The following is a 68891-nucleotide window of genomic DNA, read 5'->3' as shown; positions in this document are numbered from 1 at the left end:
TACTGGAAGACTGGAGAATTTAAAATAGAAGTAAATGACAAATCTGTATAATTTCTGACCCCAGTACTTCTCACATGATGTCCATCAGAAGCCTCTAAAGCGGTGACATTGTTTTCTAGCGTTTTCTGAGCTGTGTTTAGGCGCAGTCACCTTGCTGTATGGAAACTTGTGTCCTGCACAAAGCAGAATCCGAGACAACTAGAGAATGTGGACAAGAAATCTGAAGAGGGAAGAAATACAAGTACACAGTGTACGGGGGAATCACACACACACAGTGTACAGAGGAATCACACACACACAGTGTACGGAGGAATCACACACACAGAGTACGGAGGAATCACACACACAGTGTACGGAGGAATCACACACACAGTGTACGGAGGAATCCCACAGTGTACGGAGGAATCACACACACACAGTGTACGGAGGAATCACACAAAGCGTACGGAGGAATCACATGCACAGTGTACGGAGGAATCACACACACACACGGTGCACGGAGGAATCACACACACAGTGTACGGAGGAATCACACACAGTGTACGGAGGAATCACACATACACAGTGTACGGAGGAATCACACATACACAGTGTACGGAGGAATCACACACACAGTGTACGGAGGAATCACACAGTGTACGGAGGAATCACACACAGTGTACGGAGGAATCACACAGCGTACGGAGGAATCACACACAAAGTGTACGGAGGAATCACACACACACACACAGTGTACGGAGGAATCACACACAAAGTGTATGGAGGAATCACACACAAAGTGTACGGAGGAATCACACACACACACAGTGTATGGAGGAATCACACACAAAGTGTACGGAGGAATCACACACACAGTGTACGGAGGAATCACACACAAAGTGTACGGAGGAATCACACACAGTGTACGGAGGAATCACACACAAAGTGTACAGAGGAATCACACACAAAGTGTACGGAGGAATCACACACACAGTGTACGGAAGAATCACAGACAGTGTACAAAGGAATCACACACAAACAGTGTACGGTGGAATCACACACACGGTGCACGGAGGAATCACACACAGTGTATGGAGGAATCACACACAGTGTACGGAGGAATCACACACAGTGTACGGAGGAATCACACACAAAGTGTACAGAGGAATCACACACAAAGTGTACGGAGGAATCACACACACAGTGTACGGAAGAATCACAGACAGTGTACAAAGGAATCACACACAGTGTACGGTGGAAGCACACACACACACGGTGCAATCACACACACACGGTGCACGGAGGAATCACACACAGTGTACGGAGGAATCACACACAGTGTACGGAGGAATCACACAGTGTACGGAGGAATCACACAAAGTGTACGGAGGAATCACACACACAGTGTACGGAAGAATCACACACAAAGTGTACGGAGGAATCACACACACACAGTGTACGGAGGAATCACACACAAAGTGTACGGAGGAATCACACACACACAGTGTACGGAGGAATCACACACAAAGTGTACGGAGGAATCACATACACACACAGTGTACGGAGGAATCACACACACAGAGTACGGAGGAATCACACACAAAGTGTACGGAGAAATCACACACAAAGTGTACGGAGGAATCACACACACAGTGTACGGAGGAATCACAGACAATGTACAAAGGAATCACACACAAACAGTGTACAGTGGAATCACACACACACAGTGCACAGAGAAATCACACACAGTGTACGGAGGAATCACACACACAGTGTACGGAGGAATCACACACAGTGTACGGAGGAATCACACACACAGTGTAGAAAGGAATTACACACTGTTCAGAGGAATCACACACAGTGTATAGAGGAATCAGTGTATGGAGGAATCACACACAGTGTAAAGAGGAATCACACACACAGTGTACGGAGGAATCACACACAGTGTACGGAGGAATCACACACACAGTGTACAGAGGAATCACACACAGTGTACAGAGGAATCACAGTGTACGGAGGAATCACACACACAGTGTACGGAGCAATCACACACACAGTGTACGGACGAATCACACACAGTGTACGGAGGAATCACACATACACAGTGTACGGAGGAATCACACACACAGTGTACGGAGGAATCACACAGTGTACGGAGGAATCACACACAGTGTACGGAGGAATCACACAGCGTACGGAGGAATCACACACAAAGTGTACGGAGGAATCACACACACACACAGTGTACGGAAGAATCACACACAAAGTGTATGGAGGAATCACACACATAGTGTACGGAGGAATCACACACACACAGTGTACGGAGGAATCACACACAAAGTGTACGGAGGAATCACACACACAGTGTACGGAGGAATCACACACAAAGTGTACGGAGGAATCACACACAGTGTACGGAGGAAAAACACACAAAGTGTACAGAGGAATCACACACAAAGTGTACGGAGGAATCACACACACAGTGTACGGAGGAATCACACACAAAGTGTACGGAGGAATCACACGCACAGTGTACGGAGGAATCATACACACACACGGTGCACGGAGGAATCACACACAGTGTATGGAGGAATCACACACAGTGTACGGAGGAATCACACACAGTGTACGGAGGAATCACACAGTGTACGGAGGAATCACACAAAGTGTACGGAGGAATCACACACACACACAGTGTACGGAAGAATCACACACAAAGTGTACGGAGGAATCACACACACACAGTGTATGGAGGAATCACACACAAAGTGTACGGAGGAATCACACACACACAGTGTACGGAGGAATCACACACAAAGTGTACGGAGGAATCACACACACACAGTGTACGGAGGAATCACACACACAGTGTACGGAGGAATCACACACAAAGTGTACGGAGGAATCACACACACAGTGTACGGAGGAATCACAGACAATGTACAAAGGAATCACACACAAACAGTGTACAGTGGAATCACACACACACACAGTGCACGGAGAAATCACACACAGTGTACGGAGGAATCACACACAGTGTACGGAGGAATCACACACAGTGTACGGAGGAATCACACACACAGTGTAGAAAGGAATTACACACTGTTCAGAGGAATCACACACAGTGTATAGAGGAATCACACACACATTGTACAGAGGAATCACAGTGTACGGAGGAATCACACACACAGTGTACGGAGGAATCACACACACAGTGTACGGAGGAATCACACACACAGTGTACGGAGGAATCACACACACAGTGTACGGAGGAATCACACACACAGTGTACAGAGGAATCACACACAAAGTGTACGGAGGAATCACACACAGTGTATGGAGGAATCACAGACAGTGTACAGAGGAATAAAACACACAGTGTACGGAGGAATCACACACAGTGTACGGAGGAATCACACATAGTGTACGGAGGCATCACACAGTGTACAGAGGAATCACACACACAGTGTTCGGAGGAATCACACATAGTGTACGGAGGAATCACACACAAAGTGTACGGAGGAATCACACACACAGTGTACGGAGGAATCACACACACAGTGTACGGAGGAATCACACACACAGTGTACGGAGGAATCACAGACAGTGTACGGAGGAATAACACACACAGTGTACGGAGGAATCACACACACAGTGTACGGAGGAATCACACAGTGTACGGAGGAATCACACAGTGTACAGAGAAATCACACACAGTGAACGGAGGAATCACACACACAGTGTACGGAGGAATCACACATAGTGTACGAAGGAATCACAGTGTACAGAGGAATCACACACACAGTGTACGGAGGAATCACACACACACAGTGTACGGAAGAATCACACACAGTGTATGGAGGAATAACACACACAGTGTACGGAGGGATCACACACACAGTGTACGGAGGAATCACACACAGTGTACGGAGGAATCACACACACAGTGTACGGAGGAATCACACATAGTGTACGAAGGAATCACAGTGTACAGAGGAATCACACACACACAGTGTACGGAGGAATCACACACACAGTGTACGGAGGAATCACACACAGTGTACGGAGGAATCACACACAGTGTACGGAGGAATCACACAGTGTACGGAGGGATCACACACACAGTGTACGGAGGAATCACACACACAGTGTACAGAGGAATCACCTATAGTGTACGGAGGAATCACACACACAGTGTACGGAGGGATCACACATTGTACGGAGGAATCACACACAGTGTACGGAGGAATCACACAGTGTACGGAGGAATCACACACACAGTGTACGGAGGAATCACACAGTGTACGGAGGAATCACACAGTGTACAGAGGAATCACACACACAGTGTACGGAGGAATCACACACAGTGAACGGAGGAATCACACACACAGTGTACGGAGGAATCACACATAGTGTACGAAGGAATCACAGTGTACAGAGGAATCACACACACAGTGTACGGAGGAATCACACACACACAGTGTACGGAGGAATCACACAGTGTACGGAGGAATCACACACACAGTGTACGGAGGAATCACACACAGTGTACGGAGGAATAACACACACAGTGTACGGAGGGATCACACACACAGTGTACGGAGGAATCACACACAGTGTACGGAGGAATCACACACACAGTGTACGGAGGAATCACACATAGTGTACGAAGGAATCACAGTGTACAGAGGAATCACACACATAGTGTACGGAGGAATCACACACACAGTGTACGGAGGAATCACACACAGTGTACGGAGGAATCACACACAGTGTACTGAGGAATAACACAGTGTACGGAGGGATCACACAGACAGTGTACGGAGGAATCACACACACAGTGTACGGAGGAATCACACACACAGTGTACGGAGGGATCACAGTGTACGGAGGAATCACACACACAGTGTACGGAGGAATCACACACACAGTGTACGGAGGAATCACACACACAGTGTACGGAGGAATCACACAGTGTACGGAGGAATCACACACACAGTGTACGGAGGAATCACACACACAGTGTACGGAGGAATCACACAGTGTACGGAGGAATCACACAGTGTACAGAGGAATCACACACACAGTGTACGGAGGAATCACACACAGTGAACGGAGGAATCACACACACAGTGTACGGAGGAATCACACATAGTGTACGAAGGAATCACAGTGTACAGAGGAATCACACACACAGTGTACGGAGGAATCACACACACACAGTGTACGGAGGAATCACACAGTGTACGGAGGAATCACACACACAGTGTACGGAGGAATCACACACAGTGTACGGAGGAATAACACACACAGTGTACGGAGGGATCACACACACAGTGTACGGAGGAATCACACACAGTGTACGGAGGAATCACACACACAGTGTACGGAGGAATCACACACAGTGTACGGAGGAATCACACACAGTGTACGGAGGAATCACACAGTGTACGGAGGGATCACACACACAGTGTACGGAGGAATCACACACACAGTGTACGGAGGAATCACACAGTGTACGGAGGAATCACACACACAGTGTACGGAGGAATCACACACACAGTGTACGGAGGAATCACACACAGTGTATGGAGGAATAACACACACAGTGTACGGAGGGATCACACACACAGTGTACGGAGGAATCACACACAGTGTACGGAGGAATCACACACACAGTGTACGGAGGAATCACACATAGTGTACGAAGGAATCACAGTGTACAGAGGAATCACACACACACAGTGTACGGAGGAATCACACACACAGTGTACGGAGGAATCACACACAGTGTACGGAGGAATCACACACAGTGTACGGAGGAATCACACAGTGTACGGAGGGATCACACACACAGTGTACGGAGGAATCACACACACAGTGTACGGAGGAATCACACACACAGTGTACGGAGGGATCACAGTGTACGGAGGAATCACACACACAGTGTACGGAGGAATCACACACACAGTGTACAGAGGAATCACCTATAGTGTACGGAGGAATCACACACACAGTGTACGGAGGGATCACACAGTGTACGGAGGAATCACACACACAGTGTACGGAGGAATCATACAGTGTACGGAGGAATCACACACACAGTGTACGGAGGAATCACACACACAGTGTACGGAGGAATCACACACACAGTGTACGGAGGGATCACAGTGTACGGAGGAATCACACACACAGTGTACGGAGGAATCGCACACACAGTGTACGGAGGAATCACACACAGTGTACGGAGGAATCACACAGTGTACGGAGGAATCACACACAGTGTACGGAGGAATCACACACACAGTGTACGGAGGAATCACACAGTGTACGGAGGAATCACACAGTGTACAGAGGAATCACACACACAGTGTACGGAGGAATCACACACAGTGAACGGAGGAATCACACACACAGTGTACGGAGGAATCACACATAGTGTACGAAGGAATCACAGTGTACAGAGGAATCACACACACAGTGTACGGAGGAATCACACACACACAGTGTACGGAGGAATCACACAGTGTACGGAGGAATCACACACACAGTGTACGGAGGAATCACACACAGTGTACGGAGGAATAACACACACAGTGTACGGAGGGATCACACACACAGTGTACGGAGGAATCACACACAGTGTACGGAGGAATCACACACACAGTGTACGGAGGAATCACACACAGTGTACGGAGGAATCACACACAGTGTACGGAGGAATCACACAGTGTACGGAGGGATCACACACACAGTGTACGGAGGAATCACACACACAGTGTACGGAGGAATCACACACACAGTGTACGAAGGGATCACAGTGTACGGAGGAATCACACACACAGTGTACGGAGGAATCACACACACAGTGTACAGAGGAATCACCTATAGTGTACGGAGGAATCACACACACAGTGTACGGAGGGATCACACAGTGTACGGAGGAATCACACAGTGTACGGAGGAATCACACAGTGTACGGAGGAATCACACACACAGTGTACGGAGGAATCACACAGTGTACGGAGGAATCACACAGTGTACGGAGGGATCACACACACAGTGTACGGAGGAATCACACACAGTGTACGGAGGAATCACACACAGTGAACGGAGGAATCACACACACAGTGTACGGAGGAATCACACATAGTGTACGAAGGAATCACAGTGTACAGAGGAATCACACACACAGTGTACGGAGGAATCACACACACACAGTGTACGGAGGAATCACACAGTGTACGGAGGAATCACACACACAGTGTACGGAGGAATCACACACAGTGTACGGAGGAATAACACACACAGTGTACGGAGGGATCACACACACAGTGTACGGAGGAATCACACACAGTGTACGGAGGAATCACACACACAGTGTACGGAGGAATCACACACACAGTGTACGGAGGAATCACACACAGTGTACGGAGGAATCACACAGTGTACGGAGGGATCACACACACAGTGTACGGAGGAATCACACACACAGTGTACGGAGGAATCACACACACAGTGTACGGAGGGATCACAGTGTACGGAGGAATCACACACACAGTGTACGGAGGAATCACACACACAGTGTACAGAGGAATCACCTATAGTGTACGGAGGAATCACACACACAGTGTACGGAGGGATCACACAGTGTACGGAGGAATCACACACAGTGTACGGAGGAATCACACAGTGTACGGAGGAATCACACACACAGTGTACGGAGGAATCACACACACAGTGTACGGAGGAATCACACAGTGTACGGAGGAATCACACAGTGTACGGAGGGATCACACACACAGTGTACGGAGGAATCACACACAGTGTACGGAGGGATCACACAGTGTACGGAGGGATCACACAGTGTACAGAGGAATCACACACACAGTGTACGGAGGAATCACACACACAGTGTACAGAGGAATCACCTATAGTGTACGGAGGAATCACACACACAGTGTACGGAGGGATCACACAGTGTACGGAGGAATCACACACACAGTGTACGGAGGAATCATACAGTGTACGGAGGGATCACACACACAGTGTACGGAGGAATCACACAGTGTACGGAGGGATCACACACACAGTGTGCGGAGGAATCACACACAGTGTACGGAGAAATCACACACACAGTGTACGGAGGAATCACACACACAGTGTACGGAGGAATCACACACACAGTGTACGGAGGAATCACACACAGTGTACGGAGGAATCACACATAGTGTACGGAGGAATCACACACACAGTGTACGGAGGAATCACATACAGTGTACGGAGGAATCACACACACAGTGTACGGAGGAATCACACACAGTGTACGGAGGAATCACACACAGTGTACGGAGGGATCACACACACAGTGTACGGAGGAATCACACACATAGTGTACGGAGGAATCACACACAGTGTACGGAGGAATCACACACAGTGTACGGAGGAATCACACACACAGTGTACGGAGGAATCGCACACAGTGTACGGAGGAATCACACACACAGTGTACGGAGAATTCACACACAGTGTATGGTCTGAGCATAGGAAGTGTTACCTGGTCACTCAGCACCTGCACTATGTAAGAGGTCAGCAATGTGTATGAAATCCTCTCCCATAGGAGGAAGTGACTGTACCCACTGCACAGTAAGTGGCCCCTCACCCAGCCCGGTAGATTATACACATCCTGGAAAAGAAAATATAGTTAGTTTCCAGAGGGGATCATAACAGGAGAATAACTCATCATCATGTTATCCCATCCTGAAAAGATAAAAAAGTAATTACTATATAAATGCTGAGCTCAATAGTCATAGAGGCTGGGCTGAGCTGAAGCATGCATGTCTCCTCCCTCCCCTACCCATCTCTGCATGATTAATATACAGGGACCACTGAGCCTTGTACATCAATCAGGCAGAGCAGGAATGAGTGGGGGAAGGAGGAGGTGTGCATGCTGCTGCTCAGCCCAGCCTCTATGACTATTGAGCTTAGAAGGAAAGTATGATTTTTTAACTTTGAAAACAGCCATCAGTTAAGGGTGTACTTTGGCAAAAAAAAAATTCTTTCAAATCAACTGGTGTAAGAAAGTTATATAGATTTCTAATTTATATCTATTTAAAAATCTCAAGTCTTCTAGTACTTATCAGCTGCTGTATGTCCTGCAGGCAGTGGTGTATTCTTTCCAGTCTGAAACAGTGCTCTCTGCTGCCATCTCTGTCCATGTCAGGAACTTTCCAGAGTAGGAGAGGTTTTCTATGGGGATTTGCTACTGCTCTGGACAGTTCCTGACACGGACAGAGGTGGCAGCAAAGAGCACTGTGTCAGACTGGAGAGAATATAACCCTTCCTACAGGACATACAGCAGCTGATAGGTACTGGAAGACGTAACATTTTTTAACAGAAGTAATTTACAAATCTATATAACTTTCTGACACTGCTGTACATCTGCCCCCCTGCTTGGTCACATAGGTTGCTTCCACTATAACAGGTCCGGGCCTTGCACCAATCTTATAAAGAACGTTCTCCAAATATCCCAATGCCTCCTACCCATTGTGACGGCCGTTCTTGTCTCTGTTTTTGCTCCCGCTCTCTGGACTTTGACACCTCTCGGCACATCAGAGGGTCGGGGGTGAAGGATAAAGTGAAGCCTCCTGTTTGCTGAGCCAAAGGTGAAGCCGTGCCGGGCCGTTACGAAACTGCAGTCCCCAAATAGCTCCCATGAGTCTCTACACCCAGACCTGCAGGAGTGACAGCACTGGACGTGGTTTAATAAGGATTATACTAATATAATCCAGCCAAATTATACCGCCATATATATGTGTTTCCAAGGCACAATATGGCGGTATAATTTGGGTGGATTATGTTAGTATAAGCCTTTATCTGTACAGTATATACTATGGCTACCTAATACATCTAATGCAGCGAGCCACAGGGTAGATGTACTGGAGGGGGCAGAGGGAGGGCCGGGATAGGGGGGCAAACCTCATCAAATGGGGGCACTCAATCCTATTACTATTATTTAGCACCATCTGTGGTATTATTTAGGAGTTGCAGTATGAGAACTATATGGCGGTCTTATGTGCCTCCTTTATGGGGTATTATTTTGGCCTTTTATGGTTTTATCTTGGCACCATATAACTGCATCATGGAGACTGTATATGGCAGAGTTATCTTGGAACTATATGACGGTACTATGTTGATTCTGTATGACAGTATTGAGTGGTCTCTATAAGGCAGTGTTATCGTAGCATTATAAAGCAGTATTATCTTGGCACTATAGGAATTGTTTATGGAGGTATTATGTAGCCTGTATATAATAGCATTATCCTGCCACTATATGACGGCAATATGTTGGTTCTTTATGACAGTATTAAGTGGAATGTATATGGTGGTCTGTATAAGGCAGTGTTATCTTAGCAGTGATTTTTTGGCACAATGAGGTGGTACTATATCGGTACTGCGTGATGGTAATATGTAGGCTGCATATGGCAGAATTGCACCATATGGCAGTACTATGTTGGCACTATACAGAGGTATTAAGTAGGCTATATATGGCAGAATAATCCTGCCCCTATATGGCAGTCCTATGTTGGCACTATATCAAGGTATTAAGTGAGCTATATATGGCAGTACTATATTGGCACTATATGGTGGTAGTCTGTGGGCTATATACGTCAGAATAATCCTGCCACTATATGGCAGTACTACATTGGCACTATATGGCGGCATTACTGCCACTACTGGTATTACTCTTGCTATCTGCGGCACCACTGGGAGTTGTAGTACCTCAATTTGCTGAACTACAGCATCCAGTCCCTAAATTATAGGCTATGGCTATTGCCTGCTTGCTGGGATTTCTAGTTCTCCAAGCTAACGCTTCATTTATATTTCAACAGGTTGTAGAACTACAAGTCTTAGCATCTTCTACAGGATGAAAAGTCAGTCCTGCAACCAATATCCCCCATGCTGGGATTTGTAGTCCGCAATGTTTCGGGGCTATTCAGCTAAACGACTGCTACCAACACCTCTGCAGATGCACTAAAATTCTTTGCGAGAACTACTACTCCCAGCATGACCTTCCTTCACCTATGTATTGAAGCTGCAGGTAACTTATCCCCATTAATGTGTGTTGGGATTTGTAGTCCCACAATTGTGCACCACAAGCCCCAGCAACACCTTCTTCTATCATCTGCCTGAGAGATTGTAGAACTACAGGACCCAGCAAGTCCTCCCATCTCTTACATGCTGGGATTTGTAGTCCCACACTGAAGCAGCTCTGCTGGAGAACTACAGATACCAGCACCATCTGCCCCAGCAGCGCCCCGTCCTCCTGCCGGCTGGGAGATGTAGTGCAGCAGGTCACATGATCAGTGTACAGTAATAGTGATGATCAGGGATCGGCCGCACACGCCGCAGTCTCCTCCTCTGATCCTCCTCTAACGGGCGGACCCGGAACCATCCTCCCCAGACCGAGAGCAACGGGGCCCGAGGAGAGCGGAGGAGGCCGGGGAACCGGGGAGATGCAGGGGAACAGCGCCGAGGAGCTGGAGGTGAGTGTGTCACCTGTGCCCTGCAGCCTGGCATCTGTATACTGCAGCCTGGCATCTGTATACTGCAGCCTGGCATCTGTATACTGCAGCCTGGCGTCTGTACACTGCAGCCTGGTATCTGTATACTGCAGCCTGGCATCTGTATACTGCAGCCTGGCATCTGTATACTGCAGCCTGGCGTCTGTACACTGCAGCCTGGTATCTGTATACTGCAGCCTGGCATCTGTATACTGCAGCCTGGCATCTGTACACTGCAGCCTGGCATCTGTATACTGCAGCCTGGCATCTGTATACTGCAGCCTGGCATCTGTACACTGCAGCCTGGCATCTGTATACGGCAGCCTGGCATCTGTATACGGCAGCCTGGCATCTGTATACTGCAGTGTGGCATCTGTATACTGCAGCCTGGCATCTGTATACTGCAGCCTGGCATCTGTATACTGCAGCGTGACATCTGTACACTGCAGCCTGGCATCTGTATACTCTAGCCTGGCATCTGTATACTGCAGCCTGGTATCTGTACACTGCAGCCTGGTATCTGTATACTGCAGCCTGGTATCTGTGCCCTACAGCCTGGCATCTGTATACTGCAGCCTGGCATCTGTACACTGCAGCCTGGTATCTGTATACTGCAGCCTGGCATCTGTACACTGCAGCCTGGCATCTGTATACTGCAGCCTGGCATCTCTATACTGCAGCCTGGCATCTGTATACTACAGCCTGGTATCTGTATACTGCAGCCTGGTATCTGTATACTGCAGCCTGGCATCTGTATACTGCAGCCTGCCATCTGTACACTGCAGCCTGCTAACTGTGCCCTGCAGCCTGGTATCTGTACACTGCAGCCTGGCATCTGTACACTCTAGCCTGGCATCTGTATACTGCAGCCTGGTATCTGTACACTGCAGCCTGGTATCTGTATACTGCAGCCTGGCATCTGTACACTGCAGCCTGGTATCTGTATACTGCAGCCTGGCATCTGTACACTGCAGCCTGGCATCTGTATACTGCAGCCTGGCATCTCTATACTGCAGCCTGGCATCTGTATACTACAGCCTGGTATCTGTATACTGCAGCCTGGCATCTGTATACTGCAGCCTGCCATCTGTATACTGCAGCCTGCCATCTGTACACTGCAGCCTGCTATCTGTGCCCTGCAGCCTGCTATCTGTACACTGCAGCCTGGCATCTGTGCCCTGCAGCCTGGTATCTATATACTGCAGCCTGGTATCTATACACTGCAGCCTGGCATCTTTATACTGCAGCCTGGCATCTGTACACTGCAGCCTGGCATCTGTATACTGCAGCCTGGCATCTCTATACTGCAGCCTGGTATCTGTATACTGCAGCCTGGCACCTGTGCCCTGCAGCCTGGCATCTGTATGCTGCAGCCTGGCATCTGTACACTGCAGCCTGGCATCTGTACCCTGCAGCCTTGGGTCTGTACACTACAGCCTGGTATCTGTATACTGCAGCCTGGCATCTATACACTGCAGCCTGGTATCTGTTCTACGTTCTAGGTTCTGTACATTCTATGTCCGGCACTCTCAGCACTTTGCGTTCTAGGTTCTGTACGTTCTGTGTTACGCCCTCTCATGGCTGTATTCAGTGTTTGCTGTTTCCTACGTTGGTTTTTGTGGTCTGTATTCCGTGCCCTCCATCACATATTACACATCACGGGTCCAGACGTGGGTGGATATATATATAGCTAGCCTTCCCGCCATCTTGTACTGTATTGCTAGGATGTAGTTGCTGAAGTTCTGACCACAGATTCTTCCTCCCACCACAGGAATGAAGGGGGCGCTGTGGTTACCTTCAGGTTTTATCCCTGTGATGCCAAATGAAAGATTCATTCTAGTTACAAGAAGATTGGTTGTGACCAATGGAAGCATGTGTTCAGCTGTGAGGAGTGGTAGCTGAGTGTCCGGTATAGCAGAGCGTCCAGTGTAGCAGAGCTAAGCGTGTCATTCGGCACCCTGTTCTAGTTTATCTGTGTTTTTGTTGGAAGCAGGAAAAATGAGGAAGTGTCGGGATCTGAGCGGCTGACGGGGGCCGAATAGTGATGACTAGATGAGAACTGAGAGTCTTATGGGGTCTTCTCAGTATACAGGGGTCTGAACTTTGCTAAAAGTTCTGTTTAGTGTGAATTTGATTGTTTTGGCAGCTCAGATTGTGTCAGCCACATGGCAGAAAAGAGAAGGAGGAAGAATCGCATGTCCTCAGGGTAACCCATAATGCCTTGCTATAAACTCTCTCAGAAGGCAGGGGTGATGTCAGAGCCACTATAAAACACTATGCACATAGCTTCAGCTACCATTGTAGGGATAGAAGGAGTTAAAGGGGTTATTTAGGCTTAGCAGAACATGGACGCTTATTTGCAGAAACAGCGCCTTTCTCGTCCTCAGTTTGTATTGGGTTTTGCAGCTCGGTTCCTTTGAAGTGAATGGAGCTAAATTGTAATACCACTCACGACCTGAAGGCAGGAGTGGCGCTGTTTTTGCAAGAAAGTAGATGTATTTTATTAAATCCTGGATAACCCCTTTAAGAAAAGGACATCACAGATAGGAGTGGAACCCCATGAACACTATATATCATTGCTATAATTGTAGTACTGCTTCTGTTCTGCCAGTTTGTGGTGGTACACTTATTGTTGTAATAAAGCAGCACCTAGAGGGTTTATAATGGGATAAATATTGTTAAAAGTCATTGCTTTTTTTAGTTTCCATGTGCAAAACCCTTTGACAGCCCGAAAAAAGGACTGACTGACAGCGGCATTTAAGTGTGTTAAAATGCTTTAGTGGTGGTCCTGTGGGGGGGATCAGTTATACTTACCGCCCGAGGCATCTTCTGTGCCTTGGATCCAGTTCCAGCCTGGCGATTGCTATAGGCTTCATTCAGCAGCCTGTAGCGATTGAGGGCCGAGGGCATCAATCAATGTAGTACGTTTGTACTGCATTGATCTCTGTGAGCAATCTTGGTAATGCTCATAGTAGTCCATGGAGGGACTACAAATAAGTTTTTTTTAAGTTTATTTAAAGGGGAACTTAGAGTTGTCTGATATTTGCTGATAGTTCCCCTTATATATATAAAAAAAAAATCCATCCCCTTTTCTATTTTTCAAATATTAAAACTAATTAACATGTTCAGTATCACTCCATGCGGAATCGCCCAAACTAAATGATCACATTCCTGATCTCGCGCGGTAATCAGCGTAAGCGCAAAAGACCGAAAAAGTACAAAATTGCTGATTTTTTTATAACGTCACATCCCAGAAAAAATTTATTAAAAGTGATTCAAAAGTCAAATACGCGCAAGGTACAGAAATACAAATGCCACATCATTAGCCGCATAGTCCAAAAAATAAAAGCGTTATAAAGATAAAGAATAGAGCAAGTGTAAAGCACTTTGGGGGAGATTTATCAAACATGGTGTAAAGTGAGACTGGCTCAGTCGCCCCTAGCAACCAATCAGATTCTACTTTTCATTTTCCAAAGAGTCTGTGAGGAATGAAAGGTGGAATCTGATTGGTTGCTAGGGGCAACTGAGCCAGTTTCTCTTTACACCATGTTTGATAAATCTCCCCCATTGTTTTTTTTTTTTTTTTTTTTACGTTTTAATTTTTAAGTAGTAAAATAAAGTAAAAGCTATACAAGTTTCCTATTGTTGAAATCATACAGTCAGTTTTACCAAACGGCGAACGGCCTAACGACAACAAACCCACACAAACCCCCCACAAACACACACAAGTAATTGTTTTGTTTCGTTTTTTTAGCCTATTTTATGAAAAATGAAGCGTGTCCTTGCAAAGTACAATTGGTGTCGCACAAAATAATTTTGCGCTGAAAAAATTTGCAATGTGGCCTCAAAGGATTGGAAAAAACTAAAGTACAAAAATGGGCCTGGTCATCAAGGGGTTAATGTTGGGACTGATCAGCGAGGATCAGGCTTATCTTACACACACGTACGCTGCACGCTGCCAACTTTTTGAGTATTTACATCAAAGAGATTCCAAGTACTGGTGATTTTTTATAATATACATCCACCCATTTACTAACCCACCAGACAACACCATCCTAATGTGTTATTACCGAGTAGTGTACGGCATACGACTCCATCATCACCCCCCAAAATGAATATAGACCCCCATACTGAGACCCCAAATTGTATTCAGATCCCAAAATAACCTTAACCCCAAGACCCGACCTCAGACTAGATACAGACCCAGACCTCAAAATAAGTACGGACATCAAAGTAGATAGATCCTCGAATAAGTACAGACTCCAAACCAGAAGCCAAAATATGGAGAGACCCCAGCACAAATACAATAACAAAGTGTTATTGTCAGTGCTGACCCCCCCCCCCCCCACACACACACACACATCTATGCCTTTTTGTCTGCTTCTCAACACTCCGTCTGACCTGTTATAATAGACGTGGACCCCGTCTTCTGCAATAAATCTGATTGAGCAGTCGGGGAGTGAAGCACACAGTAGTGCTCTTCTCCCAGTTATATCTGGTGATCGGCGGGGGTCTCAGTTTCTTACAGTAACAGTATTACTTTAAACAAATACAGACACAAGCCACCTAAAATACACACTGACCCCAAGCCAGTGGTGGGGGCGTCAGTGAGCTGGGAGAACAAACACTGGGGGCCTACGCCAGGCAGGCAGGGCGAGCACAGTGTCAGCAGCACTCTTAACATTTTTGGGGGAAATTATGAAGACCGGCATACTCATACACCAGTCCTAAATTAGGCCTTGTCCCCTTTTCCACGGTCAGATTCACTAAGAGGCGCACGCCAACGTACGCTGACGTACCAAACCTACACCTGCTTTAAGTAGATTCCAGGGGATTTGGCGTAAATCATAATAAATGAGTTGCGGGGGGAGGCCACGCCCCCTATCAGGCGAGCGGGGGATACGGCAGGTGTACGACAGGAAGAAGAATCTAGACCTTCTCCCTGGCATACGCCTTAGGATGGACTTTCATAAGTGCCCCCCTTTGTTTTGGGGCCAGCAGGGGCGTAACTATAGAAGGTCCAGAGGTAACAGTCATACCTGGGCTCATGCCTGAGGTGGCCCGAAAAGAACATGGAGAAACCAAAGTACTGTCATGATCTAGACTGAACCGAATTATAATAAATGTTATTTTTCGGTGAAATGACCCCTTAACGGTTGAATTTAGTGAGTATAAAGTTCCCTTCCCTATATAAAGAGGAACAGAAACCTCTCTAGAGTTACTTCCCTCCACCATTATTGGGTGTAGAGGCAATTTGCTTAGGCCGGTCCCTAAGTTTCCTAGGATGGGAGAGATTACTGGTATTGAATTGACGTGGTTTCGGCTCAGAGTTTTTCTCGTTTCTGGGGTATTGGTGTTTCATGCACATAAATAGAGCAGATGGGCCCGAAGGTCGTGTCTGTCTGATTCTCCAGAGTACAATTGTGCCATTGACTCTGCTGTAAAGATACCTCCCTTATCCCATGTGATCAGTGGATACTGATTCCTCCATGTGGACTCGTTCACATGCAACTTTCTATGAAGGAGGAAACAGAGATTTGGATCAAAGCTTGGATCATTGTGAGTTGGCAGCCGAGCGCATATGAATATTGGCTCGTGTCCTCCGGAAGAGTCCTCGACCTCTTTAGTTTGAGAATGACATTTAGATATAGCGGAAGCCAACTTCCAGTTTCTGTCCGGGTTCGGCAACTTCTCAACGCTCAACATTTAACTCCCCGTGTCTGAAGAAGTTGGTTGCCATCTGCTGTATCCATATTTTCCAGAAGTCCCAAGGGAGCCATCCAACTTTTTCAGAACTGGGAAATCAAATGATTTGGAGAAGGTGCCGAACCCGGATGGAAATTAGAAGTTTGCTTAACACTAGTGATGAATGGCGGTAGTATTGTATTGCTCAAGGTGATGGTCGTGGTACAAATTACTTTAGAGCTACTTCTATGCAGTTGCCAAATGTGTCTGTCCACCACCATTAAGCATTTCACCATATCGTTTGGTGGAATTTAAAATGAACATGTAGAGTAATACGCAAATATATTGTACAGGACACCCCAAGGTGCAGAATGAAGACAACACTCCTCCGACACCTTGTCCTGAAGAATATAAGGAAGCCTTATGGGCTCCACAGCTTAGTGAAGATCCGGGCAAGTGAGGACGTTCTCCGTTTCATAGAAGTTGTAGGAGTGATCGTCCTTGAGAAAGTTTGGCAAGATATAGCAGAGCGGAGCTGAGCCGCTTGGAATGCAGTATTGTTACCATCTCTGTAAACTTCCTCTAATGGGAAATCCTGAAAATCCAAAGCCCCTGTTTTTCAACATTTCAGGGGGTCTTAACAATGGATGAGGTCCAGAACCTGTTCCCGGTAGTTTAGAACCTTGATTGAGCTCTAGAAGGCATCCTATGTATATCAAAAGTAGTCAAGTACTGCCCACAGTCCTTCCCTCCTGGTGCAGATGGTTCACCAAATCCTCTAGTTTCTTATGAGACCTAAAGGTCCATTTGGCTTCCAAGTGGTGTAACCACATGGAAGACCTGGGGTTCTACTCCTGTCATACATCTGCAAGTAACAGACTGAAGTCTGATTGGAGGTTATCAATTGTTTCCTCAAGCTCCAGGTGACATCTAGTTACTACTCTGAGGACATCTCATGTGGTGAGACTATGGGCCCTATTCCACGGGACGATTATCGTTCGCATAATCGTTAACGATAAACAATCCAAACGACCGCTATTACGAAAGACCTGAAATCGTTCACCCATTTCCATGGAAAGATAATTGTTCTTGCGGTCGTCTTGCCGTCGCTATTGCGTTCGTCTCTACTGCGAACGACCGAACGACTTCTTATTCAATGCGAACGATTTGCGAACGAGCAAAGATAAAAATAGGTCCAGGTCTTATTGAACGATCTACTATTTCTCATTCGGTCGTTAGTCATTATTAACTGCTATTCAAACGAACGATTATCGTTTAGAGTCGAACGATTTGACGATAATCTGAACGATAATCGTCCGGTGGAATAGGGCCCTATCTCTTGGCATGGCTGGACTCTGACAGCAAGCCTCAGATGGCTGGAAGTTGCAGACTTGAGTTCCGAGTTCGGGTTCGGCAACGTTCTCCTAACCCAAACGAGGCTGCCAGGAAAACCATGATACAGCCTATGGTCAATGTTTTCCAGGAGTCCCTACGGCGGCATACAACTTCTACAGATACCGGGAGTCAAAAGCAATGAGTTTGGGTTCGGAGAACATTGCCGAACCTGAACAGTTCGGCAAGTTTGCTCAATACTAGTCACTGGAGCTCATGCAATGAACCATAGTATGTATCCATTCTTAATAGTTGGTGGTCTCCTCATCAGGATAAACTATATACTCTTTGCTATCAGCCTATTTTCCCTTCTTGTGACCCGGAGCTATACTATCCTATATGTATGGAGGTGATGCTGGTGGCGGTCATGATTGGTGGAGCAGCACACATTGGCCCATAGGAAGATGTAGTATTGCTCCGTACAGGTGTATAGCCTAAGTCTTGTTGGATTCTCTTGCAGTTGGTCTCCTTTTTCGATAATACTGTCGGTAACCTAAACCTAGGAACTGTATATATATTAGTGTTGCATGGGCTCGTAGAATGGCCTGTTTTGTTTCCCCGGTGCCTGAGTCACCCATTTCCAGCCCCGTATACTCTCACTGTCATGGTATACATACAGTGCTTGTGATGACTTTGGCTGATGCAATGTGTGAGTAGTCTGGCGTTGTTTGTTAGTCTCAGTATGCGTAGGTGACACACTCCAGTTGTGACTGTCCGGCGTGTCAGGATGCCACGTTTGTACTATTGACTGTTATATGAACACAGTGGATTATAAACGGAAATGAGGAAGAATCACATCGAATTGGCATCGTAGCTCCAGGACGTTGGTTGACTCATATCACGGCCACAGTGCCGGGAATTTCCATTATTTCCTTATGTTTGTTTAGTCAAGACCAAGCTTTGGAGCACACACTGTTTTGATTTTGATCTTGACAGTCAGCAATTTACTTAAAGGGGTTTGCAAGGCTAGATTTATTGTTGGCTTCGAGGTCAGATTGCCTATTTGATTCAATGTGAGCTGAACTGCAGTGACCAGTTATGGCCACTACACCATGGATGGACCTGTCTACTTTTAGCACTGTTTCACCAGCATGCTGAACCCGATTTTGTCTAGTGTGCATGGTGACCACCCGATCTTCCTCTGACAGATGATGTCGGGGAAAAGAAGGATGGGGCCTGTAGAATTTCACCAGATCCTTTTGTTCTTAGGGAGATAAGCCAAAGGAGCCTGGAAGCGGCGGACCCACCCTTTCTCCTTTTAGACTGCATAAATGTTCGGCCAAGCCAAGTGTTCATGTATAAGAGGTAGCTGGTGGCTGAACGGATGTATAGCTGTCAACTTTTGAAGGCCCTTTACTACCCTAGACCACCAGGGATATTTTCACTAACCTTGTCACCACTCTACACCATCAAGGAGAAATAATGTACAGGCTAGGAGAACATGGACTCAAGGGATAATGTTTCTTCTTGGGGAGAACTCCATAAAAGGGGTGTGGAGACTTCATGTGCCACTAAGAATTCTGGGAAGGATATGCAAAGCAGCTCTCTGGCGCCACCTATTTGACTAAGAGAACGTGAACATGCATGACCATAATAAGGGTTTTGTGGGTGGAGACTCCAGTATGTATACCCACATACCCCCTAGAGGCACATAGGACATGGTCAGTGTTAGTCTACGCGGCTCCAGTGATTCGGGGGAACAGCAGGAGCTCCCAGACTGTTTTGTGTCTCTTGAATATTGTTGTGGTTCCTCTTTGGCAGTGTCCTTGTCTATATGTAAACAGCCGGGCTTCTTGGCACGCTACAAAGCATAGCTATAAAATAATCCTGACCTCCGCCAAGAACAAAAACGTACTAAGGACCTATCGCCTCCCCCACCTCTGTCTCTTTAAACATCAGCTCAATATAACGGAGTTAACCCCTTCATCTGCTTGTTGATATTGTCACCTGCGTCTGAAGTAAGATCTCCAGCGATCAGCTCTAATCTGTGGGGACCAAAAGTGTCCTGCAGCGCCACCACAGGGGAAATAAGGAATTACACCGTCCCTATTAAAATCAGGGGTCTCTCCCAGGTGGGTCTACCAGTAAGTTAGAGGCCTATCCCACTAGAGGCCTTTCCCACTAGAGACTCCCCCCCCCCAACCATAAATTCAAAATACTCCCATACCATCAAGGCTTTTATTACTACAATGTGTCCCGTATAGTCAAATGACTGGATGTCAGCCTACCACATACAATAGTCCTATATCTGGTTAGGTTCCCCAGGTCAGATTCACTGGGCAGTGTCCCATAGATAGTAGTCCAAGATAAAGAGCAGGTCCACCACTCCAAATATAAAATCCCCAAATTTGACGCATTTCGAGGTCACGTCTTTTAATTATGGCCATGATTAAGAGGCATGGTTTCGAAACGCGTCGGAGTGTTTTTACCTTGTGTGCTTACCATTTTTTTAAGATGTTCTAAATAAAAATGTGGGGATTTTATATTTGGAGCGGTGAACCTACTCTTTATCTTGGCCTGTCCCAGAGTGCACCTGCTAAGCATCTCTAGCAGTGATTATAGACTCTTATACCTCTTTTCTCCCCATAGGCTGGAGGCAGCTGTGTTTATTTTCACAGTACAAATAGCTCCGGGCCTAATGTAATTGTAAGAGAAAGTTCCCGTCACAAACCCGATACAGTCACAACAAATACGGGTTTGTCAACATAGTAGAGTTAGTCAATTGGTTCCAAGTGACCTACTCGGTTCTCATAACTGATATATATATATATAATGTCATGGTGAAGAAAAGAAAAATGAGTCACCAGACGATCTGTTACACGTATACATGACAGCATGGCGGTATGGTATACTCAAGTATCCTGTATCTTTATATATAGCTGGAGAAGAGCGTCCGTCGCCTTCGAGAGAAATTTCACGGCAATGTCCCCATAGAGACGGCTGTGTTGCTGATGAGAAAATTTGCCAACAATCATGCCCAGGTGTGCCAGTGGATCATTCTGTGCAAGGATGAGCTTAATGGTAAGAGCGGATTATCATAACCAATGGCAGTACTGTCTTCTGTCTCATTTATCGTATCCGGCCATAGGTTTCTAATTGGGCCTACAGGCTTCTATCCCTGACATAGCCTGCTGTCCTCTATCCTCCTACACAGCCTGCTGTCCTCTATCCTCCTACACAGCCTGCTGTCCTCTATCCTCCTACACAGCCTGCTGTCCTCTATCCCTGACACAGCCTGCTGTCCTCTATCCCTGACACAGCCTGCTGTCCTCTATCCTCCTACACAGCCTGCTGTCTTCTATCCTCCTACACAGCCTGCTGTCCTCTATCCTCCTACACAGCCTGCTGTCCTCTATCCCTGACACAGCCTGCTGTCCTCTATCCCTGACACAGCCTGCTGTCCTCTATCCTCCTACACAGCCTGCTGTCTTCTATCCTCCTACACAGCCTGCTGTCCTCTATCCTCCTACACAGCCTGCTGTCCTCTATCCCTGACACAGCCTGCTGTCCTCTACCCCCCTACACAGCCTGCTGTCCTCTCTCCCCCTACACAGTCTGCTGTCCTCTCTCCCCCTACACAGCCTGCTGTCCTCTCTCCCCCTACACAGTCTGCTGTCCTCTCTCCCCCTACACAGCCTGCTGTCCTCTCTCCCCCTACACAGCCTGCTGTCCGCTATCCCTGACACAGCCTGCTGTCCTCTATCCCCCTACACAGCCTGCTGTCCTCTATCCCTGACACAGCCTGCTGTCCTCTATCCCTGACATAGCCTGCTGTCCTCTATCCTCCTACACAGCCTGCTGTCCTCTATCCCCCTACACAGCCTGCTGTCCTCTATCCCCCTACACAGCCTGCTGTCCTCTATCCCTGACACAGCCTGCTGTCCTCTATCCCTGACACAGCCTGCTGTCCTCTATCCTCCTACACAGCCTGCTGTCTTCTATCCTCCTACACAGCCTGCTGTCCTCTATCCTCCTACACAGCCTGCTGTCCTCTATCCCTGACACAGCCTGCTGTCCTCTACCCCCCTACACAGCCTGCTGTCCTCTCTCCCCCTACACAGTCTGCTGTCCTCTCTCCCCCTACACAGCCTGCTGTCCTCTCTCCCCCTACACAGTCTGCTGTCCTCTCTCCCCCTACACAGCCTGCTGTCCTCTCTCCCCCTACACAGCCTGCTGTCCGCTATCCCTGACACAGCCTGCTGTCCTCTATCCCTGACACAGCCTGCTGTCCTCTATCCTCCTACACAGCCTGCTGTCCTCTATCCCTGACACAGCCTGCTGTCCTCTATCCCTGACACAGCCTGCTGTCCTCTATCCCTGACATAGCCTGCTGTCCTCTATCCCCCTACACAGCCTGCTGTCCTCTATCCCCCTACACAGCCTGCTGTCCTCCATGCTTCTACACAGCCTGCTGTCCCCTATCCCCCTACACAGCCTGCTGTCCTCTATCCTCCTACACAGCCTGCTGTCCTCTCTCCCCCTACACAGCCTGCTGTCCTCTATCCTCCTACACAGCTTGCTGTCCCCTATCCCCCTACACAGCCTGCTGTCCTCTCTCCCCCTACACAGCCTGCTGTCACCTATCCCTTACCTATTCTGTACTATAATGCTAATTTGTGTCCCCCAGTGGGGTTTTGACCCTTCCTCTAACATGTCCCCGTTGCTGTTATGTCTGTCCGTGTGTCTTTCTGTTATAGACATTGATCCAGATGACAGAAGCAGTTTAAAAAAGGACAAGGTTGCTATGGTAAGACGTCTTACTTCCATGTCTAGCTGTGATTGCTATTAATATATACCAGTGAGAACTTGACTGGAAAAACAAGGGAACAGATGCCAAAGTGTCCAACGCCCTTGTGCAAAGTATTACACATCGCCTGCTCGGCTAGTGGGTCAAAATCGGACGGGTATAGAACCCAATATCTATAGTAAGGGACACCAACTGGCAAGAGGTGATAACCCAAAACCCAATGTCTTAATGGCCTTATGACTTAGAACATGCTTAGAACATGCTTTGGTTTTTCTGGAGTCCTCTATGGCTCCCTTGGTCTCCTGGGCTGTAGGCCATGTCTATACAATCATACTTCAGCCCTACACTTCAAGCCACCACCCAAAAAGTTCCCCATTGTATATAGATGACTTTTGAAGAAGGTAGAGATGATACAGAAGGGTGTAGGACCTCCCGGAATTTCCCGACCCCCCACCACCATTGTCGCCTCCCTGAGAACATCCATCCCAGGACTGAATTGTTATTGGATGATGATGGATGATAATAATAATGATGATGTTTTACTGCTTTTTCAGAATGTGATCAATAAAATGAAGAAGGACGGCGACATGCCAAAGGTAAACCTCATGCCCGGCTCGGATTTGTCTATATGCAAATATAAGTCATAGACAGCTGCCCGGGTTTTGTTGATATCATTTACCTGAGATGTCGGATCAGTTTGTAATGTCCATAAAATCCACACTCAGTGTCTTATTCCAGGGGCCTACGTATAGCAGGTACTAAAATGTGTCAACTGCAGTGGCTTACACTGATGCTGGTGCCTTAAAGCGACTCTGTACCCACAATTTCTTCTATTCATCACCTGTAAGAACACTGCACATGTGTTGGATCGTTAAGGCACCTGTGCAGTCTTCAGACAAGTGATGCCTGGGGCCTTCCTAATGGTGAAGAGGGCGGGGAGAAGGGGCGGAGAGGCGGTGCAGGCCTAGGGCATACACACTCTAGGCCACGCCAATTTGACACGGGGCTGCAAGTTCAAAAGTTGTTTTTTAGGACAATAACTGCATCACCTGCCGAACGGACCCCAGGACAGATCTTGGATTAAAAGCTGCTATCCGAAGGTACAAGTGGTTAGGAGGTTTAAGGGAGAACTCCACCATAACATAAAATTACTCACAGTGCTGTGTTATCTAGTAGATAGAATCAAGAAGAATTTAGTGTAGTTTAGTGGCCGCCTGAAAAGATGACAGCGAGCTTTCCACACTATTGATTTCTACAAAAAAAAATTTAAATGCCACTTTCAGCCTGATGAAGAGATGGGGTCCTATAGCATTTTGAAGAGACCTGAGTTACATGATGTTTTCCTCTGCACTCCTATCCAAAGCTAATACTCTCATCATCCCTTGTTACAACTAGTGATGAGCGAACGTAGCAAACGCTATATAAATAAAGGTTATCATTAGAATTCTGCTGGTTTTGTGTTTTTGTAGAGAACAGGAGGTCAGATTGTCAGACTATAACCACCGTCAGATCCCACATTGTAATGGTGCGTTTACACGTGACGATTATCGTGCGGATTTGCACGATAACGATCGAATTCGAACGATAATCGTAACGCAGCGAACGATCAAACGACAAAGGAGAAATCGTTTATTTTGATCTTACAACATGTTCTCAAATCGTCGTTCCTCGGTCGCAAAAAATTTGCAGATCGTTCCGTGTGAACAGTCGTTCGCCGATTTAACCAATGTGTGAGATAGGCTTAAGCGATTGCAAAACAATTTTCCGTACGATATATCGTACCGTCTAAACGCTGATCGTTATGAAAAAAAAATTGTTACTCCGACATCGTTAATCGTACGATCGGGCCAATTATCGTTTCGTGTAAACGCAGCATTACTCTCTTTAAAATTCTTGTGTTTTTTTCCTGTTTTTTGGGCCATTTAAAAAAATTTCAGTTTTTTTTTTTTTTTTTTTTTTTTCTTTTTGCCCACTGAGAAAAATAGCAGATGGGTCCACAATGGGATTGTTAACAGGATATAAACTAAAACGGGTGCAAAACAAGTCAAACGGATTGATTACCCCCCCCCCAGCATATAAATGTTACTGTAAATGAGTTTCTAAACCAAATGATCCCTTAATAACATTTTCCACTATTATTGACTTCCATTGTTTCCATTTTTAGGATGATTTAAGCTCCGATAAGGATATAAAGGTAAAGTTTGTTGTACTACAATGTAAACTTTATGGTGGTGAGTTTACTTTTATATGTAAAATAAGATGATTGCTGCCTGAAGAACACCTCCCAACAACTTTATTCTGTGTTATGGCTAGTGAAGCGTCCCAGGGGGCATTGCTTGACACGTGCTTTGGCTATAGGCTGACATACATGGCCCAAATGTTTCCTGATTGTACATATATATATATATATGTCCAGAATATAGATACGTGGCTTGTTCAGAGGAAAGTGGGAGATGCACATTTATACCCTCTAGTGGCAAAATCCAGTATCTAACCAGACCACAGCTGTAATCACTTATATCTGGGTGCATTATTCATTTATTAATGTTTGTCAATTAGTCTATATAGTAAAAAGAGCAGGAAGCGGACAGCGCCGTACGTTTGTAGTGGCCATGCTGAGTTACTGCAGCTTGGCTCCCATTGCAGTAAATGAGCTGCAGTAACCTAGTACGGCCACTGCACAGAGAATGGAGCTGTCTGCTTCTGGCTTTGTTTTGTTTTATTGTGCATGCTGAAGTATTAGCAGCTGAGTTGGGGTATTGCACCCAACAAAACTGATACTGATGACTTATACTGAGGATATGTTATTGTTTTTGAATGGAAGAGCCCTTTAAAGCAGGGATGGGGAACCTTCGGCCCTCCAGCTGTTGCAAAACTACAATTTCCATCATGCCTGGACAGCCAAAGCTAAAGCATGATGGGAATTGTAGTCTTGCAACAGCTGGAGGGCCGAAGGTTCCCCATCCCTGCTTTAAAGAGTCTCAGTAAAACAATCTTTTCTGCAGAGGAGTATCCACAGCCAACATAAATCTGGATAGTTATTTTAGGCACATCGCCCTCTGCTGGTGGCTGTGTGTAATGTCTGTCGTTTTATCAGAATTTTTGTTTTTTCATGCAATAACTTTTTTTTTTCTTTGAACATCACTGGAATATACACTCCTCTCCCTGGATTCTGTCATTTATCGGTGTAATAATACATTCCCAGGATCTGGCTGAACGGTTGAAGTTTCTGCCTCTGACGGAAAAAAATCTCAAGATGTTTAACAACGCCTCCGAAAACCGAATCCCCTCAAGCGACAGACAGTTTGCATGCAAAGACTGTGACAGGATGTGGTGGAGACGCGTCCCTCAGAGGAAGGAGGTGAGTGTTACTGTATTGTGGGGAGAGTCCTCACTATAAAGGGTTAATTTGATTGGCGGTTGAGATGGTGCTGGGACTTGCTGCTGGTAGATGGGGAGAGAGCTGCTCTATTATTATACAGGAAAGCCTGAAGGTTTTACATGACCAATCACCATTATTTTTGTGGTTAGGTGTCGAGGTGTCGCAGTTGTCATAAAAAATATGATCCTGTCCCATTTGATAAGATGTGGGGGATTGCGGAGTTCCACTGCCATAGATGTGATCGCTCCTTCAAGTAAGACAATGAAGAAACTCAATGATATGTCTTTACTCTTTTACTCTGACACCAAGATCTATGTCGATTCTGACCTTGTGTGTCCCATTGTTTTCTATGGGAATATGTTGCTTCATATACGCAATGCAGAATTTTTCATGTCCCTTTTTCCCATGCGGTTACTGTGCGGCAACCATGTCGGGAGAGCCAGAGCACATATTAGCCCGCTGACATTGAGCTAAATTTGCATCCAAAACCATGGGGTATCCATTTTGTGAATGGGGTAAATAAGCGATACTCACCTGCCCCTGATCCCCCACCAACATTACCTGGTCTGTGCTGATCACCACTTCCTGCTCCCCCTTCGCAACATTTAGAAAATGCCCTTTCAGCCAATCACGACCCTAGACGGGTCACTATTATGGACAGTGATCAGCTGTGTATTGAGAAGAAACAGGAAGTGCTGATTAGCGGGGACCAGTGAGTATTGCATATTTGTATTTTTAACCTACTCTGAGGCCTTAAAAGAACCCCTTTAAACCTTTACTTAATACCCACCAGAGAGGCCATAAATGGCTGATAGGGGCACCTCTGGGACTTCCCCTGTGGAGAGATGCTTGGTCACATATTGATATTTGGTTTTGCTTTCAGAGGATTTGCACAGATGGGAGTTCCATGCCCGTGTTACATGTGTGCCACTCCGGTCTTTCCTATTCGAATCCTCCCTCCCCGCCGGAACAATGGTCCCCGATCCCGAAACCCTCACAGCTGCTGTGGAGAAAACTGTTATAACCGGAGAGGTAAAAAAAAAAAAAAAAAAAAAAGAAAGCTCCTTATTATAATAATATAGTTATATGGAATGATTATAAAGTAATAATACTGAGACGTAAAGTTTTACTGGGTCCATAAAATAAAATAAAATTCCAAGGTTAAAAAAAAGTTAGTTTACTGCCAAGGACGAAAGTTTTAGCATCTTGGCAGTCAAGGACTTTTTAGCTAAGAGAATAAGTGTTATGACTGAAATCCCGGCTAGACGTGGTGTCATTTGAAAGCCAATACTTTTTATGTAATCATGTAGTATTATAATAGGGATTTGACCCATTCATAAAATGTCTGGACATTGACCTCTTTCTGTCGATTTGCAGAGCCTTACATTCCCGGCCTTCAGTGCGTCCATCCCCGGAGCAGGGCCAAACACAACTGTCCCAAAGTCCTGCACCCCAGCATGGTGCACGTAAGCACAGGGTCCACAGTGGCTACATGCCTCAGCCAGGGCAGCCTAACCCAGTGCGATGTCGATGATCTCATTCTGGATGACATACGGGAGTCTGATGAAGACGAGAGTGACAGCAACGACAGCTAGAAACGTGACGGTCAGCGTTCTATTACGAGCCTTCTTTGTAACCATAGAGCCCATTTCCTAAAAATGTGTGATCTTACCTGAAAGCAATTCCTGATATATATACTTGTTATGGGAACAGCTCCTCTTTACCAGCAGGAAAGCGTGAAGAATTTGCAGCAGCCCTGAGGAAAAGGGGGCGGGGACAACCAGAAAGTGACAGATCGTGGTCAGGGTTTGGGCATTTTGTGGGCAGTCTCAAATACTCCCAGAATTAAGCTGCCAACAGTGCTTAAAGGGGAACTACCATCTTTCTGACTGTCCCTATTATAAAAGTTTCTCTCTCCCTAAGTCTATTCATGAAGATACAGACTGCCTTTGCCATCTGTATCTTTTACTTGTCCTCTGTGCAGGTGCAGTAAGGCTGGTGCCACCATCTTGATGAAGTCACTTGCGTTCCAGCGCTGGAACACAAGTGATGTCATCAGTATGGCGGCGCCCGGCCCTACTGCACCTGCACAGAGGATTAGGTAGCGTACTGTCTTACCGTAATGAGGAGTAATCGACTAACTTTACGGGAACGGCACAGAGGATGAAGGTTAGAGACATACCTTTATCCTCAGCGCCTCCTGCGCAATAGGGGGCAGGTAAGATTCCAGCAGGACCTTTCAGAAGCTTTTTGCTGACTAAAGTAAAGGTAATGTACAATAGAGCTTCGTGCCCTGAATCAGGAGACACAACTCTTATGTCAATCCATCGCTCCAACCTTTTAGAAGTTTTATGCAAATTAGGAGCAACAGCCTAGCAATATTCAGCTTGTCAGTCTAAACAGAATGGTGATTTACATGTAGACATAGTTGTGTAAGTCATGAAAGAAGGGTCTGAACATTGCTGGGCTTTTGTAGTCCATCTCCTAATGTACATAAAACTGCTAAAGCTGATATCTCAGCACTGGAGCGATACATTGAAATAAGAGTTGTATCTCCTGATTCAGGGTAAGAAGCCCTATTGTACACTACCTTTTTATATAGTGAGCACAAAACTGCTTTCAGATCCACTTTAAATTTCCTATATCAACTTTCCATGGTTGTGTATGAAGCGCCATAAGGCTGGGTTCACACTGCGTTTTTTTCTATAAAAACGGATGCATTTGTGTGCATCCGTTTTGATCCGTTTTTCCATTGAGTTCCATTGTAAAAAAAAAACATCCGTTTTTTTTGACGGACACAAAAACGTAGCTGACACTACTTTTGTGTCGGTTAAAAAAAACAGATCAGTTTTTTTTACAATGGAAGTCAATGGAAAAACAGATCAAAACGGATGCACACAAATGCATCCGTCTTTTTATCCGTTTTTCGTCCGTTTTTTGCAAAAAACGGATTAAAAAAACGGATTGCAAAAACGCAGTGTGAACCCAGCCTAAGGGTGCCATAAACAGAAAGCCATATTCACGTCCTAAATTTACTATTTTACAACTCCAATAGATGTTATTTAGTTTATCGAGTTAGGAGTTTTAGACCACCTATCTGCCCATCCATAGTGCTGGGGGGGTCTAGCTGATCATCAGGATGGCGGTCCCAAGCTGTCATTGTCACTCGCTTAGAGATTCCATAGAGTTGCAGTGCTCATGCTTTACCACCTCTACATTGGGGGTGTCCATCTTGGCACAGCCCCTTTAAAGGGCAAGTACAAGACATACAAACAATTCTTCTGCCGTCCTGCCAGTAAAGGGAGAGAATTCTCCATGGAGTATATGGAATTGTTATTTATGCAGTTTCCTGATACATTAGTGAAGACTCGCACTTTGTCGTTTCCACTCAGTGCCTTATACTGTTGGCTCAGGACTACGAGGATGAGCGATTTCCAGTGTCCATTCCTTCGGGTAGACTTTCGGCCTCCGTTCCTTCTTCTTCTTCCTCCTTTACACATTCACTTACAGTGTCCGCTGCCATTTCGCTTCTGGAAATGAAATGTTCTGCTGTTTTTGCAAATATTTTTTGTTAATAGGAAATAAGAATATACGTTTTCCAGCAAATGTATAGCGTGCGTTTTACTGTGTACTACTACTATGTGTTACGTCTCTTTATTGGGGTTCACAATCAGTGTACAGAAAACCGATATTGCTCTATGGCGCAGTATAAGTAGTATATACCATCCAAAAAGAGAAAGACAAACTCCCATACCCCAACGAAAAATTACCTATAAACACCTTGGAGGAGATTTATCAAACATGGTGTAAAGTGAAACTGGCTCAGTTGCCCCTAGCAACCAATCAGATTCCACCTTTCATTCCTCACAGACTCTTTGGAAAATGAAAGGTGAAATCTGATTGGTCGCTAGGGGCAACTGAGCCAGTTTCACTTTACACCATGTCTGATAAATCTCCCCCCATTATGGTGTAAAGTGAAGCTGGCTCAGTTGCCCCTAGCAACCAATCAGATTCCACCTTTCATTGGAATAAAAAGTGGAATCTGATTGGTTGCTAGGGGCAACTGAGCCAGTTTCACTTTACACCATGTTTGATAAATCTACCCCCTTGTTGCCATGACAAGGTATTGGAGGTTGAAGTTACAGTTAGACACACTAACAGTACAGTCACTTGTTTATCCCTGGTATTAGGAATGGTTTACTTATAGAGGTTATATATTGGGGATTTAAGGAAAATTCAGTCCGTTTTGAAAATCCAGCAGCCGACAGGGGAGAATTTGATAATAAGTAGGAACTTACCTCTCCCCAAGCCCACAGTGAGTGGTGGGACCAGCATCTGGACTCCCACCAGGCAACAGGATCGCCAGTGCTGACCCGTTACTACACGGCTGATGGACTGACCACTCAGTCAGTCAGTGACTGGGATGGGACGCCGCTCCAGTCACTGAGTGGCCAGTCCATCACCCGGGATGGGCATTTTCCCCCACGTTATGATGTCATCCGGCGGGGGTCCCAGGCCAGCCCTGCCGTTCACCGTGGTCACAGGGAGAGGTAAGTTAGTACTTGTTATCTAATTCCCTCCTTCTGGCTGCCAGATTTTCAAAATGGCTGGACTTACCCTTTAAAGGTGGGTTCCCCCCCATAGAAAAGAATTGGGACACAGTAGAATTTTACAATAAAAACATTAACCTCTATCACTCTCTAATCATCGATCATCAATCACCCAAATGTCACATGTAAAAAAAAAATTGGCTTTGGCTCTCCAGGCATGATGGGGATTGTAGTTTTGCAACAACCGGATGGTCACATGTTTCCAGTGCCCGAGGTGCATACGTGTCTATGGTATAGGAAGGGTTTCTGCACGATGGAGAAAATTTCAGGACAAGATGTTACCCTGGAGATTATTATACATGAATATATTAGTACTAAATTCCATCTAAAGGTGTTTGTATACCACCGCTGGTGGGCACAATATGGGAGTTTTCATAGTACACAGGAAGGGATTCTTCACTGTAAGAGGAGTATTGACTGCTGGACTCTATAGAGGATGATGTCCTCTAATCTATTTAAAGATGTCGAGAAGGGGTTAAAAATATTCATTATGGATGATAGATCATGTTCTCTGGAGTCAAAAATAGTTATTTTTTTTTACCCCCTTCAGGACCTTTTACTTCACAGCTCAGCTTTTTGCTTCTTCTGGATCAACACCGCAAGACGGTATCAGTTGAACTCCGGTGGACTTGGTCTTTTTTCAGTCTTACTAACCATAGATCTATTTCCTAGTATAAAAGGGGATTTCTTAAGGCAGAAAGAATAAAGAAAATTCTGTCAGGAAATGGTCGGGCCAGAACCTCTAGATTGAATTGGATATTGTCCAAAACATCACCAAGATAACGCCATGATTCTTGCCAGAGGAGTCAAGAATGTTTTGGGTTTTTTTTTTTCTTTCCTTCATTTTGATTACTGGTAAGAAAATTAAGGGTAAAAGTTGAAGGACTTGTATTTCTTATGCAGGTTCCAAAGAGGTCACTGTTTATTGGTTGTTGGTTTTATAAGCATGGAGACCTTCTTCAGAGAGTAAGCTCCACCACGAAATTCAGCCCAGTAGACTCCATCCTGATAGCGGCTGCGGTAGTGACCACCCCGGTACCATACGCCGTTTAGGTTGGAATGGGCACACATATTATACCACCATCCTCCCTTTTGGAAATGGGCGCAGTTTCCTTCAAGAACATAAATGAAAGCAGTAGTTAGAAATGACCACTGGGAAAAAAATCACATAGGTGGTCAATGAGAGGAACCCTTGAATAATCTTATATAAGGATAGATATAGTGACCTTCTGAAGGTATAAGCTACTTAAAAAGTCCGAACCAAGACAACCACTTTAAGTTCTCCATTAAAATAAAAATAAAATTGCCATGTTTCTTACCCGAGTATGAATCCCGATCTTTGTCCAAGGTGCTAAACTGTTTATCGTTGTGCCAAGAAAGCGAGTCTCCAGCCGTACCACTGTAGTGCCCCAGTCGCAACCGGTAGAAGTCGCTCTCCGCTTCCACATGAAACTGGTCGTACTCGGCACTGACTTGTCTACCTTGCCAGTCATCCATGAGGATAAGAAGTTTGTATCTTCTTTGTTTGGTCAACCAGTAAATGTTTTCAAGACCCAACCAGTATTCATTGTCCAAGTTACCGAATCCATGCTAAAGGGAACAGAAACAATGAAAGTTTAAATTCAAGTTAAAAAGAAGAAAAAATTTTTAACCCAACAACAAAAAGTCAAAGGAATTTGGGCTCACAGGGGTCAATGTAGTTGTTGGGCCTTCCGGAGATTGAATATTACCATACGACAATCCAGATGGAAAATACCACCTTTCGTCATTTCTGTATGGAAAATGTCTGTATACCGCCTTATACTATCATAGGTATATAGTAAGGGTTTATACACTTAGAGGAACCATATTACAACTCATCACAGAAAGGTAGGGAATAGCTTCAAAATTAAGTTGCTCTCACTTTATAGTTATGCCAAGTTTTAAAGAAGTTGGTTGACCCATCCTGTCGCCTTTGGATTACCGTCCACCCGCCTTCGTTGGTCTCTTGGTCACACCAGGCCTGCATGATTTGGTTGCTGTTATGCGGTTTTAGCAGATAGATCCCACTGGACTTTTGACCTGCTAGAAGGGCTTCATAGCAATCTGACCAGGGGCCTGGTTGAGAAAAAGAAAATGGATTGATATTAACCAACGAGATCCCCAAATTGACCACATTTTTCTTTATAAACACAAATTTACAATTTGTGTAGGTTAGTATTTCTCGTGTGATACCACCAGAATTTTTTTTATTTTTTACTATGAATGAACGGGACCTATACGGATTTTAAGGATTCTTGTAAGTTCAACCCCTTACAGACCATTTATGCCTGCAAAAAAAGAGACTGCAGGCCCCGGCTGATGAAACCTCTTAGAGAACCCAAGCCCATCCCTAGGCTGCATCAGAAGCACCAGTGAGCTGTTGAAACCCCCAGGTGGCTTAAAGTAGCACTCCACTTTTTTTTTTTTTTTTTTTTTTTTTTTTTACTGGCCCTCTCCGCTGCAGAATGGCTCATATAGTCACCAGTGATGATTGCTTTCTCACTGCGTCATTCTGGTTCTCCAACGCCATTAGAATCCCGCTGGCATCACACTTCTGACCCCTCTTCTTTCCTCAGAGCTTTTGAAGACCGGAAATCAGTGTCTTGAACGGAATTTCATGGTGTAGCAATGAAGACTCTGACTTCTGGCCTCCTAAGATGCAGGCAGCCAGAGAAGGTCATGTGGGCACCAGCAGAATATGAACAGTGGTGTAGCACCAGAATGATGCCGTGGCAAAGAGATCATCTTGGATGACTATACTTGCCACAGGGGACCAATAAAAAAATGTAGTGCTTCTTACTACATTACTACAATGAAATGAGACCCATTTGAAACCGGATAGTTCTGCTAATTCAGTATAATCGTCAGGTTAACCAAGGCACCGTCTGATTGGGTCGAATCCGTTTTCACAACCGGGGCCTTGGAGGTTGTCTTGGTTGCTTGTGTCGGGGGTATTTCTTTCCTCTCTGGTGTTACATCTATCTTCTCTCCATGTGTATCACGATTCTGTTTCTTTTTCCCTTCTGAAGAGTTGCTGAAAGTTCCACTAGTTGTCTGTGGTGGCTAAAAAAAAGAAGAAGAAATATTCTCGTAACGTAAAAAAAAAGTCATGTTATATTCAGATTCTAAGTAGTAAAAAAAATCACTACTGTTCCAACCATCAATGTAATCCTTTTTTGCATTGCAATTTTTTGAATGATAATAAAAGAAAAACACCAGTTAGCGTAATGATACTCAGTGGACACCCACATTACTGATTGGTGGTGATTCCAGACGTGGTACTACTTCCTGTCAAATGTTTATGGCATATACTGTGGATTTATAATATGACCCATTACCCAACTTTAAAGGGTATTTCATTATAAAAAAAAATTCAATATAATCTCCTTCCTCGAACCCCTCACGACTCTGATTTAAACACCTTCCACTCCGACAGTCGTCATCACTTGCTGTGAGTCATCTTGCTGTGTGTTTTTTTGCATGTCTTGGAAGCAGGAACAAGTGGTGGCCAGGTGGAACCAAAAAGTCCAATCGGACGGTGGAAGGGTGGAAGGGTTCTTCTCCATGTACTGTAAAACATTAATAAAAATGACTAATATAACAGTGTCCTTACCTGGTCAGCTTGGCGTCTACCCAGGCTTTGTAGACACTGCTCCTCTAAACGTGCAATGATAAGACTCTGGTTGTTGATTAGGGAAGTTAGAAAGTTATATTTTTCCTGTAAATCTCGGTACTTAGAAGCCAAGGCGAGGACCTCCGAGGTGGTATTGACCGCATTGTCATCTCCCTGATATAATTCTTTGGAGTCATTCTTCTTCTGAAGAACTTCATGGAGAAGCTGCACATGTAGGTGACTGAGACGAGACCCCATATTCCTGCTCTCTCGTCGGAGATGGTCCATCTCATTGGCCACCTCATGGTCCACGTCTACCAGCCTTTTAATCTTCTCGATCTCAGTTTGCTGACGACTAAGCTCCTGTTTTAACTCTTCAACCTCGCTTCGGTTTACTCCAAAAGCTTCGGGGAACTTGGCTGTGCTGACACAAACAGCGCCGGTGATTTTCTGGTGTGGTACCACAAATGTGTAGGTGCATTTACCTTGGCCTCCCCCATTGTTCAGAGTAACATACTCGCTTGTTAGCTGTTGATGGCAGAGGCTCGGCAGAAGTGTCATCGATATCACTAAATAGAAGTTCATTGTAAGAGTAACTTGCGGGTCCAAACCTCACAATTTATGTCCTACAATAGAAAACATAGTAATGGTTAGGTAATAAGTTTGATTTTCCAGGTTGCTTGCCGGGATACATCTGTGAAAAAGTTTGAGGTGAAGTAGGAGAATCAGAGGAGTGCGGGCAGTGTAGTCACTACTAAATCACCACTGGCCTTGATTCTTGGTGCCTACATGCCCTAGTTCATTGATTGGGCAGTGTCAATTAGAAAACTAGCAGTGTCCCTGAGGCTCTCCACAGTATAGGGGGTTGGTTGGTTGGTTAGTGGGTGGGGGAGGAATAGGTGGTTGGAGGGAGTAGACCGTTTTTTTTCCCCACAGTGGGTACAGTAGATTAACTCCCTATTAAGTACGTCACTCCAACAGGTGAAAATCCAGTGAAAATCAAAACGCGCATGTAAAAATCACACCAAAAACGCAGGGATAAAAACGCAGCAATACGGTACGTGTGAAGGCACCCTTACTAGGTATCTCCAGTAGATAATATCCCCCATTAGGTAGATGTCCCTAGTAAATTATATCCGCCCTTAGGTCAGTGCCCCGTATGTATTTCCCCCATAAGGAAGATCTCTCAGCAGGTAATTTCCTTCATTAAGTAGGTGCCCCCAGCAGGTAATTTCCCCCATTAGGTAGGTGCCCCCAGCAGGTTTCCTCATTAGGTAGGGGCCCCCAGCATATAGTTTTCTCATTAGGTAGGTGCCCCCCACAGATATTTTTTTCCCATTAGGTATGTGGCCACAGCATATAGTTTTCCCATTAAGTAGGTGCCCCCAGCAAGTAGTTTTTCTCATTAGGTAGGTACCCCCAGCAGGTAATTTCCCTCATTAGGTAGGTGCCCCCAGCAGGTAATTTCCCCCATTAGGTAGGTGCCCCAGCATATAGTTTCCTTATTAGGTAGGTGCCCCCAGCATATAGTTTCCTTATTAGGTAGGTGCCCCCAGCATATGGTTTCCTTATTAGGTAGGTGCCCCCAGCATATAGTTTCCCCATTAGGTAGGTGCCCCCAGCATATAGTTTCCTTATTAGGTAGGTGCCCCCAGCATATAGTTTCCTCATTAGGTAGGTGCCCCCAGCAGGTAATTTTCCCCATTAGGAAGGTGCCCCCAGCATATAGTTTCCTTATTAGATAGGTGCCCCCAGCATATAGTTTCCTCATTAGGTAGGTGCCCCCAGCATATAGTTTCCTTATTAGGTAGGTGCCCCCAGCAGGTAATTTTCCCCATTAGGTAGGTGCCCCAGCATATAGTTTCCTCATTAGGTAGATGCCCCCAGCATATAGTTTCCTCATTAGGTAGGTGCCCCCAGCATATAGTTTCCTCATTAGGTAGGTGCCCCCAGCATATAGTTTCCTCATTAGGTAGGTGCCCCCAGCATATAGTTTCCTCATTAGGTAGGTGCCCCCAGCATATAGCTTCCTCATTAGGTAGGTGCCCCCAGCATATAGTTTCCTCATTAGGTAGGTGCCCCCAGCATATAGTTTCCTCATTAGGTAGGTGCCCCCAGCATATAGTTTCCTTATTAGGTAGGTGCCCGCAGCATATAGTTTCCTCATTAGATAGGTGCCCCCAGCAGGTAATTTTCCCCATTAGGAAGGTGCCCCCAGCATATAGTTTCCTTATTAGGTAGGTGCCCCCAGCATATAGTTTCCTCATTAGGTAGGTGCCCCCAGCATATAGTTTCCTCATTAGGTAGGTGCCCCCAGCATATAGTTTCCTTATTAGGTAGGTGCCCGCAGCATATAGTTTCCTCATTAGATAGGTGCCCCCAGCATATAGTTTCCTCATTAGGTAGGTGCCCCCAGCATATAGTTTCCTCATTAGGTAGGTGCCCCCAGCATATAGTTTCCTTATTAGGTAGGTGCCCGCAGCATATAGCTTCCTCATTAGGTAGGTGCCCCCAGCATATAGTTTCCTCATTAGGTAGGTGCCCCCAGCATATAGTTTCCTCATTAGGTAGGTGCCCCCAGCATATAGTTTCCTTATTAGGTAGGTGCCCGCAGCATATAGTTTCCTCATTAGATAGGTGCCCCCAGCATATAGTTTCCTCATTAGGTAGGTGCCCCCAGCATATAGTTTCCTCATTAGGTAGGTGCCCCCAGCATATAGTTTCCTTATTAGGTAGGTGCCCGCAGCATATAGTTTCCTCATTAGGTAGGTGCCCCCAGCATATAGTTTCCTCATTAGGTAGGTGCCCCCAGCATATAGTTTCCTCATTAGATAGGTGCCCCCAGCAGGTAATTTTCCCCATTAGGAAGGTGCCCGCAGCATATAGCTTCCTCATTAGGTAGGTGCCCCCAGCATATAGTTTCCTCATTAGGTAGGTGCCCCCAGCATATAGTTTCCTCATTAGGTAGGTGCCCCCAGCATATAGTTTCCTTATTAGGTAGGTGCCCGCAGCATATAGTTTCCTCATTAGATAGGTGCCCCCAGCATATAGTTTCCTCATTAGGTAGGTGCCCCCAGCATATAGTTTCCTCATTAGGTAGGTGCCCCCAGCATATAGTTTCCTTATTAGGTAGGTGCCCGCAGCATATAGCTTCCTCATTAGGTAGGTGCCCCCAGCATATAGTTTCCTCATTAGGTAGGTGCCCCCAGCATATAGTTTCCTCATTAGATAGGTGCCCCCAGCAGGTAATTTTCCCCATTAGGAAGGTGCCCCCAGCATATAGTTTCCGCATTAGGTAGGTGCCCCCAGCATATAGTTTCCTCATTAGGTAGGTGCCCCCAGCATATAGTTTCCTCATTAGGTAGGTGCCCCCAGCATATAGTTTCCTTATTAGGTAGGTGCCCCCAGCCCCATGTATCCTGTATCTATACAGGTATAGTTAGACAGCGACTTGGCTCCTATAATTTCTGTATTCAACTATCCAGCCTTGCTTGTAAAGGTTTATACTCCTAGAAAAAAAATGGACCATGATATTCCAAGAATGCGCTATTTTGACTATGGAAATTTTCATACTAAATTCCACATTCCTAGAAACCAAATCCGTAATTCAGTCATCTCTCTGCTAGAATTATGGGCACAAAAATGTGCACTTGATACTGTACGAAGGACGTTCTAGCCCCATAACGTCTCCATACCTGGTCTAGCACCAATTAGGCCCCACTCCTCACCTCCCATCCAGCTGCCAAGGGGTACATGAGGGGTACATACCAGACAGCTAGCTCATTCCGCTGTTTATTTTATTTGCTATTTAGGCCCTTGGAGAGAAGGGGAACCCTTCCAGATTTATGTCAGTGGTCGGTGAGACCTGCCTAAGGGGGGAACTACCTACAGGCTGTGGTCTTCACAAGTGATGCATGCTGAGTGATAAAACAAAAAAAAAAAAAAAAAAAAATGTTGATTTTGGCAAATGCTATTTCTTTTCTTTTCTGGCATTTACCATGAGGGATAAATAACATAATATTTTAATAGTTCGGAAATTTCTGCTCGCGGCAAAACCAATTACCTTTATTAAGTTTACACATTTTTAATAGGTACATTTATTTTCTCTTAAGCTGGGTTCACACTGCGTTTTTGCAATCCGTATTTCTCATCTGTTTTATGCGGAAAAATGGATTTAAAAAATGCCTTTGTGTGCATCCCTTTTTCTATTGACTTCCATTATAAAAATAACAGATGAAGACGCGTCTGTTTTTTTTTAAGCGTGCATAAAAACGCAGTCAACCACATTTTTGTGTACGCTAAAAAAAGATGCATTTTGATCTTTTTTAGTTATTTTTTTTTTTTTTTAATGGGAGTCAATGGAAAAACGGATGCACACAACTACATCCGTTTTTTTATCCTTTTTTTTTTTCATAAAACAGATTGCAAAAACGCAGTGTGAACCCAGCCTTAGAGAATTTTTTAAAATTTTAGTTCCTTATATAGTGGACTGCAATACTGTTCACTAGGTGGACTGCAGTTGTGTCACTGGCGTATTAGGGATGCATTTTTGCATTTATATTATGACTGCAAGTCTGATGGCTCAAACTGACACCCAGGTCCTGCAGCTGTAATATGGATGGAAAAATTGGTCTGTAATATGCCTGAGAGTAATAGGAATATCCATCATGGCATGACTGTCTATCAATACCTCATGACTGCATTGTGAGGGAGAAGTAGCAGGACTGGCACTTGTCAAATAACCTCCTAGATGCCATGGTCACTGTTGACTGTGGCATCCAGGGAGTTAAGCTGTCAGGATTGGACCTCGACTACCAGTGAGTGTCAGCAGTAATGTACAGCCGACACCTGTTACATATGGAGGCAGCATTACAATCTGCTGAGCTTCATGATGTAAGACTGTGCAGTTACTTGTACACACACAGCTGCCCCCTACATCACCAGGGATACACCCTGTCACAGCAGCAGACCACTATCTCACTATCCCTCTATACCCAAAAGACAAAGGAATAAAAAAAAAGGAAGCAAAAATAAGAAAAAATTCTGCTGACAAGCGGAACTCCAGCCAAAACCTCAAAGTTCAGGCCTTGGCAGCAGCTATGGCGTGTGGTTACTCATATCAGGTTGCAGTCACAATTCATTTTCATGTCTGGTTTGCAGGAGTTACAGGAAAAGGGTGTGAGTGTGAGTGAGTGTGTGTGTGTATGTGTGTGTGAGTGCGTGTGTAAGTATGTATGTGTCAAAGTGTGTGTTTATGTGTAAGCATGTGTATGTATAGAGTGTATGTTTGTAAGCAAGTGTGTGTGTGTATATGTGGGAGAGTGTGCGTGTGTATATATGTGTGTGTGAGTGAGTACGTATGTGTGAAAGTGTATAATTATGTCTGAGTGTGTGTATATGTGTGTGTACAAATGTATATGTGTGTGTGTATGTGTGTGTGTGAGTGAGTACGTATGTGTGAAAGTGTATAATTATGTCTGAGTGTGTGTATATGTGTGTGTACAAATGTATATGTGTGTGTGTGTATGTGTGAGTGTATGTCTATAAGAAAGTGTGTGTGTACATGTGTGTAAGCATACGTATGTGTGTGAGTGTGTTTATACATATGTGTGTTTATGTATATGTGTGTGTATGAGTGTATGTATATGTGTGCGAGTGTGTGTGTCTGAGGGAGTGTGTATGTATGTGTGTGTATATGAGATAAGTAAAGGCCGTATTACATGGCACCATAATAAGGGGTTAGCACTTGCTAACGAATTACTGTAATAATTGTATTCTAATTATATGTAATATAATAATATATAATAATTATCCTATCTCTCTCTCTCTCTCTCTCTCTCTATATATATATATATATACAGTATATTTAATAACAAATGAGCTAAGGTAAATGCAGGAAGCTCTAGGATGTGACGAGACCTTTTCCATCCATCTCCCTCGTCCTACCTCCCCGCTGACCCCCCATAGCCCCTCTGATCCTAACATACCACTGTTACCACTGTTTGACTTACTTGTCCCAGTTAAGATAAAGTTCATCACTCATTGACCACCTGCAGTGCTGGTGTATCTAACTCTGTACTGTTGTCTAGTCAGCTGTTGTATCTAAGCCTATTACATGTGATACTATCTGCGGGACTGGTACAGTATATTCTATAATGTGTGACACTGTCTGCTTGGTTATCTAAGCTTATCATCTAAGCCTATACATTAGCTATACTGGCTGCTGAGCTTCTGTATCTAAGCCTATACATTAGCTATACTGGCTGCTGAGCTTCTGTATCTAAGCCTATACATTAGCTATACTGGCTGCTGAGCTTCTGTATCTAAGCCTATATATTTACTATACTTTTCGCTGAGCCAGTGTATCTAAGCCTATACATTAGCTATACTGGCTGCTGAGCTTCTGTATCTAAGCCTATACATTAGCTATACTGGCTGCTGAGCTTCTGTATCTAAGCCTATACATTAGCTATACTGGCTGCTGAGCTTCTGTATCTAAGCCTATACATTAGCTATACTGGCTGCTGAGCTTCTGTATCTAAGCCTATACATTAGCTATACTGGTCGCTGAGCCAGTGTTTCTAAATTCATCACAGTCTCAGAAAACTACATAGCACCACCTCCCCCATCATGTTAAAGTGCTCACTACTAATATACGGACATTTCCCTGTACATGATCATGACTACACCGCAGTAGTACTGTCTGCTGATCTTCTGTATCTAAGGGCCCTATTCCACCGGACGATTATCGTTTGCATAATCGTTAACGATTAACGATCTCAAACGACCGCTATTGCGAAAGACCTGAAAACGCCACTCTGACGTTACAGCGCGCGGGACCCGGGGAGAAGAAGACCATAGCAGCAGGAGCCCTGGAACCTGGATGGGTAATGTATATAGTTATGCAAGGGCTGCAAGGACATCGGTAACGATGTCCTTGCAGCCCTTGTTTAACGATTATCGGGCCGTGTAATAGGTCCAGTAAACGAGCGACGTTTACAGGTATTATCGGGCCCCATCGGCCCGTGTAACACCACCCTTATAAAGCGATCAACGATTTCTCGTTCGGTCGTTAATCGTTAACTGTATTTCAACCGAACGATTATTGTTTAGATTCGAACGATTTAACGATAATCTGAACGATAATCGTCCGGTGGAATAGGGCCCTAAGCCTTGTGCCACTGCCTGCTGAGCCAGCGTATCTAAGCCTATCATGGGGGATAAAGTCTCACAGATCCACATAGAATTACCATCCCTAACAAGTCACTGTTAAAATAAGCATTTCCCCATAGATTAGAAGGCAGCTATGATCATAGCTACTCCGAAGGGATACCATCTTCTGTATCTAAGCCTATATTTTGTATCGTTGCTGTTCCAGTGTATCTAAGCCTACCGTGAGGGATACTGAGGGATACTTCTATAACGTGATACTGTTCCCTACTAAACTAAGCAGCACATTTCCCCATAGATCAGTAGGCGGCTATGATCATAGCTTCTCCGCAGGGATACTATCTGCTGATCTTCTGTATCTAAGCCTTTGGCTATGTTCACACAACGTTTAGAATTACCTCCTCCTAACCTAATAAGAAGTTAGGAGAGGTAGTGACGGACTGGCCCACCGGAAGACAGGAGAATCCTCTGGTGGGCCCCCAGCTTTAGAACCTGCACTAACACTGACTGACATGTTGTTTCTCACTGGTTCTTCATTGGTGGGCCCCCAGGATCATTTTCTCTGGTGGGCCCCAGATACCCCAGTCTGACACTGAGGAGAGGTAGAAAGCGGCTATGATCATAGCTTCTCCACAGGGATACTATCTGCTGATCTTCTGTATCTAAGCCTATATTGTGGCGGTGTATCTAAGCCTATCATGAAGGATAAAGTCTCACAGATGTTTGTACAATTACCTTCTCTGCCATGTAATCCCATGCAGCACATGTCCCTATAGATTAGTGGGCGGCCATATTCCCTCTCTTGTGCTATTTCCAGTCCTAATGAGCAAAATGGAAGAAGAATGACAGAAGGAAGATAAGGTGACAGGACACAGGCCTGAGAATCCAGCCTCATGTCAGGGAGGTCTCCAGGAGGTCGGCCATGTTTATGTCATGGGGTTAAGAAACGCTGGGCTGCTATCTCCTCCTTAATGAGCGTGAATGGAGAAGAATAAGGAATAAACCTCTGATATCTTGCTCAAGACATTAAATAGGAGATACATATACTAGAAGACACATATACACACACATATATACACATATATATATATATATATATATATATATATATATACTGTATATAGTGTTCTACTGCCTCACCAAGCTTATTAAAGGGGTACCCCAGCTATTTTCTTTCAAATCAGCTGGTGTCAGAAAGTTATATAGATTTGTAAATTAAATACAAAAAGTGTGTACTTCCGTAGAGATACACACTGATCGGCGCTGCACTGCAGATATCTGGCTACTATGCTGCTGTATAGATCTCGAGGATTCCGTTTCCTCAATAAATGTGTATACAAACAATTGAAAAAAATGATCTTTAGCGCTGTAGCTGATACGGAGGTGACCGTATCAACTACAGCGCTAAAGATCATTTTTTTCAATTGTTTGTATACAGATTTGTAAATTACTTCTATTTAAAAATTTAAAGTCTTCCAGTACTTATCAGCTGCTGTATGTCCTGCAGGAAGTGGTGTATTCTTTCCAGTCTGACACAGTGCTCTCTGCTGCCACCTCTGTCCATGTCAGGAACTGTCCAGAGCAGCAGCAGCTCCCCATAGAAAACCTCTGTCTCTAAAAAGTTCCTGACATGGACAGAGGTGACAGCAGAGAGCACTGTGTCAGACCATTTCCTGCAGGGCATACGGCAATTCATAAGTATTGGAAGACTGGAGATTTTCTAAAATAACTATATATATGTTTATATACTAGTTGATTTTAAATAATTAAAATAAAAGTTGCCAGAATACCCCTTTAATTACTGGATAACCAAAGATTCTGTATGGTTTTCAAGATCTCTGCTTGCTGCCAATAAGTGGGAGCATTTATTTTATTTGAATAGGTTTTCTGGCAATGGATGAAAAGGTGATTTCATGCAGTTATATGAAGTAATTCACAGGTGACGTCTTCTCTGGAGCTGGCCCAGGCTGTCATGGAGATTTCGCCCAGCTACCGCCCATCCCTGCAGAGTTTGTCACAGAAAAGTCTTTGGCTCCTCACTTTTTCAGCACTCTCCTTAGTTTTCCTCCAAACTCCCCATTCACAGTATCCCAGCTGTAAGGCCTCCCACAGTAAATGAGCCCCACACATTTATACCCACTTCTTGAGCCCCACACAGTAATAGTGGCAAGCTGTCAACCACACAGTAATAGCATTTCCAATAAATAATATTGCTCTCTTAAAGGGAACCTGTCACCAAGACAATACTATCATATCTATCGCCATTATGTTATAGAGCAGGAAGAACTGAGCAGATTGATATATATCATTGTGGGAAAAGATTTACTATAACTTGTAATTTATTGATTGAAATCCCTGACCATTCTATGGTAAGGAGTCCAGTGGGCGGTGCTACTCAATATACTGGACTCTTTAGCAGTTATACTGAATATTTTTCACGAACATATATATATCAATCTGTTCAATTGTTTCTGCTCTATAACATGATGTTGATAGCTTAGGTAGCATTTCATGGTGACAGGTTCCCTTTAAGGCCCAAAGAGTGATAACACCACTTAAAATGGCTCACTGCTCTTCACAGTATTCAACAGTTGAATGTGATTCCGGCCTGGGATTACAGGGCACCAGGCGGAAACCAAGAAGCATGGTCCCTGGATGCCTGTGCTGGGGATGCCACTGTTGAGCACATCTGGGCATCTGCTACAATGTGTCAGGGTCAGTGAGTCCAAGCTGTTTGGCTTATGAAGTAGATTAGATATTAGTGTTAGTAGGACTAGGTCAGGATGGGCTTTTATTCACTAGGTGGGAGATTTATCAAACTGGTGTAAAATGATGAAACTGGCTCAGTTGCCCCTAGCAACCAATCAGATTCCACCTTTCATTTTCCAAAGAGTCTGTGAGGAATGAAAGGCGGAATCTGATTGGCTGCTAGGGGCAACTGAGCCAGTTTCACTTTACACCATGTTTGATAAATCTTCACCTAGGTGTAAACTAAGATCCCGTTCTCTGACAGTAAGGAGAGATCGTGATGAGAAGAAACACTGATTATACAGGGACTGAGCTTCTATCTCCACCCACAAACACTTAAAGGGGTACTCCGGCAAAAATATTTTTCCTTCATATCAACTGGTTTCAGAAAGTTATATAGATTTGCACTTCTATTTAAAAATCTCCAGTCTTCCCATACTTATCAGCTGCTCTATGTCCTGCAGGAAGTGATGTATTCTTTCCAGTGTGACACAGTCCTCTCTGCTGCCACCTCTGTCCATGTCAGAAACTGTCCGTAGCAGTAGCAAATCCCCATAGAAAATATCTCCTGCTCTGGACAGTTCCTGACATGGACAGAGGTGGCAGCAGAGAGCACTGTGTCAGACTGGAAAGAATACACCACTTCCTGCAGGACATACAGCAGCTGATAAGTACTGGAAGACTTGAGATTTTTAAATAGAAGTAAAATACAAATCTATATAACTTTCTGAAATCAGTTGATTTGGATTTTTTTCCCTAACCCCTTTAATGACAGGCCTCAATGCTTTTCTCTGCAAATGTTGTATTATATCTCTGAAACTGCATGATGATCTGCAGCAGATATGTAAAATAAAAATATATTATAGTATGGCATGTAATGCAAATGTAAAAACCAAACCAAAGGGGAAAATAGTAAGGAAAGCTTATAATATAACATAGTACAGTGGTGCCTTGGATTAGGAGCATAATTCGTTCCGGGGCTGTGCTTGTAATCCAAATCCACTCTTAAACCAAAGCAAATTTTCCCATAAGAAATCATAGAAATGCAGACAATTGGTTCCACATCCCAAAAATAATGATTTATTATTCTGAATAACAGGTAAAACAGATGAAACAAACATTTAGAAACAGCAGAATCTGTGATATTATAAGTTACTGTACAGTAACGGAGAGGATGGGAAACACAAGGGCGGACAGAGACTGCAGGGAGCATGAAGGAATTAGCAGGGCAGATGTGGGCACATACATGCAGCGCTCTCTGTCCAGGGAGAGAGGAGTTACAGCTATGGAGAGATTACCTCCACAGTCCTGTCCCCTGATGCAAGCCCCAGCCTGAAGTGGATCTGCTATGATTTGGAAGGTAAGGGAGACTTCCTGGGTCAGAGTACAGAGCTGTAGACCCCGCTATGCAGACCATGCCCCTCCCCCACTCCCCCTCCCACCCAGTACAGGGAGCTCTTATACCAAAGCAATGCTCTTAAACCAAGTCACAATTTTGAAAAACTCTGAGCTCTTAAACCAAAATGCTCTTAAACCAAGTTACTCTTAAACCAAGGTACCACTGTATAATAGAATACAGGTTATATAGTGGAGTAAAATGTAAAAAGTATATATAGTATCATGAAGACAGATAATAAACATACAATAAATAAAGTATATGTCGCATAGTAAAATATAACATCATGTATATCATTATATACTATAAACCATTGATTGTGTAGTATAACATCATGGAGATAATACAGTATAATATAGTGTCCTGTAATGTATATAATATGCTATAAATATAAAGGAAAAAGAGAGAGTATAATGTAAGATAGTGTAGATATTATATACAGATTGTATTGTATAATAGAATGCAAACAATTGTATAGTATAGGAATAGTGAACTTTCGGTCCTTCAGTTGTTGCAAAACAGATAATATACTATGAACACTAGATCATATAGTATAACATCATGTAAAGAAATACAGTATAATATAATAAAGACTATACAGATAATATATTACATTATAAATAAAGTCATAATAGGTCATATAGTATAACATCATAAAGATAATATATATACGTATGAAGAAACAACATCTCTCTCTCTCTCTCGCTCTCTCTCTCTCGTTTCCCAGATGTTCCCTTGTATGTATATAGTATACATATTTTTATAGAGAGTATAGATATATAGAGAGTATAGCTATCTATATAGACAGTATTGATATGTATATAGAGCATATAGATTTGTATAGAGCAGTGATTTTCAACCTTTTTTGAGCCGCGGCACACTTTTTATACTTAAAAAATCCCGGGGCACACCACCAACCAAAATGGCACAAAATGACACTAAAACAGGAGATATTATACATATAGTTCACGGAGTTCACTCTTGGGGGTTTTAAATCAGCTTCTTATCACCACAAGAGCTGCTTTTTAAGCCCTCAAGAGTGACATATGCCGGGCAGAGATCCTTTCAATAAATTATTCATTTTAACCCAAAAGTGAAATAAAAAAGGATAACCCCCTCATATATACAATCCCATGTAACCTCATACATACAGTGCCATGTATTCCCATATATATATATATATATATATATATATATAACAGTCCCATGAAAACTCATACATACAGTCCCACGTATATGAGCACATAATTATCAGCACCATATACTGTGGTGATGTGCACTGTATAGCCACAGTATATGGTGCTGATAATTATGTGGCTCATATAACTGCAGTATAAAGGGGTACAATGAGACGTACTATGGCCATGAGGCCAGAGTACAAGTGCCCCCTGCTTTGCCCTCATACAGTAATAATGCCCCCTGCAGTATGCCCCATATAATAATAATGCCCCCTGCAGTATGCCCCCATATAATAATAATAATGCCCCCTGCAGTATGCCCCATATAATAATAATGCCCCCTGCAGTATGCCCCCATATAATAATAATGCCCCCTGCAGTATGCCCCCATATAATAATAATGCCCTCTGCAGTATGCCCCCATATATTAATAATGCCCTCTGCAGTATGCCCCCATATATTAATAATGCCCTCTGCAGTATGCCCCCATATATTAATAATGCCCTCTGCAGTATGCCCCCATATATTAATGCCCCCTGCAGTATGCCCCATATAATGCCCCCTGCAGTATGCCCCCATATAATGCCCCCTGCAGTATGCCCCCATATATTAATGCCCCCTGCAGTATGCCCCCATATATTAATGCCCCCTGCAGTATGCCCCCATATAATGCCCCCTGCAGTATGCCCCCATATAATGCCCCCTGCAGTATGCCCCCATATATTAATGCCCCCTGCAGTATGCCCCCATATAATGCCCCCTGCAGTATGCCCCCATATAATGCCCCCTGCAGTATGCCCCCATATATTAATGCCCCCTGCAGTATGCCCCCATATATTAATGTCCCCTGCAGTATGCCCCCATATAATGCCCCTTGCAGTATGCCCCCCATATAATGCCCCCTGCAGTATGCCCCCATATATTAATAATGCCCTCTGCAGTATGCCCCCCATATAATGCCCCCTGCAGTATGCCCCCATATATTAATAATGCCCTCTGCAGTATGCCCCCATATATTAATGTCCCCTGCAGTATGCCCCCATATAATGCCCCCTGCAGTATGCCCCCATATAATGCCCCCTGCAGTATGCCCCCATATATTAATGCCCCCTGCAGTATGCCCCCATATATTAATGCCCCCTGCAGTATGCCCCCATATAATGCCCCCTGCAGTATGCCCCCATATATTAATGCCCCCTGCAGTATGCCCCCATATATTAATGCCCCCTGCAGTATGCCCCCATATAATGCCCCCTGCAGTATGCCCCCATATATTAATGCCCCCTGCAGTATGCCCCCATATAATGCCCCCTGCAGTATGCCCCCATATATTAATGTCCCCTGCAGTATGCCCCCATATAATGCCCCTTGCAGTATGCCCCCCATATAATGCCCCCTGCAGTATGCCCCCATATAATGCCCCCTGCAGTATGAGAATATGCACCAATAGTTTTAAAAAAAAAAAAAACAACAAACCATCATACTCACCTAATCGGCGCTGTGTGTTCTCCCTCCTCTTCAGGCTCCGTCCTGTGAGCCGCGGCGACTGAACCTCCGGCAGGCGTGATGACGTCACATCATCACGCCTGCCGGAGAGGTCACGTCCCGGCCTCCCATAGGCTGCTGGCATGAAGTGCCGCGGCCTATGGGAGTCAATGTCAGAGCAGGACGCTGACAGGTCCTGCTCTGACATTGTGCGCGATTGAATGTTTCGCCCGCTCACTGTGTGAGCGGGCGGAACATCAATCCATCGGCATATCCCTAGAAGCTGCGCGGCCGCAGCTTCTAGGGATATTAAAGGGACAGTTTCTAATTTCCGACCGGGATCCCGCGGCACAGCTGGCGGGTTCTCACGGCACACCAGTGTGCCGCGGCACCCCGGTTGGGAAACGCTGGTATAGAGTATATGTATATAGATAGTGTAGATATGTATATTTATATATATATATATGTATAGAGTATAGATGTGCATATAGAGAGTATGTGTATAGATAGTATAGATATGTATATAGAGAGTATAGCTATGTATATAGAGAGTACAGATATGTATATAGAGTATAGATATGTATATAGAGAGTACAGATATGTATATAGAGTATAGATATGTATATAGAGAGTATAGATGTGTATATAGAGAGTATAGATATGTATAGAGAGTATAGCTATGTAGAAAGTATAGATATGTATATAGAGAGTACAGATATGTATATAGAGAGTATAGATATGTATATAGAGAGTATAGATATGTATATAGAGAGTATAGATATGTATAGAGAGTATAGCTATGTATGTAGAAAGTATAGATATGTATATAGAGAGTATAGCTATGTATATAGAGAGTACATGTATGTATATAGATAGTATAGCTATGTATATAGAGAGTATAGATATGTATATAGATAGTATAGGTATGTATATAGAGAACAGATATGTATATAGAGAGTACAGATATGTATATAGAGTATAGCTATGTATGTAGATAGTATAGATATGTATAGAGTATAGATATGTATATAGAGAGTACAGATATGTATATAGAGTATAGATATGTAAATAGAGAGTACAGATATGTATATAGAGAGTATAGATATGTATATAGAGAGTACAGATATGTATATAAAGTATAGATATGTATATAGAGTATAGATATGTATATAGAGAGTATAGATGTGTATGGAGAGTATAGATATGTATATAGAGAGTATAGCTATGTATGTAGATAGCATAGATATGTATATAGAGAGTACAGATATGTATATAGATAGTATAGATATGTATATAGAGTATAGATATGTATATAGAGAGTACAGATATGTATATAGATAGTATAGATATGTATATAGAGAGTACAGATATGTATATAGATAGTATAGATATGTATATAGAGAGTATAGATATGTATATAGAGAGTACAGATATGTATATAGATAGTATAATTATGTATATAGAGAGTATAGATATGTATATAGAGAGTACAGATATGTATATAGAGAGTACAGATATGTATATAGAGAGTACAGATATGTATATAGATAGTATAGATATGTATATAGATGAATCCCAGGCCACATCTTCCGCCGCCCTCCCCACAATCCACCAGCACCCCATGGGCGACTACTTCTCCCCTGTCCGGCTGATATTGGGGAGGATATTTCCAGCACAATGAGACCATAGAGGGGCAGCCAATAATAATGCTGCCTCCTGGCAGGACTAGAGGTTTCCATATACCCACAGCTGCTTCTATAAGAGACACAGAGGAGATGGGGGGCACTTACTGTCTGGGCTCCAGGGTTTCTCCTTAGATGCTCGGCATGGACTGGGCTCTCAGTGTGGGAGCAGGAGCTCTTCCCTCTGTTTATGTAGGATGGGGATAGCTGTGATCCCGCCCGCCCCAAGGCTCAGCCAGCTCGGAGGGACAGGGCTGCACACATGCTGGGGGCCCTATATAGACTCTGCATTGGGGTCCATGGAGCTTAGATCCACAATCATTCCCCCTCCAGGTTTTGTACATAAAATTATTACCTGACCACATTTTGGTCTCATAGACACATCCTCTTACCTCTGGTGATGACATGGGGACTGCGGCCTTTGTGGTATGGTTAGGTCAGTGTGGAGTAAGTCAATTAAGCCATACTGGGGTTTGTTTTTTGCAGGACCAGTTCTATTTTTAATGGCATCTCTCATTTTAATATATAATGGTATTGTGGTATGCTGGGAGAATAAACTGCAGGTTCGTAGAGTAAGGAAGTTACTTCTATCTATCTATCTAGTATCTATCTATCTCCTATCTATTATCTATCTATCTATCTATCTATCTATCTATCTATCTATCTATCTATCTATCTAGTATCTATCTATCTCCTATCTATTATCTATCTATCTATCTCCTATCTATCTATCTATCTATCTATCTCCTATCTATTATCTATCTATCTCCTATCTATCTATCTATCTATCTCCTATCTATCTATCTATCTATCATCATCTATCTATTATCTATCTATTGTCTATCTATCTCTCTATTGTCTATCTATCTACTGTCTCCTATCTATCTATCTATCTATCTATCTATCTATCTATCTATCTATTTATCTAGATCTTGCACCTGTGGGTTGCTGTTGCACTGTTTGTATTTTTGTCTGTATTTTAGCCACATGCATCGTGCAACCTGCAGTGTGAACAGAGGCATAGAGGTGCTGCCAATTTTTCCTTTTTTTCTGTTGAATGTGGGGTGTGTGGCTGCCTCCTTTTGAATTTGAGGGGTGTGGCTACCTCCTCTTAAATGTGGGGGTGTGGCTACCTCCTTTTAAATGTGGGGGTGTGGCTACCTCCTTTTGAATGTGGGGGGTGTTGTTACCTCCTGTTGGCCTGCACTCCACCCATATCCCAAGGGTGCTATAAAAGAGATCATTTGGCTCCTATCTGCCCAGTTATAGGCTTGTTCAGACCAGGAGAGGCCATTGCTAGTGTGAGAGTGCTAGAGTAGGGACCGTGTCTCTGAGGACACCTTAACATGGCGACATGGTACACTGTTTGATCAAATAGTTTGCTAAGATCCTAATTTTTCAATATCTACAGAGCAGGTGTTTATCTTGTGTACACTGGGAGGAGTATATACGGTAAGAGCTTGCACCTGTAGGTTGCTGTTGCACTTTTTGTATTTTTGTCTGTATTTTAGCAACCTGCAGTGTGAACAGAGGCATGGAGGTGCTGCCAATTTTTTTTATCTATCTATCTAATATTTTTCTCTCTCCATCTATCTATCTAGTTAGCAGTCCAGGTCGGAGGAGACTGTGCTGGTTTCGGAGACACACGTTTTGTAGAAATTGGAGAACACTTCTCCGGTTCATTGAATTTATTTGCAGAAAAAAAAAAAAAAGAGAAATATCCTCGGCTTCTTTTTCTCCACAGGAATTGAACATTTTCTTTCCAGAAGTCGCAGCTCCTAGGGTTTGGCTGTACAATGATGGGAGGGCGCCAAGCATCGCAATTGGCCGGATTTTTAATAGAACTTTTTTCTTTAATGTTCTCGTCTTTAAAATGTTCTTTTCAGCAACCGGAGATTTCCATCACTCTGCTGCCAGGCAAACATGTCCTTCTCTCTAAGCTTCATAGGGAAGGTCCAGGCAGCTATGTGATTTACATATATTCCATCCCCTGTTCAGTATAGTGTATCCACTGGGCTAGCTAGTCACCTGCCTAGGGTCTCACACACATAAATACAAGGAATAGAGGAGACACAGATGACATCACACAGGCTGTCATCACCAGGCATGAGAACTGATGACATCACACAGGCTGTCATCACCAGGCATGAGAACTGATGACATCACACAGGCTGTCATCACCAGAGATCACGGAGGCGGGGTACATATTTGCAGCGGAATGAAAATTCCACTTCAGGTATGTAACCCTATTAAACTTCCCAGTACAAGGATTCACAGCGGATTTCGCTGCAAACTCAGAAGCTCACATTCCTTACAGACTCTTTGGAAAATGGAAAGTGGAATCTGATTGGTTTCTAGGGGCAACTTTACACCATGTTTGATCAATCTCCCCCATAGTGTCTACTCTTGGCAAAACAATTGAATAGGGGAAAAAAGAATGGAACACTAATCCTCGACTACCTAAAATTTGGTTAGGACGGCAGCCCGGCTAGCTCAGTCGGTAGAGCATGAGACTCTTAATCTCAGGGTCGTGGGTTCGAGCCCCACGTTGGGCGTCAATTGCTTTTGTATTTCCTTGTTTTGCCTTCATTGGTATAAGGCTTTACATATTTGTGAAAACAAGTAGGACCAGAAGCCATCATGTAAACGCAAATTTAGCAAAAGACATATGGATGCTGCATCAAGAATACAGCTATATTATGCTATATGGACACCCAGGGGTGGAGACAGACTGCAAAGGGCCCCTGTGCAAAAAATGTGTTTGGGCCCCTATAACTCATTCGTTTCTCCACCTATCTGCCTTGAAAGCACACACATATGTACGCCTGGGTATCTGGTATGTGTCCTGGTTTCTCGGGAGGGCCCTACAGCACAGATACCAGGGCCCACTGAAGGACTGTACTGCGGTCTTGGCAGGACCCAGTGTGGGACTGGGGTATCTGTGACCACTAATAGAACTGATCATGGGGGGCATCCAAATAAAGAACCCGTCAGAAGCAACATACTGACCTGGTCCCATCTTGGACTGATTTATCGGTGACCACAGCTGCCTGAATACAACTACAGTTCTCAGAATGCCTTACACTTATGAAGCTCTCAGAGAATGCTGGGAGTTGTAGTTTCCGAGAGGACAACCCCTTAAGTTGTCTGCTCATTTGTACTTCAAATCCCAGCACATCCTGAGTACTTCAGACTGCAGTAAATGCTGGGAGTTGTAGTGTTTGCAGCTGTTGTACTTGGAGGGTCTTGGATGCATTATACACTGGATGCTGTGTGGGAGATTAGAATATATAGCTCAGAGTGTGGAAGTGACCCCAGAACAGCAGTAATAGGGGATAGAACACATGGGGCACAGGTGGGATACATGTACTGTATGTGGCTGCACAGGTGGGATACATGTATTGTATGTGGCTGCACAGGTGGGATACATGGATTGTATGTGGCTGCACACGTGGCATACATGTACTGTATATGGCTGCACAGGTGTGATACACGTACTGTATGTGGCTGCACAGGTGAGGGACATGTACTGTATGTGGCTTCACAGGTGGGATACATGTACTGTATGCAGTAGCGGTCCTTGGCACCAAGCACCCCAAGCAATCGCTTGGGGCCCCCACGCCCCGCTCTTCTCTTGTGCTCAAGACCACTAGACAGGGCCGCTGCCCCGCTCGCTGCTGTGATCTGAACTGTAACTATGAGCACTGGTAATGAGCGCTCACAGTTACATGCAGCAGCACTGACAGGGCGGGAGCCATTGGCTCCCTTCCTGTCAGTCACTCTTGTGGCCGCAGGAAGTGTTCTCCCTGCGGTCACAAGTGGCCGCTCTGTCCTTGTGGTGCCGGTGCTCCAGTGACATCTCTGGAGCATCGGCGCCAGGACAAGGGGAGCGCGGCCTCTTGTGACCGCAGGGAAAACCCTTGTGGCTACAAGAGTGAAGAGAAGAGGAGACACCCGGACCCAGGTGAGTATAAGTGTTTGTTTTATTGTGTTATATATTATATGGGAGGGGGAGCACACAGGGGCCTGTGTAACTGGGGGAGCGCACAGCGGAGGTCTATATAAATGGGGGGGAGCACACAGTGGGGCTATATAATGGGGAAGACACAGGGGGGCTATATATAACTGGGGGAGCACACAGGGGGGCTATAGACTACTGGGGCTTCACAGAGGGGTCTATATACTACTTGGGTCAGCACACAGGGGGTCTATATACTACTTGGGGCAGCAGAATGGGGTCTATGTACAACTGGGGGAGCACACAGGAGGTCTATATCCAAGTGGGGGAGCACACAGGGGGGGCTATATACTACTGGGAGAGCACACAGGGGGTCTATACTACTGGGGCAGCACACAGGGGGTCTATATACTACTGGGGTAGCACACAGAGGTCTATATACTACTGGCGGGGCACACAGGGGGTCTATATACTACTGGGGGAATACACAGAGGGTCTATATACTACTGATGGGGCACACAGGGGGTCTATATACTACTGGGGGCAGCACACGGGTCTATATATAACGGGGAGCACACAGGGGGTCTATATATATATAACTGGGGGAGCACACAGGGGGTCTATATACTGATGGAGAAGCACACATTGGTCTATATACTACTGGGGGAGCACACAGGGATCTATATAATACTGGTGGAGCACACAGGGGGTCTATATACTACTGGGGGAACCACACAGGGGGTTTATATACTACTGGAGGAGCACACAGGGGTCTATATCCAAGTGGGGGAGCACACAGGAGGTCTATATCCAAGTGGGGGAGCACACAGGGGGGCTATATACCACTGAGGGAGCACACAGGGAAGCTATATACAAGTAGGGGAGCACACAGGGGGTCTATATACTAGTGGGGGAGCACACAGGGGGTATATGCAACTGGGGCAGCACACGGGGTATATACGACTGGGGGCAGCACACAGGGGGTTTATATACAACTGGGACAGCACACAGGGGGTCTATATACTTTTGGGGGAGCACACGGGGGGCTATATATAACTAGGGGAACACAGGCGTCTATACACTACTGGGGAAGCACACAAGGGGTATATACTCCTCACACAAGGTATGCCAGACAGTGAAGTACAAGAGGGTATGAAGGGGTGTCACCACATGCTCTCTCCTCTCCTTCCCACACAAGGTATACTGGACAGCGGAGTACAGGAAGGGGGCGGGGGGGGGCGGGGGGCTGTCATCACATGCTCTCTCTCTCTCTTCTCCGCATACAAGGTATGCCGGACAGTGGAGTACAGGAAGGGGGGGGGGGGGGGGGTCTGTCATCACATGCTCTCCTCCTCATACAAGGTATGCCAGACAGTGGAGTACAGGAAGGGGGGGGGGGGGGTCTGTCATCACATGCTCTCTCTCCTCTCCTCCTCATACGAGGTATGCCGGACAGTAGAGTACAGGAAGGGGGGAGGGGGTCTGTCATCACATGCTCTCTCTCCTCTCCTCCTCATACAAGGTATGCCGGACAGTGGAGTACAGGAGGGGCTGTCAGCAGCAGCATGCAGGAGGAGAGGAGAACCAGCCCTGACTGGGCACAGCATCCAGTCACTAAAGGGGCCCACACTTCCCAGGTGCTGATGCCGCCTGGGGGGGCCCACTACTGACATATGCCATGCTGAGCTGACACGTCTGAGCCTGGCACCCCTCTACTGGCCTGGACTACTGTGCAGCTGAAGAGGCTGAACAAGTGATAGGTCCGCCTCTGTGGACGCCCTAAAAAGAGGCTTTTTAGTAGCCAGGGCAGAGAGTCTTTGAAAAAATGAGATATTGGTCATAGTGATAACAGTGCCCTTTAACACTGGCAACACACCTCCGATAAACAGTGTCTATGTGTCTCTTATAAACAGTGTCATACAATCAATTAACCCCTTCATGACTGCGCCAATTTTCATTTTTGCATTTTCCTTTTTGCCTCCTCGCATTTTAAAAGCTATAGCTATTTCTCCTTTAAGGGAGTAGTCCAGCATAAAAAAAAAAAAAAATCAACTGGTGTCAGATTTGTAAATTACTTCTATTGAAATAAATCTAAAGTCTTCAGCTGCTGTAGGTCCTACGGGAAATTGTGTATTCTTTCCATTCTGGAGAGGAGAAAAGGGTTTTCTATGGGGATTGGCTCCTGCTCTGGGCAGTTCCTGACATGGACAGAGGTGGCAGCAGAGAGCGCTGTGTCAGACTGGAAAAAATACACCACTTCTTGCAGGACATACAGGTCACTGGTGCGCGCTCTGCTGGGGAATCCCCGGGACATCCCCAGAGAGCGCGTATCAGCCGGGGGCCGGACCGACAGGAGAAAAGAAGACAGGCGCGGCGGGGGAGCGAGGTGCTAGGTGAGTTGTGGGTTGTTTGTTTTTTTGTCTGGGGGCCATCTATAAGGGGAGAGTGCACTGGGGGGAGCTCACAGGGGGCTATATACTACAGGGGGAGAGCACAGGGGGCTATATACTACTGGGGGAAATCACAGGGGGGCTATATACTACTGGGGGGCTATATACTACTGGGGGAAGCTCAGAGGGGGCTATATACTACAGAGGGAGAGCGCACAGGGGGCTATATACTACTGGGGGAAATCACAGGGGGGCTATATAATACTGGGGGGGCTATATACTACTGGGGGGAGCGCACAGGGGGGCTATATACTACTGGGGGGACCTCACAGGGGGAGCTACATACTACTTGGGGAGAGCACAGGGGGGCTATATACTACTTGGGGGGACCTCACAGGGGGGGGCTATATACTACTTGGGGATAGCACAGTGGGCTATATACTACTGGGGGAAGCTCACAGGGGGGCAGGGCTCCAGACTAAAAAATTTACCTGGGAGCCATTGGCTCCTAACCTGAAAAATTTAGGCGCCAAATAGAATATTTGGTCGCCAACATTTTAAACCATGTAAAATTAATGTTATGTTAAATGGGACTTACTGTGTGCAGAGGCCACGGCAGCATCCTCCTCCTTTAGATTCTTTCTTTTCTTAGTTTGAAAACGTTCAACATGGAAACTTGCAACCTGACAACCATATACAGTCTGACAACCATATACAGTCTGACAACCATATACAGTCTGACTCAGTACTTCAGCTTCACTTGGCTAGCCTTTTAATGAGGCTTACTCTTCTGAACTTGAACTTAAAGGGAACCTGTCGACCCCCGTGCCGGGGTGACAGGCTCCCAACCCCCCGTTAGAACCCCCTATACTCACCTCATCGCGCCGGGTCCTGCTTCTGGAGGTGGTCGGGTCACTGAGATCTCAGCCGCTGCAGCCCGGCGTGCGCTGAGAGATGAGTCCAACGCTCATAGAGAATGACGGGAGAGTCCAGCGCTCCGTCATTCTCTATGAGCGTTGGACTCATCTCTCAGTGTGCGCGCCGGGCTGCAGCGGCTGAGATCTCCGTGACCCGACCATCTTCAGAAGCGGGACCCGGCGCGATGAGGTGAGTATAGGGGGTTCTAATGGGGGGTTGGGAGCCTGTCACCCCGGCACCGGGGGTGACAGGTTCCCTTTAAAAGCTTGCAACAGTCTATACATACTGAGCTAGACTTATGACTGCAGCCATAGTGACCCCCCACAAGATGTGTATATAGATAGATATATCTCTCACCTAGTGACTAATGCAAGTGACCCCCTACAATACAGACACCTGAGGGGCCCTGATAATAATAATTGTGCATATATCTATCTCCCAGTGTCTGCAGCCAGTTTGCCCTACACTTATAGATGGCCCCCTCCCCTTATAGATGACCCCCTCTACCCCCATTATAGATGCCCCCTCCTCCCCCCCATTATAGATGCCCCCTCTCCCCCCCCTTATAGATACCCCCTACCCTTATAGATGGCCCCCTCTCCCCCCCTTGAAGATGGCCCCTCTTCTCCCCCCATTATAGACGCCCCCCCTTCTCTTCCCCCCATTATAGATGCCCCCCCCCCCTTTCCTCTATGCTAAGCAGTATTTAAAAAAAACAAACACACAAACTCACCTGACAACCCGCTCCCCCGGCGATCCTCTTCTTCTTCAGGCGCTGTCCCCGGCTGATGCGCGGCTGCCGGGGGTGTCCCGTCCTATCCCCGGCAGCACTGCGCGTCAGTGAGCTCCCTGTACACCGGGGCTGTGACTTCTGACACAGGAAGCGTCTCTGATGTGCGGTTCCTGTGCCGGAAGTCAGGGCCCCAGGCAGCTCACTGATGCGCCGCGCTGCCGGGGATAGGATGGGACACCCCCGGCAGCCGCGCATCAGCCGGGGGCCCGGACTTAAAGAGACAGCGCGCCGCCGCTGGGGCCAGTCGCAAATGGCGCCCAGATTAATAAATCTGGGCGCCATTTGCAAAATGTCAGTTGCATTGGTGACCATTTTGGTCGCCATCTGGAGCCCTGAGGGGCTATATACTACTGGGGGATCTCACAGGGGGGACTATATACTACTGGGGGGAGCTCACAGGGGGATATATACTACAGGGGGAGAGCACAGGGAGGGCTATATACTACTGGGGGGAGCTCACAGGGGGCTATATACTACAGGGGGAGAGCGCACAGGGGGGCTATATACTACTGGGGGAGCAACAGGGGGCTATACACTACTGAGGGAGAGCGCACAGGGGGGGCTATACACTACTGGGGGAGCAACGGGGGGGTTATATACTACCAGGGCAGTCACCCCCTTTGTACCTAATATCAAAGGGCTGTTGAGAGAGAAAAAAATGCCAGTTTTCCTGCTAATAAGCAGCAATTCTGTATGTAAATAGTTGAACGTTTGTGAAAATTAACAAAACACGTTTCCTACTGATGTTCAGCTCGGACCTTCACCTGACAATAGACCCCGGTAAGTGGACCTTCACTAAAAGTTGTTGAGTACCCCAGGAATCGGGTAACAGATCACTATACACCCAATAGTATCTTACCTCTTAAAGAGACAGGAGCCCGGCTAGCTCAGTCGGTAGAGCATGAGACTCTTAATCTCAGGGTCGTGGGTTCGAGCCCCACGTTGGGCGACTCTGCTTTTGCATTTACTTCATAAATGACTTAAAAGTGTTTTTTTTTTCTCCTCCAAACTAAATGGTGTCACAAAGTTATACAGATTTACTTCTGTTCCAATACTTATCAGCTGCTGTATGCCCCGCAGGAATGGTGTATTCTATCCAGCACCTTTAACACCCTATTGGAATTTACATTTTCCATACATTTTTCCGATCCTTAGGTAGAGTCCACCCATCTTTTGTTCTATCCAGTATCACACATTTCTCTCTGCTGCCACTTCTGTCCATGTCAGGAACTGTCCAGAGCAGGAGAGGTTTTCTATGGGGATTTGCTGCTGCTCTGGACAGTTCCTGACATGGACAGAGGTGGCAGCAGAGAGCACAGTGTCAGACTGGAAAGAATACACGACTTCCTGCAGGACATAAAGCAGCTGCTAAGTATTGGAAGAATTTTCTTAAATAGAGGCAATCTATATAACTTTCTGACACCGGTTGATGTAAAAACATCTTTTTTCCTCCAGAGTACCCCTTTAAAGGGATGCAAAAAAAAAACCAAAAAAAAACCACGGTTTACCATTTATTTCAAGTGTAGGATTATAGAACTGACAATGGTGTCTAGATCTGTGGGGGTCCAGCAGTGCTGCTAAACTATCAAGTCAACACTTATTTCCCTACAATTGTAGGAGACCCCTCTATTGCATTGGCGAGCACGCCTGACACCTGTTGGTGATACCAGGGGAAAAAAAATTCAAATTTCTGTAAAACCCAACAGCTCCAGTGGCGCAATCGGTTAGCGCGCGGTACTTATAAGACAGTAACTGATGAGCGATGCCGAGGTTGTGAGTTCAAGCCTCACCTGGAGCACATTGTTTTATGGCGCTAGGCTCGGCAATCGGCTTGTCAGGCTGCTGTGCTGCTCAGGATGCCTAGAAAAGCTGGATCCAGTCCTTAGAAACTGGGGGAAATTTATCACTGGGTCCAGCTTTTCCAGGCACCTGGAGCGGCACAGAGTTGACTTGCCCTTTTTTCCCACTAGCCAATAGAATGTAAACCGAAAAGTCCTTATTTTTTTTACAACTCACAACTTTTTTTCCCCTCTTTTGTATACTCCCACTAACGACCGAACGACTTGTTATTACAGCGACGATTAAAGGGGTAGTGCGGCGGTAAAAAATTATTCACAGAATAACACGCATTACAAAGTTTTACAACTTTGTAATGTATGTTATGTCTGTGAATGGCCCCCTTCCCCGTGTCCCACCACCCCCACCCGTGTACCCGGAAGTGTAGTGCATTATACATACCTGATCCGTGCCGACACACGCGTCCGCCATCTTGTGCCAAACGTCATCTTCGGCCGGCCAGAACACCTCCGATCTTCCCGAGTGCCGTCCGCCCTCTGCCGTGTCATCAGCTGCTCAGCCGTGATTGGCCAAGCACAGTTATGCTCAGCCAATCGCGGCTGAGCAGCTGATGACGCGGCAGAGGGCAGCCGGCACTCGGGAAGATCGGAGGTGCTCAGGCCGGCCAAAGATGACGTTTGGCACAAGATGGCGGATGCGTGTCGGCACGGATCAGGTATGTATAATGCACTACACTTCCGGGTACACGGGTGGGGGTGGTGGGACACGGGGAAGGGGGCCATTCACAGACATAACATACATTACAAAGTTGTAAAACTTTGTAATGTGTGTTATTCTGTGAATAATTTTTTACCGCCGCACTACCCCTTTAACAATGATTTTGGTGTCAGCGATCGATGACACATGAATGATTTCTCGTTAGTCGTTTGATCTTGCCACCACTTACATGAAACTAATTTGCCGCGGATGCTGCTCATCCCCCACGATCCCGCTTTACCGTGCGAAAAATCGTTATATCGTTCGAATTTAAACGATAACTGTTCTGTGTAATTGCAGGCAACGATCAAAAAACGTTTGTATGTCGTGGATCGATGATTTAGATCTGAACCTAAAATTATCGATAATCGATTGGCTGTAATTCCACATTCGTTCGCTCAAGTTCCGCCTTTTTTCACTAATCGTTCAGTGTAATTGCACATTGTTCATTGTTTTGCTGGGATCAGAAGGAATAAACGATTATAGTAACGATCGCAATAACGATTGTAGTAACGATCATAACTAACTACTATCGTTCTGTGTAATATGGTGAACGACTTTAGGTTAAAGATAAACAATCTTTTTTGCAATCGTTTATCGTTAAAACTCGCTCCGTGTAATAGGGCCCGTACCATAGACTCCATTCTATGGTCAGGCAGATACAAATTAATTCTTCGGGCAAACGGCAGAATCCGCCTGACCATAGAATGAACTCTATGGAATTGGGGGGGAGGGGGGGGTTTGAGCGACGGCATACTATTTCCATAGTATGCCCCAATATGGTTATGCGGGAGATTTATCAAACATGGTGTAAAGTGAAACTGGCTCAGTTGCCCCTAGCAACCAATCAGATTCCACCTTTCATTTTCCAAAGAGTCTGTGAGGAATGAAATGTGGAGTCTGATTGGTTGCTAGGGGCAACTAAGCCAGTTTCACTTTACACCATGTTTAATAAATCTCCCCATAGTGTCTACCCTTGACAAAAAAAAATTGAATAGTAGGGTAAAAAAAGGAACACCAATCCATGACTACCTTAATTTTGTAAAGAACAGCAGCCCGGCTAGCTCAGTCGGTAGAGCATGAGACTCTTAATCTCAGGGTCGTGGGTTCGAGCCCCACGTTGGGCGACTCTGCTTTTGCACTTACTTGGTACAAGACTTGAAGGGATACATAATAAAACTGTTTAGTAAAAATGAACGCAACCGGAGCATGCTCGAGTCTGATCGTTTGTCATGTGAATGAGGCTGAGGAAGTTGGATGCAGCCCTAGAGAGTCCAGGGAAACATGGATATAGGCATGCTTGAGTTTTGCCCATCTCTAATGTTTAGTATTTCTAGGTCTATTCTAAACTTAGACTTGAAAGTTTAAAGGTGATATCCAGAAAAAGAAAAAGCACAGCAAAACAGCTCCACCCTGTCCTCAGGTTGTGTGTGGTATTATAATTCAGCTCCATTTACTTCAATGGAACTGAGATGCCTAACTCGCATCCAACCTAAGGACAAAATAGGTGCGGTTTTTTGGAAGAAAGTGGCCATGTTCTTCTAAGCCTGGACAACCCTTTTAAGGCCTCAATGTTCAGTCCATGAAACACAGTCCATTTATTAGTCACAGAACTCAATGCATCATAATGAATTTGGATAAATCAGTTGTATTTTTATACTATCTAGAAAGCCAGAATCCTAGTTTTTTTGGTTATTTACTTACCAAAATTAGGTGATGTTCAGACGCTGTATGAGACCGGCCGCTCCGTGACCCCGCTGGGTCACTGAATGGCCAACCTCAGAAAAGATCATCCCGGCCAATACTGCAGTACCAGCCGGATGATCTTTAGCGCCGCTGAGTTCTGATGCGGGCGCATCCATGCGCGCCCACATCAGAACTCCCCACAGCAAACAATGGAGCGTGCGGCCAAAGCCGCTCACTCCATTGTGTGAACTGACAGGTTGTCTACAGCCGCTATTCAATGAATAGCGGCCGCAGAAAACTGACGTCAGTTTCTCGCAGCGCCACTAGGGATCCCGGCCGGAGCGTATACCATGTGTATACACTCAGGCTGGGATTCCATAGACGGTAACGTAACATATATTTTTGTATTAATCGCGGCCGTTGTTGCAATAGGCAACAACGGTCGTACTTTTATGAAAATATACGTTGTGTGAACATGGCCTTAGGCTGTATTTTGGAAGAAACTGCACACAACCTTTTTATTTTCCTTGTGCATTGTACACACTATGAAACCCTTGTGTACCACTGCCAGTCATTTGCTATATCTGCCAATATACACAATGGTACAGGGCAGGAAGCAAACAGCTCCGTACACTGTGCAGTGGCCATGCTGGGTTACAGCAGCTAACTTTTGAATGGGAGCTGAATGACAGTGACCTGGTCAGGCCCTTACTCAATATAAGGATCTGTTTCATAGGGCATGCCATCACCACAGCCCCAGGGAAGCGTGTGATACTTCTCAGCCCAGTGCTCAGTCCTTAGAGGAGATAGCTAAAATGGAGAATTTTGCTCATGGTTTTAATCCCTCCTGTCTGTCCCATTCTATCTGTGATAGTTATGGTGAGTGCAATACCTTATCCAGACTTGTGCTGTTTGGGGGCAGCTTCCTCCGCTGGCAGTGCTGGCTGGGTTCTGGTGTGGCATTTTTGGGTCCGGTCCTGTGGCATGGGGGTTGCAGGGCCGTTCCATGGCCTCCCTTCCCTGACTGTGCACGCCTGCGGGGGTGGTGGTCACTGACCGACACAGTGTGGACTTAGTGTAGGGACCCATGTGTATCAGATACCTGCACGCGGTACATGGGGCAGTGTAGGGACCCATGTGTATCAGATACCTGCACGCGGTACATGGGGCAGTGTAGGGACCCATGTGTATCAGATACCTGCACGCGGTACATGGGGCAGTGTAGGGACCCATGTGTATCAGATACCTGCACGAGGTACATGGGGCAGTGTGGCTTGATCAATTCACATACAGAATTCTGATGTTTTTTATGCAGCCGAGAGGTACTAGTATCAGCCATAGGTGTGAGGTGCAGCGCTCTTTTTCTTCCCTGAACCGTATTTTGTGGATTAAACTTCTTTGGATATTTCCATGCAAAAAATTCCACATTCCAGGCAAACCAGCAGCTCCAGTGGCGCAATCGGTTAGCGCGCGGTACTTATAAGACAGTAACTGATGAGCGATGCCGAGGTTGTGAGTTCGAGCCTCACCTGGAGCACATTGTTTTACGGCACTTGCTTCATCATCCTGAACATTTGCTGACAATAGATTGGTGGCCTCGGATTTCTTATCTAAAGGCTATGATGTATTCATCTCTGGTAGATAGCGCCACACCCATCTATGTAAACTGAGCTACAATACCAGTCACAACCCATGGACAGGGGTGGCGCTGTTTTTTGGAATACAACAATCATGTTTTTCTAATCCTATGCAACCACTCTGCCTCTGATCTTAAAGTGCGTTTACACAGAGATTTATCTGACAGATTTTTGAAGTCAAAGCCAGGATTGGATTTGAAAAGAGGAAAAATCTGATAAATCTCTCTGTGTAAACACAGCCTAATTTCACACTGCATTTTGTGACACATATTTGGCCAAGTTGTACATTTAGAGGGGTATTCCTAGAAAAATTAAATTTTCCCCTATACACAGAATAGGGGAAAAGTAGGAGATTGCAGGGGGGTTATGAACCCCATCGCAATCTCCGTATCCTATCCCACTAGCTCTGTTATGAATAAAGCCCCGGGTTGGCACGTGACCCGCGGCTCTATTTATTCTTATGGAGCAACGGAAAAAGTCGAGTACAGCGCTTTCCCGGCGTACCTGGCTCTTTCCGATGCTCCATAGGAATAAATAGAGCCGTGAGTCACGTGCGGACCCAGGGTTCTATTCATTATAGAGCTGGCAGGGTCCGATACGGAGATCGTCCAGGGGTTAAGGGGTCGGACCCCCCGCAATCTCCTACTTTTCCCCTATCCTGTGGAATACCCCTTTAAGGTGGGGCTGAGACGTGAGGGTAAGAGAGGTGGTGTGCCAGGCTGGGGCACTTGAGCAGTTTGGTCTTGCCCCCTTGACACTTGGATGAGAAATAGGACTGTAAAGCTACTGACACACAACTGTAATTTATGTGGACAACTGTAGGGACCATCTTGGCTCTGCCCCTTTAGAGAAATACTATGTATAAAGTGATCCTGCCAATTTAAAACGTAAAATTCAAATATGCTGTTTATTTAACAAATCGTTTGCGCTTTCCAAAAGCGAATTCCAGTACAAAAAAAAAAAATAGGATCAGTTTGTCATGTCCCGAGCATGTGGTGACGTCTTCAAGTGTTGGAGTTTTCTTCATGTTGTCACATAATGCAGTTTCCGGAATTCCTCTGGCCAAGGAGCGGCAGGTGCCTGTAGGTAATGAAGGCCGGACGCTGACCTATAGGTGGAGTCTTGTTTCGGGCAGTGTTAAAAGTCTTTGTAGTCCGAGCTCATGAAGGCACTTTGAGTTTACAGCTCCCCAACAAATACTGAAGGATTCGGTCCACCACCCAGGCCAAGCAGAAATCCACAAACAGGACTTTGGCAATAACCCACTTGAACTGTAAGAAATAAAGTGATAAGATTCCCTGTAAAGTCCCTCTGCCATACATACTGCCATACATACTGTGTAGGAGCCACGCACAGTGACATGAGCAGGACGGATTTGTTTGGGTGACCCCAATACCCTTATATACATGCCACTCTGTTTGGAAGTCTAATGTATGGCACCATCTCCAATGTTCATGGAGGCTAGCTTCTATGATGGCTCCCATGCACTGCACACACACACAAAATCCTGCTCCCCACTCTCTCTCTGGCACATTTTCAGATACAGCAGCAGCATGGGGAACATTATAGAGCAGTACTGAGTGGAGTAAGCAGTTCTAACCTTATCCCTCAGTGAGCAGATTTAGGGGTGAGGTGGGGGTTGGGTTTAAAGCACGAAAGGAGCCTAACAAGTGAAAAAAATTGCATTTTTCCCTGACTATATATATTTTACAAAGCTGATTACATTTGCTTTTACTATTGATTTATGCAAAGACTGTTAAGTGCTATGCTTATTTAAAGGGAATCTGTCACTAGGTTTATGCTGTCTCAAATGAAGACAGCATAAACTAGTGACTAAAATGTACAGATGGGTGTATTACTTACATCATTCTGTTCAGCCGTTCTCCTAATATGCAGGAGAATAAGATTCTTGCCACACCTCTCCCCCCACCCTCCAGCTGCTGATTGGTGGTTGACTGCCTATACACAGCATGGATGGATAACTGCCAATCAACTGCTGGTGGGCGGAGTTTTCTGCTTCTCATGAACATCCAGGACTACTGGGCTCATGCACATAATGGAGAGGACTACATATTGTCCATGGTATTTGGGAAGATATCTCTGGATCAGCTGCACAGAACATTGTAAGTGATACATCATTCTGTTCAGCTTCCCTGTCACTAGTTTATGTTGCCCTTAGATAGGACACCATAAACCTGCTGACAGTCTCTTAAAAAAAAAAAAAAACACTTCAGGGTTGCCTTTATATTAGCATCCCCTGGAAGCTGCTGTATCACTGTGTTAGGTTGCACACAGCTCAGAACTCTTCATACATATACGTTTTTTAGGTTATGTCTGAATAGATCATACTGCAGTTTGTTACCTCCACAGGGATGTCCACCAGGCCAAACTGGTCATTGAACTCTGGAGATGTACCAGACAGGAGGCAGACAATGGCCATACCAGATATCCCAATACTCCACAGCAGCGGCTTGTTTTCCCTTAGGCTTTCCATGAAAGGATGACCCTAAAAACAGCAGCAAGAAAGAGGAGATTATTCAGTGGCACACAAGTAGTGGAAACAGCCTGCTCTATAGAGAGATACTGGTTATAGTGCCGCACAAAACCCAATAGCAGCTCTGACCTATAAGCAGCCATAGGACAGTAATAACAGTAATGCCTCCTCCACATGGCCGATTGTAGAATATGTATACACAAAGCTGCCGATCGCACGTACCTTATAGTTGATAGCAAATGTGGCCATCTGCATAGCCATGGACATTATGTACACAGTGCTGTTTACCAGGCTCGGCTCAAACTCCTTATACAGGTCCACAAACTCCTCCTTCCTGGAAGACAGTAATAAAGGGAGAATAAATAGATGCATCTAACCATCAACCATCATGGGGCTCCTCCATCCACCCATCACACATCATGGGGCTCCTCCGTCCATCCAACCATCACGAAGCTCCTCTGTCCACCCATCACACATCATGGGGCTCCTCCATCCACCCATCACACATCATGGTGCTCCTCCATCCACCCATCACACATCATGGGGCTCCTCCATCCACCCATCACACATCATGGGGCTCCTCCATCCACCCATCACGGGGCTCCTCCATCCACCCATCACGGGGCTCCTCCATCCACCCATCACGGGGCTCCTCCATCCACCCATCATGGGGCTCCTCCATCCACCCATCACACATCATGGGGCTCCTCCATCCACCCATCACACATCATGGGGCTCCTCCATCCACCCATCACACATCATGGGGCTCCTCCATCCACCCATCACACATCATGGGGCTCCTCCATCCACCCATCACACATCATGGGGCTCCTCCATCCACCAATCACACATCATGAGGCTCCTCCATCCATCCATCACACATCATGGGGCTCCTCCATCCACCCATCAAACATCATGGGGCTCCTCCATCCACCCATCACGGGGCTTCTCCATCCACCCATCACACATCATGGGGCTCCTCCATCCACCCATCACACATCATGAGGCTCCTCCATCCACCCATCACACATCATGAGGCTCCTCCATCCACCCATCACACATCATGGGGCTCCTCCATCCACCCATCACACATCATGGGGCTCCTCCATCCACCCATCACACATCAAGGGGCTCCTCCATCCACCCATCACACATCATGGGGCTCCTCCATCCACCCATCACACATCATGGGGCTCCTCCATCCACCCATCACGAGGCTCCTCCATCCACCCATCACCTATCATTAGGCTCCTCTATTAAAGTGTCACTGTCGTTTAAATTTTTACACAGGTCCCGCTATGTAATCCTTTGTTCTCTGCTGGCGACTAATCTCCCTCCTCCCCTCTCCCCTCTCCATAGAACAGACAGGGCCTGCCTGATGTAAAACAGTCAAGATTTCCTGATAATGAGCAGTGAATGAGAGAGAGGAGAGAGGGGGGGCTGGGGAAAGAGAGGTGAGACCTCCCCATACACATTACGTGGTTGGCCCCTTCTGCAGACACGGTCAAGTCTGGCTGACGTTCATCTCATGTATATTAGGCTCTTTTGCCCCTAAACAATCGGTTTACCCTGAAGAGGTTGCCCAAGGTTGGAGAGGTCGGCGTCTTACCTGGGTTCGGTTCTTTCGAGCGCTCCTTGGTATAAGTATATAAGGCTGCCGAAATGGACAAGGAACTGCAGAAGCACAGTGAGAATGGTGTACAGGTTGAAGATGTTGGGCAGAGGGCGCTCTCTAGAGAGGTATTTCAGAGGCTGGTAAATAGAGATATCTTGTCAACTACGAAAACAGGAAGGTCAACATCTTCTAATA

The 68891-nt window shown here is 45.5% G+C and overlaps 3 protein-coding genes and 2 non-coding genes across 5 annotated transcripts in view; 3 read left to right on the top strand and 2 right to left on the bottom strand.

The window, feature by feature from the left end:
* Window positions 1–11399: 11399 nt before the first annotated feature.
* On the top strand, window positions 11400–30359 carry SHFL (shiftless antiviral inhibitor of ribosomal frameshifting). Its single transcript, XM_069946319.1, has 10 exons — window positions 11400–11525; window positions 21500–21641; window positions 23318–23367; window positions 23922–23963; window positions 25532–25561; window positions 26573–26728; window positions 26899–27002; window positions 27633–27781; window positions 28127–28354; window positions 30142–30359. Exons 1-9 carry the CDS (start codon window positions 11496–11498, stop codon window positions 28342–28344), a joined length of 921 nt encoding a protein of 306 aa, XP_069802420.1. The 5' UTR covers window positions 11400–11495; the 3' UTR covers window positions 28345–28354; window positions 30142–30359.
* Window positions 30360–31082: 723 nt separating this feature from the next.
* ANGPTL6 (angiopoietin like 6) lies at window positions 31083–50812 on the bottom strand. Its single transcript, XM_069946305.1, has 6 exons — window positions 50761–50812; window positions 34994–35619; window positions 34263–34443; window positions 33263–33456; window positions 32679–32949; window positions 31083–32471 (listed from the first exon to the last, which is right to left on the bottom strand). The coding sequence occupies exons 2-6, from the start codon at window positions 35576–35578 to the stop codon at window positions 32275–32277; spliced, it is 1428 nt and encodes a 475-aa protein (XP_069802406.1). The 5' UTR covers window positions 35579–35619; window positions 50761–50812; the 3' UTR covers window positions 31083–32274.
* A 9604-nt stretch (window positions 50813–60416) lies between these two features.
* On the top strand, window positions 60417–60509 carry TRNAI-UAU (transfer RNA isoleucine (anticodon UAU)). The gene is given in 2 exon segments: window positions 60417–60454; window positions 60474–60509. It is a non-coding gene; the product is annotated as a tRNA-Ile (tRNA).
* Window positions 60510–64394: 3885 nt separating this feature from the next.
* TRNAI-UAU (transfer RNA isoleucine (anticodon UAU)) lies at window positions 64395–64487 on the top strand. The gene is given in 2 exon segments: window positions 64395–64432; window positions 64452–64487. It is a non-coding gene; the product is annotated as a tRNA-Ile (tRNA).
* A 988-nt stretch (window positions 64488–65475) lies between these two features.
* ATP13A1 (ATPase 13A1) overlaps window positions 65476–68891 on the bottom strand; it is a 22219-nt gene continuing 18803 nt past the window's right edge. Inside the window, exons 23-26 of the mRNA XM_069946263.1 lie at window positions 68691–68833; window positions 67304–67415; window positions 66950–67093; window positions 65476–65858 (exon numbers count right to left, since the gene is read on the bottom strand). Coding sequence (XP_069802364.1) covers window positions 65748–65858; window positions 66950–67093; window positions 67304–67415; window positions 68691–68833 — 510 coding nt within the window. The 3' untranslated portion in view covers window positions 65476–65747. The remainder of the gene's footprint in view (window positions 65859–66949; window positions 67094–67303; window positions 67416–68690; window positions 68834–68891) is intronic.

Source organism: Dendropsophus ebraccatus, chromosome 1 (assembly GCF_027789765.1).
Source record: "Dendropsophus ebraccatus isolate aDenEbr1 chromosome 1, aDenEbr1.pat, whole genome shotgun sequence".
NCBI classification, from domain to species: Eukaryota; Metazoa; Chordata; class Amphibia; order Anura; family Hylidae; genus Dendropsophus; species Dendropsophus ebraccatus.
Note: the sequence above shows the minus strand (reverse complement) of the source record. Positions and strands in the feature narration are given on the sequence as shown.

Coding starts and splice junctions, on each gene's coding strand:
- SHFL (XM_069946319.1), top strand. CDS start 11,496: ATGCAGGGGAACAGCGCCGAGGAGCTGGAG. Junction 23,368..23,921: donor AAAAGGACAAGGTTGCTATG/GTAAGACGTCTT, acceptor CTGCTTTTTCAG/AATGTGATCAATAAAATGAA. Junction 26,729..26,898: donor GCGTCCCTCAGAGGAAGGAG/GTGAGTGTTACT, acceptor TTTTGTGGTTAG/GTGTCGAGGTGTCGCAGTTG.
- ANGPTL6 (XM_069946305.1), bottom strand. CDS start 35,578: ATGAACTTCTATTTAGTGATATCGATGACACTTCTGCCGAGCCTCTGC. Junction 34,444..34,993: donor GTAGACGCCAAGCTGACCAG/GTAAGGACACTG, acceptor TCTTTTTTTTAG/CCACCACAGACAACTAGTGG. Junction 33,457..34,262: donor GGATTCGACCCAATCAGACG/GTGCCTTGGTTA, acceptor TTTCTCAACCAG/GCCCCTGGTCAGATTGCTAT.